The following is a 69268-nucleotide window of genomic DNA, read 5'->3' on the forward strand; positions in this document are numbered from 1 at the left end:
TGTCTTCCAGGACCCCTGGTTCTCTGGCCCTGAGGCTAGCACGCCCCCCAGGTACCCCTGGTCTTCCCATCCCTCGACCAGACCAACGGACCCGTGTCCCTCCTCGATCGTGACTCGTGAACTTGGCAGTTTCTCAGATCCCCGCTCTCTTCTCTGAGAACAGAGGGAAATGCTGCCCAACCCGATTCTTGCTCGGGAGAGCAAGAGAGAAAACGGTTGAAAAAATGCTCAGTAAAACTGGGATTTGTCAGCAAAGGAGAAAACTTCTTATTAAAGATGCAGGATGCAGAGCCCTTAACCGGCACTCTCCCCTTTACTGTCAGGAAGGCTGAGGAGGGGTGCTCTGCATCCAGGATGTCAGGACAGGGAGAGAAGGCTTTATCCTGCGTCACCCAACCCCCCACTCCTACCCCATCCTCACTGACCTCCAGGGGGCACTACATCTCTGCCCAGTAAGGACAGGTCCTCGGCTTTTCCCGGCCTGCTCGGGCTCCCTCCCCCAAGGCTCTGGCAGTGGGGGTGGGGAGCCTGGGGGGTGGGGTGGGCACAGAGCAAGGTGTTCCCCCATGGCAGGTTGGGGGTACCCAATACCAATCTATTATCAGGCTGCCACACTTCTAGTCCTGCAAGATTCAGAACATCCCTAAATCCTCCATTTTCAGAAAATGGATGAAAAGCTGATCAAACAGACTTTGATGCCAGGATGAAGGGCCGAGTCCTCCGTGATTGAGTTGGAGGCAAAGTGTGGGCTGGAGTTCTCCTCAGCGGGAGGAGGAGTCTCCCTTCATCTGTCAAGCCTGAAGGGGAGAATGAAACGGGGGCTGTCTTCTCGGAGCCTGGCAGCTAGCATGGCGTGGGCCGGCTGGGCAGAGCACGAAGCGCAGGCAAGGGCAGGCTCAGGCCAGGGCGATGGGGGTTCTGGGCCCGGCTTGCTGGTAAACCGTAGTCCAGCTTGGAATTTGGCTCAGAATTCTGATTCAGAAATACCATCCCTTCTCCACACCTGGGGAGGTAGCTGAGCTCCTTGGCTTGCACCCAGCGGAGCCCTGCGGGGCAGTATTCCCCAGGCAGGAGCCTCTGATCGCAGGGAGGATAGCCCCCTACACACCCATGCTCTCTTGCAGCCCACAGGCCTACTTGGCTGCCCCTTTCGGCCCTTCCTCTTCTCTTCCGCCTGGCCCAGCGGTGCCACATGCTCTGCTCTTGGGAGTGCCTGGTTAGGAGGAAGGAGGGGCTCAGAGGGCCCTGGTGACTTGCCCAAGACCCCTCAGGTAGGAAATGACAGGCCTGGGCCTTGAACCCAGATCCCCTGCCTGCCCGTCCAAGCTCCGGTGCCGGCTTGTTGGAAGGTTGGGTCTTGTGAGGGAGAGCAAAGGTGGGGGGGGTGTTTGGCTGAGGTCTCTTTTGGGCACTTCTCTCTGGAACAGCCAGGATGTGGCTTGGCTCCGCCTGCCGGATGTTCTGGCTTAGTCAGTGCCATTTGGTTAAAAACAAATCCTTTTTCTTTTCTTTTCTTTTTTTGTCACTGACTTGCGATAGGTAATTGTTCACATGGTCGTACCTTTCAGTAAAGTTTGCAAATGTTGGGCTTTTTCTTTTTTTTGAAGACTTTATTTATTTATTCGAGAGAGCATGAGCGAGGGGTGGGTACAGAGGGAGAGGGAGAAGCAGACACCCCGCTGAGCAGGGAGCTCGATGTGGGGCTCGATCCCAGGACCCTGGGGTCATGAGCTGAGCCGAGGGCTGACGCTTAACGACGAAGCCCCACAGGTGCCCAAATGCTGAGCCATTTAAACCTCAGTGACGCCTCTTTCCACCTGACTCCCTCCCTTCTCACCTCCCATCCAGGTGGGTGCTGTGGGAGGCCGTGGGGTTTGGGGGGCAGGGTGATGGGGGAATGCGTTTGGCTCCGGCTGGTGGGCCATTTTGCGTGGTTCACTTGCCTCCAGGGTTCGGTTACTGGGCCGCGGAGGGTGCAGAGGATTTCCAGGAATATTAGCGCCAATGAAAAAAGAAGAGGGAATCCAGTGAGCGCAATAGAAAAAGATTTACATTTCCTGCTTATTTGACACGAAATCGGGCCCTGGAACAAAGACTATGCAAAGTCATTCTAGGCGCCTGCAAAGAGGGCATCGGAGCCGCCTGGGTGCCCGGTGCTATCCATCCCAGGAGCCGTTGAGGTCAGTCCCTGCAGGAGAAAACTGGACGTGCCCTGAATTCTTCCTGCTCACGTGCGAAGGAAACTCTGCCAAAGTTTGTGTTCTCTCTCCAGAAGGGGGGCGTTACAGAATCCTGGTCCGACAAAGAGGTGATCAGTGGGAACGAAATCACAGGGAACATATTACAGAGGCCGTGAGAGGGTAATACCAAAGACCCCGTTTTCCCGAGTGGCTGGATTGTTGATGGTGTTGCTCCCTCTTCTAGACTTTGTAACCTGTGAGTTCTGTCCTCATTAGAGGAGGACATTAATATTCAGTTACACCTGATGTGGGCTTTGTAGTTATGGATCTTCTGTTGTTGCAATAAGAATCCCTCGAAGCTGCATAAGCCCCAGACCCCAACTTTCTCTGCTCAAAACAGGGGGTTTGAAGGGGGCTTGGTCCTGCCACTTCCTCCCTGACTCTGGCTGACTTGTTTTTCTCAGCTTGAGTTCCCTCCCTACCCTGCCCAACAGTGAGTCATGACCCTCATGGTCATGAGGTCACGTGTGAAAAGTGCCCTTAGTCCTCCTGAATCCGTAGCGGAGGCCAGCTCTTGGTCCCCTTCCCCAGATGTTTCCCTGCTGGTCCACGAAGACTGTGGGGGTGTTGTCCTTGCCTATAAACTGAGCTTCCCAGAGTCTGAAAAACATTTTTTTTTTAAGATTTTATGTATTTATTTGAGAGAGAGAGAGAGGGAGAAAATGAGCAGGAGGGGGAGGGGCAGAGGGAGAGGGAGAAGGAGACTCTCCCTGAGCAGGTGCCCTATAGTGGGGAGTGCCCAGGGCTCCATCCCAGGACCCATGAGATCATGACCTGGGCCGAAGGCAGACACTTAACTGACTGAGCCACCGAGCTGCCCCTGAGAAAGCCTTTCTCTGAATCCAAATCACCATGGACAATCTCAGCCGTGGAGGCAAGGCATTGGGCTAAGAGAGGGGGAGGAGGGAGGGGGGACTATCTTCCAAAGAAGTCTCTCCCCAGCCAGGCTGTCCTCGTGGGCCTCTTCCAGAAAGGGCAGGGCCTTGCCGTGGGGGAAGTCGATGTTAGCACCACTGTGGGTTACCAGGAAAGAGGACCCACATCTGGGGGTTCCCAAATTCCTGGAGCAGGAAAGGCTTCCTGGGGCCTAGAGGGAGTGTAGCAGGTGGTCAGCCAGCAACTTGAGGAAAGGAGCTAGGCGCTTTGAGGAGGCTTCTCAAGAATGAGGGAGGGACAGCGTCCCCCTGACTGCTGCCTTGGGCAGACCCCATCTGGGTACCAGGGACGTGCAGGCTGAGAAGACTTTTGTGGGGAAGGGTCTGGAAGCCAGCTCAGGGGAGTCAACTGGACTAGGGATGTCTTGGCCTGCAGAAGGGGAGGCTGGGGACCACACATCCCTGTCCTGGCTGTGGCAACGGAAGGGAGAAGGGCCTGTGGGAAAAACCCCAAGGGGAGACTGTTCATCTCGGGAGGGGCTGCTCGTGAGAGCCTCCAGGCGCTGGGGACAGGAGCAGAAAGGAGCAGTGGGGGAGGGCCAAGAGAGGGCCAAGGGAGAGGTGGGGCAGGTGGCAGGAGCCCCAGGCCAGGACGCCAGGAGGCCCACTGAGCCTGTCCACTACTGTCCCCAAGTTCCTTCCACCATGTTCCCCAAACAGACGAGGCCTCCTGACCCTGCCCTTCCCACTTGTCCCGTGGTCTGCCCCAGCCGCCCAGACTGTTGGTTAGCGCCCTCCCTCCCCCTCAGCTTCCGCACTGTGTCCCTGAGGCTGGTGTTTGTGGCAGGAGGGAAGGGCTGGGGGAGGTGGGGATCTGAGTTTTCCTGTGTTCTCAGCACTGAGCTCGGGGACCCCCGGCAACCCTCAAGCAGGTGTAGAATGGGACTGAGGGACGAGCTCAGTCCGGAGGCCGGTTCTCCTGTTACTCCAGATTCCCACAGGTCAGCGAGCTCTTGCCTACGCAGGCCCAGATTCTGCTCCCAGACTCTGACGTGCACTTTCCACAAGTCAGGACCAAAGTTATTTATTGATTAAGAATGTGATTAGAAGTCCCTGTGGGGCCCGTTTCACCTCTGTGCTAGAGAAAGGACCTCCCAGGGGACCCTTCTCGATTTCTCATTCTCGCACTTGGGAGCTACAGTGCCGTGGCCTGGCCGGGGAGGGCCGCCGCAGGAGGGGCAGGTGGGGGGCTCAGGGGAGGCCGCAGGGAGCTCACAATCCACCCAGGGAGTGCGGACACCCCCAAAGGTTGTCCCAAGGCAGCCCCAGCTGGCAAACTGGAGCCAGACCCCAGTTCTGCCCTCACGGGCTGTGTGGTCTTAGAAAAGTGACCTGTCTCTGGGCCTCAGTTTCCTCATCCGTAAGAGGGAGCTACAACAGAGCTGACCCAGCGGGGTGGCTGCGAGCAAGGCCAGCATCTGGTGAAGATGACTTCCCAGTTCCTCCTGGGGATGCACCCCACCCCCCTCCCTCCCCCCTCCACCCCCATACCCTCCCGCTTACCCTCCCCCTTGCCTCCAGACACTGGCCAGGCCCGGCTGCTGCTGGCTGGATGTCCCGTGAGTGATGGTGTCACAGGAATCTGTGGGTGAGGAGTGAGGGGACCCTGACGGGGGTCCAGGGGACAAAGGGCCTCCTGGCTCCCCTTTGGTCAGCAGCATGGAGCAAGGAGCACAGCCCCTTCCCCTGGGGGCTCGTGGACACCCCCATCCCCTGTTCCCTGGGCGTCTCTGGAAGGTGCTGACACAGAGAGGCCCCCCCCCCTCCCCGGGCAGGGCTGCTGCCTGAGGAAGATTTTCAGGCAAAAAGCTGAAAATACTTTCCTTTGGCCCTGGGTGGGGGTAGGGGACTTTCCAGGGTTGGGGGGTGGCGCTGGGGGAGGGGGAAGGCTCCAATGTCAAGGGACCGCAAGCCCAAGGCTGCTGCTTTCTCTTCCGACTTCTATCTGGACCTAGAACAGCCCGTGGTTACTGTGGATCCACGTGTCCTCTGGAGACTTCTGGTCCTAGAAAGACGGGCAGCATCTCGTGGGGGCTGCTGGGCGTTTTGTAGAACGGGATTTTCACCCCAGTGACTGCAGGGAGGGTCTCCACTTCTGAACGAGCCGTGTTCCAAAGAAAAATCTTTCCACTCAGAAACCCTATCATAAATGATGCCAGGGCTTCTGTGAACCAGAGCCGGAAAGCGGCTCAACTCAGTCGTGGCTGAAAATCTGTACACGCGAAATGAAAACAGTAGAAATCGATACTGGTGGTACTACCAGTAATTTTTTAACAGAAAAATAAATGGTCTTATTTATCTGACCGTTGTCACCAGACAGCAAAGGTAGTTTCAGGAAAGGATGGGGATGGGGGAGGCCTTCCAGGTCCTGCTCCCCTGGTCCCCCCTCCCACCCCTGCTGCTTGGGACCTAACGCCCCAGTCCCTCTGGCTGGCTCATTCTCTCCTACTCCTAGAAGCTTCTCACTGAGCCTTTGTGAATGCCCTGGCCTTGGCGTCCGTGGCGGGCTCAGCCTGGTCTGGGCTTGTGTCCTCCTCACACTGGGTTCCCACAGGTTTGTGACTCAGGTGTGTGGGAGTCAGGCTCCGCCCTAGATGGAGGGCAATGCCCCCAAAAGGTTTGTTGAATGAATGATAGAGGGATTCAACGTTTCTGGTGGGTCATTGGAGGTAGTTCTAGACTCCTCTAAGAATTAGAGGTGCTGGCCTGCGTTCTTTGCTGTCTCTGGAACCAGGGCCTTCTGCCTGTGACCCAGGTCTCCCCAGGCATGGGGTATTTAGGGAAAAAGTGGCCTAGCTTAGTACACTGAAGGGAAGTGGGAGGAAAAGAACCTTCTGGGCAGAGGGGAGAGGGAGAGCAGGAGAGAAGCTCCCCTGAGGAATCAAGCCAAGCTGATGGGGGAATTCCCACAGATTCCCCTGCCCCTGCCCAGCCCCCTGTCCCCAACTCTGAAGCCTTAACAGGGTTCAGCTCCTAGACAAAAGTCCACTGGGGACCGCCTCTCCTGTCCCTCCTCCTGTTCCCACTCCCCACCCTTTCTAAGTGTCTCCCGCTGCCCATCCCAGACCTGTCACCCTCCACAGATTTCCTCATGGCTAACCACACACCCTGGGTGTCCGTACCCGTCCCATGGCCCCACGCTGGACCCATGTTGCTCTCTGCCCGTCCCCCAAGCCCCACACAGAGACCAGTACTAGAAAGAGGCTCAATAAGAGTTGAAGGCAGAACAGGTATTTTCTTTTTTTTTTTTAAGATTTTATTTATTTATTGAACAGAGATAACAAGTAGGCAGAGAGGCAGGCAGAGAGAGAGAGAGAGAGAGAGAGGAGGAAGCAGGCTCCCTTGCGGGGCTCCATCCCAGGACCCTGGGATCATGACCTGAGCTGAAGGCAGAGGCTTTAACCCACTGAGCCACCCAGGTGCCCCAGAACAGCTACTTCCAACTCACATCTTATTCTTTGCAAACTCTTTCCCTCCTGTCACTCCCAACCACTTTTTTTTTTTTTAAAGATTTTATTTATTTATTTGACAGAGAGAGATCACAAGTAGGCAGAGAGGCAGGCAGAGAGAGAGAGAGGGAAGCAGGCTCCCTGTTGAGCAGAGAGCCCGATGCGGGACTGGATCCCAGGACCCTGAGATCATGACCTGAGCCGAAGGCAGCGGCTTAACCCACTGAGCCACCCAGGCACCCCACTCCCAACCACTTTTCATCAAATCCATGGTGGCTGAGGAAACGGCCCCCATTGGCTTAGAAGGTAAGGAGGGGGGCACGGTGAGGTGCTTGTTCTCTATTCCCTGGACACCTGCTGGCCTTCCAAGGGAGGGGGAAGGGGCAGAGGGAATGAAGGAGGATCAAATCTCTTTGAAGGGCTCCCCCTGGCTCCTTCCAAGCCGGCCTCCTGGAAGGCGGCCACCACCCTGCCCACAGCCCCTTGGGAATGTGACTTGAAAGTGCTTCGGGCAGTTTCTCCAGTGTGAGAACTACGGGATGTTAAAATTCAGATGCCCTGGGCTCTCAGAGCTAGATCTCTGGGGTGGGGCCAGAAATCTGCATAATTACCAGCGGCCACACACAGGCCTCTGCCCACGGGACACTGAGGCCCTCTGGCTCATAAAACCACAGAACTGTGTGGGGTGACAATGCATGAATTAGCCTCAGGGGAGGCTAATTGTTTCCTTAATTGGCTGAACTCACTGTGGGAGCCCTGCTCAGAAAGTCTCCGGTTGTCACCGCAAAACCGTGGGACTGGTTTGCTTGGTGGCCAGTGACGGACTCTGATGGCTTCCCCCAAGCAGATTTCATAAAGTGTTTCCAGCAAAGCAGCTTGTTAGAACCCAGGGGGGCAAGCTCTAAAGGACGCTCAGGTCCCTGGGAAGGGCATTGCAGAGAGAGCCAGCAGGCCCAGCACTCCGTTCCCACAGGCTCCCTGCACCCCGCCCCCGGCCCCGCTTGCCCCGAAACCCCCCCCTTCTCCCGCCCTGCTCCGGCCACTCCATCAAGCTGCTTCTCGAGCCCCCCACCGAGCTTGCTGGGTGGCAGCCTCGGCAGAAGGAAAAGAAGGGACAGGGAGAGGCACTTCGGGTGAGCCTTCCCCTGTTTGCCACCAGGTGGCGCCATTGGCACAGGACAACCTGGGGCTGTCCCGTATGGCCAGTGGGGACCAGGGTGGTACCATTAGTTCAAGACCAAAGCCTTTGGTCCACCTGAGGACCTCCAGTGAGGCGCTCCCCCGAGCCACCTGCTCAGTGCTTATCCTTCCCAGGGACACGGTTGTACCAGGATGCCAAGCCTAACAGGGCCTCGGCACACGGCAAACATGGATAAATACTGAAAAATGATGCCATCTTTGTTTTTTTTTTTCTTCTCCCAGATCTTAAGGATTACTTTCCGCGTGGCAGGGGCTGAGGAGGAAGCACTGAGTCCTTGCTGCCTTCCCGCAACAGAACTCGCCGGGAGAGTCTTGTCTCACTCTGGGCATGTGTCCATCAGGAAAACGCTGGTCTCTGCCCCCAGGTACGCCCCTCATCCCCTCTGTGACCCTGAGCAGGTCATTTGCCCGATTTTTCCTCTTTCACTAATTCTGGACGATGAGGGTTATAATACCAGCCCTGCCGGGAGGATCAAGTGAATTTTGCAAGAGAACATAACGGGAGCTCACGTCCTTGTGCTTACTTGCTGGTTGGCAAGACTTGTGGTCTTGGGCAAGTGGCTTGCACTCTCTGATCTTCAGTTGCTTCATCTGTAAAACAGGGGCAATAATAATAGTATCTACATGAGGTTTCCGTGAGGCCTGAAGGAGTCAATACATGAAAAGCCTTTAGAACCATGTCTGGCACGAAACAAATACAAACAAAACAGGCCAAAATACTGGCTTGAACAGGGACAACAGTCCGGACGTGGGCAGCCTGCAGGGAGAAGGGCCTCCAGGTGGGTTTGCTCACCTCCAGTGACAGCGAGCTCATTTTCCCGGAGAAAGGAGCCTGGTCTACCGTGCGCCAGCCCAGCTCGCGATCAGAAGGGTCCCCTTCAAAGGAGTGCTAGCTGGTTCTCAGGCTGGGTCGTGCCCCTGACTTAGTGGTCAGGTCCCCCCTATCCCACCCCCCCCGGCGTAGGCTCCCTGCTCCCGTGGGTGGTGCTAGGAGGGAAGGGAGGCTGCCCTCCCCAGCAGCCCTCTCCAGTGCGGGGAGGTAGGGGGCTCAATGGAGCCAACGCTTTCCATCTTGAACACCAGGCCAGAGCAGAGGGTTGTTTTGTGGGGGGGCCCTCCAACTAGTGGGGTTCCCCTGGTTCTGGAGTCTGTGGGCAGAAAGGAAATGATGTCCTGCGTCTGGGAAGGGGAACACAGGGAAGACACACAGCTCCCGAGCATGGGAACCAAAGCCGCCAGGCCAGGGGCCTCAGGGTCACCTGCTTGCTCACCTTTGCTCACTCAGGGAAGTCAGAAATCCCGTCTGGGTGTTCTGTTTTCTTCTCTAGATGGGGAGCAACCTGACTTATGTTCTGTGCTTCCATTGCCCAGTACACAGTAGGCGCTTAATAAGTGTGCATAGGAACTAAACTGAGAACAGAGACCAGTCATCTGGGTCCACTTTGGAAAGCTGTAGTCTTCGTGTGGGTAAGGCACCTCTGGACTGCCGGAGCTGTCTGCGCTTTCTCGTTTCCTCCTCCTTCAGGGTTGCCCCCTCCTCCATGAAGCCCTCCTTGGCACTCCCTCCTCCCTTCACCCTGAGTAAATGCCTTCTTCCTGTGCTCCGCTCATTTTTTTTTAAAGATTTTATTTATTTATTTATTTGACAGATAGATTACAAGTAGGCAGAGGCAGGCAGAGAGAGAGGGCGAAGCAGGTTCCCTGCTTACCCCCTGCTGAGCAGACAGCCTGATTCGGGGCTCAATCCTAGGACCCTGGGATCATGACTCAAGCCGAAGGCAGAGGCTTTAACCCACTGAGCCACCCAGGCACCCCTCTGTGCTCCACTCTTGACTCTGTCCACACTGCTGCTATTTAGGCAGGCTGGAAGAGTGGATGGGACCCCAGAGCCTGGGGTTATCCTCAGTCACTTCCTCTAGACACACTTCTTAGCTTTGTGACTATAGGCAAATTTTTTTTTTTTAAAGGCCTATTTATTTGAAAGAGAGAGAGAGAGCATACATGGGAGGGACAGAGGGAGAGAGAGAGGGTCTTAAGCAGGCTCGGCGCCCAGCTCGGATCCTGACACGGGGCTTGATCTCACGACCCTGAGATCATGACCTGAGCTGAAACCAAGAGTCAGAAGCTTAACCGACTGCACCACCCAGGTGTCCCATGCAAATCTTATTTTAACCTTCCTGTGCCTCACTGTCCTCATCTGTAAAATGGAATTGGTTTTGTACCTACCTATGGGATTGCAGTGAGGATCAAGCTGATTTGTAGATTCAGAGTGTCTTGGCGTTTAGTAACCGCTCGGAACTATGTTCCTGCCTGGTTGTGCTGGGATAGTTGCTCCTCACCCACGTGTGGGGCCCTCGAAGCTTGGGTCTCTCACTTCTGCATCCTCCTGCTGAGGCCAGTGCCCACGGCGGGAGGCGCTCAGCCAAACGTGAGGGGACAGATGGACGGACGCTCAGACCGATGCCCGCACAAGCAGGAGTACTGGAGGGTGCCGTCCCGTAGGGTCCTTACCCGCAAACTCAGCTGGGGAGACCTGGCCCGCGGCTACCTGCTGGGGGTGCCCCCAGAACCCACGTCCTCTGCCCCTCCCGTCCCTGCTTACCCGAAAGCCCCACCAGGAGCGCAGGGGAGGAAAAGTCATCACATCCAAGTCCAGCGGCTTCTCTGTTCGGGGACCACGGCGGGGAGAACAGGTGGAAAGTGTTCATGAAAACGAGGTTTCTCGATGTGCTGTGGTTTCATTTCCATCACCTGGCTCTTGAAGGCCTGACAGGCCAGCCCGGCACCCCCCCACCCCCGGCTCCCTGCCCAAGGCGCATCCCTGCCTTTCGCTGGGAACAGTCATCCCACGGCAGCCGTTGGGATCCTGCCTTGTGCCAGGCTCCTCAGTAGGCACCACCTTTACAGCAAGCCTGGGAGGAAGGCACTCGACCCTGCCTTCTGCTCATCCAGCCAGCTGGCCATTCATGCACCGCTATTTACTGAGTACATACGAGGTGCCTGCACTGGGCCAAGTCCCAGGGGTGTCAGAGGCAAAGGGGACAGAGGTGGCCCCAGATGGGCCAGAGATCATACGCCAGACCCAGCCCCTGAAGCTGCACGGCATCCAGGGCTCCAGAGTGCAGACTGTGGCCTGCCCTGGGGTGCAGATCGTGGGCTGCCCTGGGGTGCAGATCTGGGCTGCCCTGGGGAGCATATCATGGGCTGCCCTCTTTGGGGGCTGAGGGCTTTGCGTGCAGAGGGGGAAAAGTGGCACATGTGCGACAGGAGCGGGGGCAGAGCCCGTGTCCGAGTTCTGAGGAGTCTTGGTGCTCAGCCTCAGTGCCAAGCCACAGAGACTCCTAGAGGCACAAACCGATGCCTTCAGAACGCTCCCTCCGCACACAGAGGCATTAACGTGACGTCTATCACCATGGCATCGAGGTGCTTAGACAACCTGCTCCCCCCGGAGGTCGGAAACAGCGTGAAGCAGATTATCTGTGTCTCAGTGTGACATATGCGATCGTGTATCACTGACGGATCAACAGTCAGTAGCGCCGGGGTCCCCGCGGCCCCCCAGCCAGCGGGACCGGGCTGGCGTCCATGGGTCTTCCTCACCTGATGGGCAGCCCTCCTCCTCCTTGCCACCCTCCTAGGGCTGCTGGGGTCGGGGAAACATCTCTGGCTTTCATGGTGCGTGTGCAAAGCTTTTGGAAGGAGAACCAAAGCTGGGCCCTTCCGCGTTCCCGCTGGGGATTGCTTGGGGCAGGCTTCCACAGCTGGGTGTTGAATTCTGGCCCCACAGAACTGCCCCCATCTCCAGCGAGGTGCTCTGCCTCTAGGAGGCATCATTTTCTCTTCTGGAAAATTGGAAGAATCACGTTTGTCTTGAGGGTTAACGGGCACTCATGGGGAAAGGAGAAGCGCTCATGTGTGCAGAAGCTCGACCGCATTTCTCCCAGCCTCCTCTGCCTCGTGCTGGGTCCTCCCCTCCAGCCCCAGACCCCTGCCTTCTGCCTCCCAGAGCCTGCGGGCAAACATCTACCCCCTACCTCGCCAGGCTCAGGCCCAGGGCTGGGCTCCACAAGGCCAAGGGCAAAACTGGAGGCTGCTGGGGAAGGGGGGGGTGTCAGGCAGCCAATAATTAAGATGCCTGCTGGTGGGGGAGGGGTGCACTCAGGTAGAGGGAAGCTTGTGGGGGAAGGACATTGCAGGGGAGTCAGAGAGGAGGCCACCACTGGGCCTCTGCGCTGGGTCTGGGGTGGCCCCCACTGCGCTGATGACCGTCGGCTGGTTTCCTGGCACCAGTCAGGGCTGCGAACATGGGCTCCTGCCCTCACCCTCGCTGCCCCTTCTCCATCACGCCCCCAGCCGATACCCCAACTCCCACCGCCCCCCCGAAACCCTGCGCTGGGATGAGCACACGAATCCACAGGCCCCTGGACAATTTCTGGCAGGAAATCCGTGAACACAGTTTTAAAAGTTTCAGCTGTGAGCAGCTAAACCAAGCCCCAGAGTTCCTCGTGGCAGTCCTGCGTCCCCTCTGTCGCCAAGTGTCTACGGATGGGCCACCAGCTCGAAGGGGACCGAGGAGGGGAGCAGCTCCCCAAGGCAGAGGGGCGCGTGCCCACTCTTTACCCCGGAGCCGTGCCCACTCCCTGCTCAGAAAGTCCGGCTTATGAAGGGGACCCAACCCAGTGAGGCCCCGAGGAAGCAGAAGCTGGGCTAGGGAGGAGCTTTGTGGGGACTCAAATGGGAACTGTGGGGCCGGCAGGCCATCCCCTCCAGTGAACTTGAAACGAAAGAGGAAGACCAAGCAGGAGGCCCCGATGGAGCGCCGTCCTCCGTGGCGGCGGGCCCCGCCGGACCTGCTCTCGGGCCCCTGGCTCCTGGCTTTGCTCCTGTTTCCCTGGACCCTGCGGCTCACAGGTACGCTGCCTGCCTCCTTCCCACGAGCCCTCTGGCCGGCACATCACAGCCGCTTTCATCTGCCCGTGCGGCTCATTCCTGGGGACCTGTCTCGGGAGATTTGCTGGTTGCGTTTGAACGTTGCAGACTTCACAGGGAACGCCTTCGGGGATCCGGGAGATGGTTCGCGGCTTTTAAAGGGGGGCGGGCAGCGCCCCCCTCCCCGGCGAGTTAGCAGCCTTCCTCCCACAGCCTGACCCCTGGCCCTCAGACAGGGTGGGTGGGCGTTGCCGCGGTCAAGGGTGTCAGCGCAGGTGTGGGGGCGGTGGGGAGGGACGGCTGTCCCCCATGGGATCCTCATCTGCCGAGCAGCGGGGCCGCCTCGTGTTCTTTCGCAACAGGAGCTGATGCCATTCCCGGGGCTGCCATGCCCCCTTTCCTGGTCCCAGGTCCCCTCAGAAACAGGGCAGCCTGGATCCAAGCCAGGCCCAGGGGTGCGTGACCTTGGAGCACCTTTACCCAGAAGAGGACTGTCTCTCCGGGCTGCCCACGCGGGGGTCCCTCCGGCTCAGTCTCTCCCAGGGCTGCCCTGGCAAACTCTTGGATTCTCAGGGTCCCCCCCCCACCCCACTGTGCAGCCTGGGTGCTTGGTTTCCTACATTCACCCAGACTTTTCTGAGGCTTCCGGGGGCTGCCTCCAACTTCTGCTTCAGGCGCTGCCTTTCATTTATGCCGTAAACAACAACAGCTCTTCTTACTCTCATGAATTAGCCTCTTGGAGCACTTGTTGCTCTGGGCTTTACTTTCACAGTTCAGCCCCCCCCCCCCAGCCACCCCTGGGGTACTGTCACGGCCAGCACTGCTTAGGGACAGGGAAACAGAGCCCCAGGGAGGCCAGGTGGCTTGTCCAAGACCTAAAGGGTGAGTGGAGATCAGGTTTAGACCCAAGTCAGCCGGATCCCTAAGCCAGGACCCTTGGGTCGCCTCTCAGTCTTTCTTCCTTCTTATGAGATTTTATTTGTTTTTGAGAGAGAGAGACAGCAAGTGCACGCATGAGCGGGGGAGGGGCAGAGGGAGAAGCAGGCTCCCCACCCCAGCAGGGAGGCAGAGGCGGGACTCGATCCCAGGACCCAGAGATCATGACCTGAGCCGAAGGCAGACGCTTAACCCACTGAGCCACCCAGGCCCCTCTGCTCTCTCTGAAAGGACATTCCTCATAGAAAAATGTCACCGTCCTCCCCCGCAGGAGGCAAGAGCTGACTGGGTACCTACAGCGGGCTTCCTGGGCTGGGCCCCTTGTGACATCATGTCCTTTCTCCTCGCACACCTTGCAGTGTCCCTCCTGCACCCTCCCCCCACCCCCTCCAGGCGGCCGGTTCAGAGATGGCCCCAAGGAAATGCAGCCTGTTGGTGACAATGCGTCAACTCGATCATGTCTAACTGAATTTCCCTCGAACTCCCATCATTTCTCCTTGTGCGGGCCTCCTCCCCAGAAGGGACCCAGCACACCTGGGTAACAGTGGGTGACACTTTGCGGGATGCCGCGGTGAGAAGCACTTTTGTAACCGTCTGAACTGTAAACACACGGCAGATATTTTTTCCTCAGGATTGCAGCAAAGTTTGTACAAAAGAGAAACTCTGCTCTTTCACAAGAGGTGACAAAGCCTTGTGGTCCCCTAGGACGTCTCAGAGCAGCAGACAGCAACGTCACTCCTTGTCCCGCCCTGCGGGTGCCTGGCTCACTCTCTCCAACTGTCCCCTAAGCCTAGGGACAGCGGGCCCCTTCCCTGAGCCGCGGGGTGGTGCAGGATTGAGGACATACAGCAGGGCGTTCAGGCTGACTTTCCATCTGAGCTCTGTGATTCACCGCAAATCCCTGGGCAGGTTCCTAATGTCTCTGTGCCTCGATTGTCTCATCTGTTAAATGGGCACAATAACAGTTCCTGCCTGGCCTTGGGCCCGGAGACAGAGTGGTTGGGGCTCAGAGAGCATCAGCCACCTGCCGGTCTAGCAGAGCCAATGGAAATCCAAGAGTCAGTTGGCCAGTTGGGTATCTCAGCGAGCCCACGGGCTCCTTGGGCTCTCTCTGACCTTGCCGGTGGCCTCTGGCTCATTATGCGTTAGTGTCTCAGGACCTCCCTTGCTCCCAGCCCTTCTCCTCCTGTCCTGAGCTGGGACTCGAGCCTGAATCCTACCCTCCTCCAGTCTTTTGAGCTCTCTGCAAATTCTACTTTTCTCGAAGGGTCTGGCAGCCACTTGTGGGCTCATGGGCAGCTGCTCTCCCCCAGGGCTGAGTCATGCAAACCTGAGATTCGGCTGTCCTGGGAGCAGCTGCGCGTCGGCTCCCCACTCCCAGCGCCTTCGGTCACCCACGAGGGCTCTGGGGCCGGGCAGAGCCCAGGTTCAAGTCCTACCTTCTTCCACTGACTGCTGCATGACCTTGGAGCAGTTACTTAACCTTCCTGAGCCTCTGTGCTCCCAACAAATGTCAGTCCCCTCACTCTTCTCGGCCTCTTCAGAACTCTGGGCTGTATTTATTTCTCCAGTGCCCATGAGGAGGACCTGTTCTGGGCACTGGCTTGCTGGGGGGCGACTAGAGGTGAACCATTCCTACTCTCAGCCCGATGGAAACGCTGAGGCTTGCCCAGAGAACATGACAGAACATGACCCAAGGAGAGAGTTGCCGATGCAGGTTTCTCCCCTCCCCCCTTGCTCTGGACTCAGGTGTCACCGCTCCTTTGTTGTCCAAAAGATGTTCGGGAGCCTCCCGCCTTCTTTCCCGCAGCTCGGAGCCTCTGTCAGGATTGGCCTCTGCTTTTCATCTTTGTCTAATCCCAATACAGAGCTCCGGAGGCAGGCGGAGAGAAGCACCTCGCCGCTGGAGGTGGGGCAGGGGGAGTGTTGGCGGGGGCAAGGGAGCGGAGAGGGGGAGGAGGCCAGCAGGTGCGTGGGTGGCGCGCACAGCGGGAATAAAGACTGGATGGCCAGAAGGCAGAGCCAGGGGGCGGGGATGGGGAGAGGTTCAGTCTGACTGGAGAGGGGGGTCTCTCGGTGGAGCAGTGGGATAGGAATCCCACTGGGCTGTGTTCCAGGTAGACTGTAAACGCCTCTCAGGTCGGGGTTCAGATGCTCTTCTAGTTGGCCCTATTATCATCGCTTTCTCTTTTTAAGTTGTGAGCTCTAATACCTGTGCAGAGCAGCACAATAAACATCATAAAACAAAGTCCCGTGGGGCCTGCTTCTGCAGTCCCCGGTCCCCCCCGCCGGCCACCACCTAGACACCCCTCTTGCCCATCCTGACTCTGGGGGCAATTGCTTCCCGGCATCTCTTTATAGTTTTAATTCTCAGTGTGTGTCCCTGAATGATACGGATTCATGTTCCCTGTCCTTGAACTTTGTATAATCACAGTGAGGCTGTGTATTCTCTCACGACCTGCTTCTTTCACTCCGTTGTGTTTTGCAAGATCTGTCCAGTTGCCGGTGTGGCTACAGTCTGTGCGTTTTCATCGCTAAAGAGCAGGGGTCGTAAACAGCGGCCCCAGGGCAGGGGTGGCGGAGTGGGGGGAAGGCTCAATCCAGCCCTGCTGCCTTTCGGTAAGGCCTACGAGGTAGGAGTGGTTTTTCTCCCATGTTTTTAATGGTTGGAAGAAGATCAAGAGAAGGATATTTCGCGGCACGTGACAATGATACAAGATTCACATTTCAGCGCCCACAGATAAAGTTTTATTGGAACACAGCCACGCTCATTCATTTGTGGGCGATCTAGGAGGCTGTCCCCCTCCATCGGCAGAGTTGAGCATTGGGACAGAGACTCCGTGGTCCCCAAAGAGGAAAATATTCACCCTCTGGCCCTTCACAGATCATGTTGGTCAAGTCCCGCTGCCGAGTGTCCCACTGAAGGAATATATTGCAATTTCTTTCTCTATGATGGACGTTTCAGGCCTTGCTGTCTGTGGCCGTGAGCACTCTGGTGCGGCCTCCAGGCCCACGGGTGTTCGGGGCCTCTGGGAGCGCGTGGTTCTGGGGAGGCTGCTTCTTCCCCAGCTGTCTGCCTCCCTTAGGGGGACTGTGAGCTTCGGGGGGCGGGAAACGCGTGCACTTTCTTGGTTCAAATCCTCGACACCTTAGCACAGAGCCTGGCACCCAAAAGATGCCCGGCAGACTCCAAAGACAGTGGCCTGGATTGAGCTCCTCAGCCCAGGAGGAGTTCCAAGAGGGCGGGGTGCAGATGTGCCACCGCAGGGAGAGGCACGCGGGTCCAGGCCTGTGAGGTGAATCCGCCTGGTAGGGCGGGGGCCCGGGCTTCGGGATCTTCTCGGCACAGGCAGAGCAGCGAGACCCTCGTGTCTTGGGGACGAGAGTATGCATACGGGAATGCCGCGTCCCCATGGGCCCTGACGTAGGAGAGCAGACCCTTGTTGGGGATCTAGGGGCCGTGGTCCGAGGACCGGCCTAGGGCACTGGAGTGGGGTCTGGAAACCGAGGAAGGGAAGGGGGGGAACCTGAGGCTGGAGAAGGGGAGGGATTGGGTGTGAAGTCGGCGGGAGGAGCTCCTGGTCCCCTGGGGAGGACAGTGTGGCCAGCCCCGGACGAGCTGCGGGAGATGCGGCCGAGTCACCCCAGCACTCCGCCCCCACTTCCCTGTCGGGGTCCTGGGCGCCCTCTGATGCAGGCCCCTTGCCGACGGGAACAAGGCGGCACATCCAGGACCACCGGTGGCCCTGGGAGACCTGGCCCGTGGGACCCCTCAGGGAGGGCCTCAACCATGGGGTTGGGGGGTGCCTGTAAGGGAAGGTGTGGTGAAGCCGGGTTGTTTCGACCCCCCCCGCGCGCCCCTAGGACTGCATAGACTGTGGGGGAAGAAGGTGATGTCAGAAGCCAGATCCGTGCTCACCCGCGGTGGGCTGGGGGCGGGGGTCCGCGCGGGCACAACCCCAGGCAAGGCAAGCCGGCTTCTCCGTCAGCAGAAGCCCTCCCAGCAGCCAGGCTCTGTGGCCGTATTTCTGAAGGCCACTTGACAACCTATAGCAAAAATTAAAAATTTAAAAGTATCCCCACCCTTTGAAGATTTATGTATTTCTGAGAGAGAGAGAGCGAGCGAGCGCACCCTCCAGCAGGGGAAGAGGCGGAGAGAGAGAGGGAGAGAGAGAATCTCAAGCAGCCCCCGACCTGGGGCCTCACTGTCACCACCCTGAGATCATGACCTGAGCCAAAATCAAGAGTCGGATGCTGAACCACCTGAGCCACCCGGTGCCCCCTGGGTACATCCCCTTTGAACCACTAACTCCCCTTTTTGGGACCAGACAACCTTTATATACAAGCCCGATCCCTCAAGGGTCCGTGGAGCACAGCCGCAGACCCCCAGGGCCCCCAGTTGGCCCCTCACCACAGTGGGTTTAGACAAGACCCTCTCCCACCCCCTGGCCCTGAGCTACCCTTGGCTCTTGGCTCCTGCCTCCCAAACCCACTTTCCAGCCCTGCTGGATGACAGCCTGCCCTGAAGCCTTTGCTCCCGATGCCCCCTTTTCCTGGAAGGGGTCCTTGCACTTGCCTACCTGGTGACTCCAACCTGTTGCTCAAGGTCAAACTTGGCGACCTTCTCTGTGGCGCCCACTCTGGTCCACTCTCTCCTGCCCCCCACAAACCCAGTGGCCAGCCCTGCCCCACCAAGGTGTTCCCCTGTGGTTCTGCTCAGAAACCATGAGGCATGAAGGACACGACAGAGCTCCCCTGGGCAGCCGGGGGTCCCAACAGCACCAGGGAACAGGCCCCAACCTTCAGAGGTGGGCTCTGTGCGAAAAGCCAGAGAAAGGGCCAGGAGAGAGGGTGCTGGCTGGGGAGCTCTGTGGGGAGGAGGAAAGGTCAAAAGAGGAAGGCATTTGCAAGTGAGGGTCAAGGCCAGAAGCAGTGGGAGCCACAGCCTTGGCTCTAAGATCTTGGCTGACCTCTCCGCTTGCCATGGGAGGGGAGGAGGCTGACAGGAGGCAGGGACAAGGCTGGCAGGGCAGAGGCTGGGGAAGGAGAGGCTGGGGAGCACGGAGGACAGTGAGTGATTTCGCGCCCGGAGGGCACCAGATCTTTGGGGAGATAGAGATTTAAGAGAAGTCAGGATAAAAGTGATCTGGCGAAGGCGTCTATAGGAAGGAGTTAGCGTGTTGACAGCCAGAAGCATTTATATTTTAGAAGGAGCCTGGAGGGGGAGGGGTCCCAAGCCATCAGAATGAATCACTAATGTGAGGGTTTTAGGCAGCTGGAGAAGATGGGAACTCGGTCGTGTTTCTCTTGGTATCTTTCTTTCTTCCTTTTTTTAGATCGGGGAGGGGCAGAAGGAGAGGGAGAGAATCTTAAGCAGGCTCCATGCCCAGCAAGGAGCCCGACACGGAGCTTAATCTCACAGCCCTGAGATCATGACCTGAGCCGAAATCAAGAGTCGGACCCTTAACCAGCTGAGCCACCCAGACGCCCCTCTCTCTTTGTCTTTCGAGCACAGAACGTGATCCTGTCCATCCCAGATCTAGAAGCCCTCAGAAGCTCCCCCTGGGTTTCCAGGACAACACTTGCCCTGCACCGTCTCCCTCCCACCTCCCTGAGCCGCGCCCCCCCAACCCTTATGCCTCCACAGCTCCTTTTGAGTCCCGCAGCTACCAATGATGACTTCTAGAAGCTTCACCCAAGAGCTTTTTGTACTTAACCCGCCCCTCTCTGCTCCCCTCCCCCACCCGGAGGGTGCCTCCCACTCTTCCTTCAAAGCCCAGCCTGGCAATGGGATTGGATGTCCGCAGCTGCGATGTCAGGGTGGCAGAACTGTGGGCAAGTTCAATGTTCTTGATCCTTCGCTGTGGTGTTTAGAACTCCTACAGCACGCACGTTTCCTTTGTGTAAGGGGGGGGAGGGGCTGAAGAATTATAATTAAAAAAAAAACAAAGACCCAGTCCCAGAGTTGCCCCTCCTGGATTCCTCCACTCCTCCCAGCAGGGCTGGGTCCCCTGCTCTGGGTTTCTGCAGACTCTGGGACTTCCCTTTATCTCCCCACGTTCCAGCTTCATCAGCGAGCTCTGCCCAGTGGCAGGGCCCAGCCCGCCCTGGCAGGACTTTGGGAGGGTGCCCTCTGCAAGGGGGTGCCCTGGTGGGGTCTCCCCCCTCGCCCCATTTTGTCCTACACCCATCGAGGGACAAGAACCAGAACCCCCATTCTCCCTCTTTGGTCCTATCGCCATCTCCTCCCCATCCCGACGTCCTTCTTTGAGGGCAGAGGACGGTATGAAGGGAGAAACTGAGTCTCCAGCTGTCCTAGGCGGCACCCTCAAAGTTGGAGAAACTTGCCTTTTTCAACCTGAAGGAGAGGTGATTGTTATACAAATGCCCGTGAATACCCACAAAGCCTCTGCGTTTCTGGGACCAGACAGTCGACCTTCTGCACTCGGTTTGTGTCCCCGCGTGGCCACGGTGCTCCTGGGGTCTAGAGTCTGGAGGCTTTAGAACAGAACGCAGGCAGGGCGGTGGAAATGGTCCCCGAGGCCAGCCACATCCGTCTGTATCTTTGTAATTCAGAGGTGTTGAAAGATGTGACAGCCGGTCTGATGGCAGTGTTCCGAGGGCACCAGCGCTAAAAGCTTCAGAGTACACACTCTCTGTTCAAAGGTTGCCTTCCAAGGCCTGCTACACGCCTCTCCCTAATCAGCCACTTGGCCACGCGCCGTTGTTTGATGCGCAGGTCCTGAAGGACTCCCCCATTTTTCAGTGGTGTCCTGGGATTCGTGCTCAGGCAAATGGCCGGAGCCCTGTGATAAAGCCAGCATCCCCACGTCTGTGGCTTCCCAGCAGCCCTTCACATGGGCCTTAAAGGAAAAAAAAAAAAATGGCATGGCTCTGAGAGACGCCAGAATTAAATTAGAGGGTGAAACTCCATGCCTAAAATAAAGACCGTGGGAACTGCTTTCTTCTGTAGCTGGAGAATCAAAGTACTTTCCTTTAAAATCGACCGAAGTGGGGATGGATACCTTTGATCAGCACGTCTGGATCCTCACCCGCTTGGCTGCCAAGGCTGGGGGCCACGGAAGGGATCGAGTTCCAGGCAGAGTGGACAGCTGGGGCAAGGCCTGGGCCAGGTGGGCCAGAGGGGCTGTGAGGAGGCCGGGGCAGCTGGGGAGAGCGGAGAGGAGTGCCCGATGCCAGGGCTGGGGGGATGTCATCGCTGCAGTGAAGGAGGGACGCTGGCTGGCCCTTTGGGCACTCGGTTGGTGCTGACACGGGACTGTCTGTACACGGTTTGTGGGACCACATGCTTCTGCTCTGGGAGCCGCAGGTCTTGAGCTGGATAACAGTAGCTGTCCCTATAAAGCGGCAGGGTCTGTTCTGGTGAGGATCTTTGTCCCCATTTCCTGCCAGAGGACATGTCTATTAGATGACCCAAATCTAGAAAAATGGCCTCTGAATTTGTAGCTCCCTTTAAAGGGGTGCAGCTCGGGGTACCTGGGGGGCTCCGTGGTTAAGTGTCTGCCTTCAGCTCAGGTCATGATCTGATGGCCGGAGGATCCAGCCCCGCACCGGGCTCCCTGCTCAGCCCCTTGCCTGCTTCTCCCTCTCCCTCTCCCTGTGGCTCCCCTGCTTGTGCTCTCTGTCTCTCTCGGTCTAATAAATAAATGAAATCTTAAAAAAAAAATAAAGGGGTGCAGTCCTTTCATTTGAGAGATGTTTTCTTTGTCTTGCTCCCAGATTTTAAAATTGTGGCATAGGGCAGTGATGAAGAGTTTGGAGTTAAGGACCCAAAGGGACCCCGCTTGCAATCCCATGCCCGCCCCTGACTAGCTGTGCTTCTGGGCAAACCTATTCCTCTCTCAGAGCTTCGGTTTGTCCTCTGCAAAAGGGAAGTGTGCCCCCTGCCCCCCCCCCTGCCCCGCAGTAACGCGTTGTCATCACACAGCTTCACAGCGACACCACCCGAGAGTCTGTGTGGGGCAGAGGGAGTCCTGCAGACCGAGAGGGTGACCCCCAATTCTGGGAGAGGAAGGGAACAGGACGGCATTTCCGAGCAAGGGGAACGGCCCAGCAGGCCTGGCGTCCGCGGGGGAGTGAACGGAGGACAGCTCAGCTGGGCTGCGTAGGGCCCGGAATCGTGGGCTGGATCCTCCAACCCAAGAACGTGCAAAATTTTTTTTTTAAAGGTGACCCAAAGCAAAGGGATGCGTGTTAGAGCACGACCCTGTCTGAACCCCATTGTGCGACTGTAACTGAACCCAAAAGTTCACAAAAAGCGCCGTCGTTACGCACAAAATGCTGCAAGGTTCTATTTTTTAAAATTGCTTGTCCTCACCATGTAAATTGATTTCAGACTCCTTCCTGGGTCTCCTCTGGGGTGGGGGGCACTGCAGCAGGGTCAGTCGGCAAGGTGGTCTGTGGTTCCCTGGGGAGCAGCTCCAGGCAGCTCTCTGCCTGGGGTGGGGGTGCGGGTGGGGTGCTGGGCGGGGAGTCCAGACTCCAGAGCAGGACTGCAGTGCGGGGTGCCCTGTATAGGGCGTGGGGAGGGCAGATGGGGGGGGGCATCGTTTCTACACCCAGCCAAGGTCTTTGATTGTGAATCCCTCCCCCCAGGGACTCGGCATGGGGTGCCTGGGCCAGGGTAGGACTGGGGCCCCTCCCTACCGCTCTCAAGACCGCGGTGCAAGTGGCCACAGATTCGAAAAGTGGGCAGTAGACCAAATCTTTCCCAACAAGGGTAACAGATAAGGAGTAAGCGGGGAGAGCCCGAGGAGGCCGCTGCTGGGGGGAGGGTTCTCTCTGCTTGCTACGCTCGCCACCCCGCAGGGGAGCCTGGCGCCCCAGGCTTGGGTCTGCACACTAGGGAGTCCCCCATTCCCCCATGTCCGGCCCAGGCCCAAGGCCTGAGGCGGTAGACAGGCTGTCCTGTGGAGGCCACTCCAGGCCGCGCGTGCCCTGCCCTGTAAGCCTGGTACTTTCTAGGCAGAAGGGCCAGTTTGGCGTTCGCTTTTCTAGACTCAGCGGGGACTCAGGACTCCGCTAACTTCTTTGCCTCTTTTTTGTCACTGGGGACACGCAGCCTGGCCTCCCCCTGGAACTGCCCTTCTCGTTCCCCGGGCTCCTCCCGCTCCCTTCTCTCCCTCTCCTCCCCACGCTGGAAAGAGCAGGTGGAGGGGCAGGTGGGAGATCCCACCTCTCCACTCCCCTCCCCTCCTCGGGGCTGCCCCATCTCTGCCTGCCCTCCACACGGCCACCTCCAGGCCCTTTGCCCTCTTGGTCAGGGGGATCTGCAAGTTGAACGAATTCATCTCCCTGCAGAAAACAAGCCAGGCTCCTGGCAACGCTTTCGTCCCTGTGCCTGGCCTGGCCTAGGCTGTGCCGAGGACTCACCCGCCTCCTTCCTGGAGAATTATCCAAAGAGCAAGTTCCTGTTGCTTCTGTAGCCCTTTGGGGCCTTTTTTCTTGGGGACTTGTCCACAGGCACCTGGAGAGAAAGCCAAGCCGGCAGCCCCTGTGCCCGACGGTCACTCACAGTCAGAACCAACTCCTGGTTCTTGGTAGCGCCTGCCAGAGTGGGACGCTGGATGCAGTGCAGGCTGGAGGCAGGGTCTGGGACCCGTGTGAGAGTAAAGGGTCAGTAAAGGGTCTTCCCCTCTCCCCCTAGACCCCCTCGGGGTGGGTGCAGTGGACCCCTTCGGACACGCTCGTGGGTCACTGGGGTGTGCCAGCCGGCCTGCCCTGGCTCTCCCCCCGTCCCCCGCCCCCCCTCAGTCCCAGGAACCCGAGTCGCCACCCACCCCTCCTCCCCAGTCCTCCGCTCTGAACCGTGTGCCCCTCTTCGCGCGGCCCATGGGCAGAATCTAAGAAGATCCTCAGACCAGCTCACTCTGCTCCGGCCCACCTTGTTCCACAGGGGACAGGCACCCTTGACCCGAACAAGGGACAAATCATACAGCCGCCACCAGGTGCAAGATGGACACCAGCCACTGCGCCAGCCCTGTGCACTGGGGGGGCAACCTGCAAGGTTTGCGAGGGTCCCACCAGAGCCCCTCTGGGTCTGCGGTGAGAAGCAGGTGTCTGAAGTGGGGGGAGCGGCAAGCCCTCCGTGCCAGCCCTGGTGTGGCCACTTTCCTGGTGGTTTTGGCCAGGTTCCCACCTCCCGACCCCTGGCAGGGAGGACTGGCCGCCTGCAGAGCCAAACGGGAGAATGCAGCTAGAAGTCAGAGTCTGAGCTGAGTCTGGAGGTCTGGGTAGGAGTCCCAGCCAGAGGGGCGTGCAGGGGTAGCTGCAGCGTGGGAAGTGGCCCTTTGGGGGGGTGGGGAGCATGGCCATGGCCTGCATGCAGCATGGCCTTGCTGGGCAGGGCAAACCAGGTCTGTCTCAACCCTCTGGCCCCTTGTCCTTACCTGGGATGATGCCATGACCCCTTCCTCCGCCTGCTGCGCCTCTGCCCTGGCTGCCGAGTGTCAGGGGAACTTCGGGCCTGAATCAGAGCTCCTCTTTCTTACGACAGCACAGAGCGGTGTCATTAAGCCACAACGGCAACCCCACTGGCGTGCCCAGTGACACCAAGGACCCGTGAAATCTTTCCCGCCCCGCTCAGTGGAGGAGAACCCTGGGTCCCAGCCCAGGGGCTTCTCCAGGTGCGAACACCGTCAGAGTCCTGCAGGACAGTGAAGCCGGTCCCCCCCGTCCCCTGGACATCCAGCCCGGTCCCTGGAACTGGAACTGCCTTTCGCTCTTTGGTGGAGGGGCGAACTCTTCTGTGACTCAGCACGAAGCACAAAATAAGCACGCGGTGGGGGCTCCGAGGGACTGACTGGTTGAGAGGCCCCCCTCTGTCCTGTCCCCAAGTCTTCCAGAGGCCCTGGCCTCACCTCCCCTGGGGACCCAGCGCTGGGCTCGGCGGAAGAGCCCAGAGGCCAGTCCAGTCTGGCCTCATGCCAGCCCCACACCTGGTCCCCCGGGGGCCCATGCCTTGCCCTCCCCCCACAAAATACACCTGGCCGGTCCCTCTGAGTCACTCCAACGTGCGATCTTCTCCCGATGAACAACCTGGCTGGCGTGTTCTTGGCTGCTTCCTGCCGACCTCAGTTTAGAACTGTCCGTTCGGCTGCTGGAGAAGGAAGGGGCTAGGGGACGAGGCGTGCTGAAGCTGCGGGGGCTTGTGTGCTGACATCTGGGGGTGTGAGGGGACCCCTGCTGCTCAGGCCCGGAGCCTGCGGGAGGGTGGGAGGCCCAGCCCGGCAGGTGCCAGTGTTTTCCTAGGAGCCTGTGATGAGGAGGGGTGTCCAGGTGTCCAGGAAGGAGGCCCGCATAGACACCTGCCTTTGTAACGGTCATCAGACATCCTGGTTGTGGCCCGAACGGCTCCCTCTGTGCTTCTGGAAAGCTGCTCTTGGGGCATTTTTTGTTACCGTCCATAGAAACTTGACAACTGTTTCTCCGAGCTCTGATTCAGGGCAAGGCTCTTCTCTCTTGATGGCTGGCATGGCTCCTCCTACGGGCTGGGGAGAACCCTGGCTCCCCTCCGGGGGGTCCACTGCCGGGAAGCTCTTCTTCCTGCCAGGGAGCATTTCTTTGTCTTGTTTCCTGCCTCCCTCCTCTTTACCTCTCATTCTCCAGCAGCTCTGGGTCTTCTCAGGCTGGTGCTTTTATCCAATGTGGCTTCTTGGCCTTTGATCAGGAAAGCGGTTAGGGCTGTGGGGTCTGGAGTCTGCCCGCCTTGGGCAGGGTTGTAGCTGCACGCCATCCCTGCTGAGAGAGTGAAAGCTAGCAGCTTGACCTGCCTGACCCTCAGACTCTTCCTCTCTGTGAAGTGGAGCTCTTACACACTTCGCCTTGGGTGTGTCGGGAGACGGAGAGTTCTATGTGTGAGGCACTTGGCACAACGCCTGCACACAGCGCCTGCGTGAACGGTGTGAGTGTGAGCGTGAGCCGAGGTCCTCGGGAGGAGGTAGAAAGGACTGAAGCGACCCGGAGGGTAAGCTCCCACTCTTTCCTTTCTCTTCCCCTGCAGGAGGGCAGTCTGTGACCCAAATTGGTGCCCCCATTTTGGTCTCTCTGGCCAACAAGGCCATTTCCTTCGACTGCAGAATCACGTACCCGGACAGCCCCAAATTCAGGGACTTCACAACCTGGTACTTTCACGTGGACCTCCAGAAACGGGAGAGCCCCAAGGAGCAGATGAAATGCTCACCCGACCTGGCCAAAGAGAACCAGACGCACACCCTGCAATGCCGGGTCACCCCCACGATGCCCAGCGCGTCGGCCACTGGTACCTACTACTGCTCCGTGGACTGGCAGGACTTGAAAATAATCAGCGAAGGCATCTTCATCCTGGTCAGAGGTGAGGCTTCCTGCAGGGTCCAGAGGGTTCACACAGCAAGTCTGGGGCCACAGGATCTAAAGCAGGCAACAGGGCGCCTGGGAGGCTCCGTCTTTAAGCAGCTGCCTTCTGCTCAGGTCATGATCCCAGGGTCCTGGGATCGAGCCCCGCATCAGGCTCCCTGCTCAGCCGGAAGCCTGCTTCTCCCTCTCCCTGCCACTCCCTCTGCTTGTGTTCCTTCTCTCGCTGTGTCTCTCTCTGTCAAATAAATAAATAAAATCTTACACGGAAGACATTGGGAGATGAAGAGAAGGGAGTTGGGGGAAATCGGAGGGGGAGACGAACCATGAGAGACTGTGGACTCTGAGAAACAAACTGAGGGTTTTGGGGGTGTGGGGGCTGGGGTGAGCCTGGTGGTGGGTATTCAGGAGGGCACGTATTGCATGGAGCACTGGGTGTGGTGCACAAACAATGAATTTTGGAACACTGAAAAAAATTTAAAAAAGAAAAAGAAACATGGAGATCACTACAAAAAAAAATCAACAAGAAATAAACCAACAAATAAATAAATAAAGCTGTCTCATTGATCAAGGGGAATATCTGTCTCATTGATCAGTTTGGGTTAAAGGCAACCGTGTCCTCAGGGAGCCCCTGACCACGCAGGTGTGCCGACGTCTACCTTGATTTGGGAAGGACGAAAGCCTGGGTCGTGGCTGTGCCTCCGGCCACCTCTGGCAGGTGCCCGAGAGAAGTCCCTGGCGCCCTGGTCTCAGCATCACTGCGGCACCGTGTGTGTGTGTGTGTGTGTGTGTGAGGGGGGAGTGTCGGGGGCTGAGTACACCATTGGGCTCATGAATGTGTGTGTCTGTGGCAGCACTTGGCTCATGTAGGTATTTCTGGGAAAGGTTCCTAGTTTCATCACATCCCCGAAGGAGTGATGACTGTGAAAAGTTATCATCGGCAAAGCCGTGAGGCTCTGACCTGTGTCCGTGCTTCCCACCAGGAGCGGCGGGGGTTCGGGGAGCTGGCCGGCCCGGCTGTGGCTCTAGGCCGGGGCTTTGTGGCAACACCCTACCCATCGAGGGCTTTTATGGGGATGAACGGGATCCTGTGTGCAAGGGCTGGTGTCTGCTACTAGGAAATGTTTGATTAATAACAGACACGGGCGCACCTGGCACGTGGTTGGCACCCGGCCCTTTCTGCGGCAGATGGAGGGAGGGAAGTAGGAAAGGAGGGAGGCATAAAAGGAGGGATGGCCCAAGGGAAGGGGCCGGGCTGGGCCCTTCACCTGCCCCTGGTGAAGGCCAGTCACCTGCTAGGCCCAGGCCACGACCAACCCCCCCCCCCCGCCCCATCACCCCTGTCCCGATGGCCGCCGTTCCTCATGCAGAGCATAGAAGGCCCCAAGAGGTGGCACGACTCGCCCAGGGTCCCACAGGCAGCTCTCGGGGGAGCCGATTCACCCCGAGGCAGGTGACTCAAGAAGCAAAAGATGGGTTCCTTGCCCTTGACAAGAATCAAGGCTGCCAACCTAGAAAGGGGTGTGGCCAAAGCCAGCGTGGGAAGGAGCACCTTGCTGGCCGCGGAGGTCTGGGGGGCTCGCGGTGGGGGAGTGCTGACAGTGGCGTGCTGGGTAAAGGAGAACAGAGGACTGGGGGGCCTGGGGGTTGGCGGGGTGGGGTGCACCCCTGTCTTTCTCGGGGGACTAACCCTCTGCTTCCCTGCCCTCCTCCCAGACGCAGGGTACCGAGCCCCCGCGCAGGACTCCCAGCTGCTCCTGCTCTCCGGCTTCACGGGCCTCCTGACCGCGCTGAGCATCTTGGTCACAGCCCTGCTGCTCTGGAAGAAGGTAGGGGATCCGCACACATGGCAGCACTGCCTGTCCGGGCCCTTCGCTGTGGCTCCGGGAGCTTCCCGAGGAGCGGAGGGGCCGCCCGCCCACCCGCCCCGCACGGCATCCCCGGGCCCTGGTGAGGGCTGCGGCCGTAGCCTTCCTCGTGGCCTCCCTGCACACGGACCCCTCCTCGCTCACCTCCACAGCTGGGCCCGGGGTACCCTCTTGCCAATGCCAGGTCCTCTTGGGTCTCGCACAAAACCAGGGTCCACCCGCCTTTTCTAGGTCACAGGTCCTCCCCGGTGTTTCGGTGCAAGGCTCAGGCCCCACTTCTGGCTCTTTTGAGCCACACTGTCCTGGATTTTCCGGATCCCCAGCACCCTGGAAGGGAGGAGGAAGCATTTCCTCACAGCTGCTGTCTACCAGGCACCCTTGCCCTCCCCTCTGCGTCCCTCCGTAGCTCTGTGAGGGACGTTTCTTCCCATTTTCCAACTCTGGAAAGCGAGGCCCAGAGAGGTGGCGGCTCGCCCGAGGTCTCCCGGCAAGCCTGTGGCAGGGGCGGGGGCTGGGGGGCAGGTGGATGGGGTGTTTGGTCCAGGTCTGCGCCCGGCTGACTCCTGTTCGGGCTGTGGTGGCACCAACGCAGGGAGGGTTGTCTCCCCCGTGGGCTCTCGTCACTCTTCTTGTCCCCCAGTCCTGGGGGGCTCATTCCGTAAGTACCCTGAGGACGGAGTCCGCAGTGAGCTTGTCTGCGTGGCTCTGTGCAGGCCCTCGCGTGCTCAGTAGATGTTTCTTGGGCGGTAGAATGCCTTCCCAGTGGGTGCCAGGTTCTGTCCGGCTCAGGGGGGGGCGAGGGGGGGCAAAGATGATGGTCAGGGCCCCAGCCTGCAATTTGGACCCTCTGTCCTGGCTCCTTGAAGGCCTCCATCGGAACAGCTCGGGCCCGTGCTCTGCCCTCTCTGGACTCCTTGCTTGCCTTCGGGGGCAAGTCTGGGGAGCAGCTCCATCAGCGAAGGCCCTGAGTGTGGGAAGAGGGCTCCGCACCACCATGGGGGCTCCTCAGGTCAAAAGAGGCTCCGCCCCTGCACCTGCCCATCCCCATCCACACCTAGGGAAGGGCCCCCTGAGACGGGATTTCATGCATTTGCTCATTCAACCCACAAGAGGACGTACTGGATTCCAGGCCATAGCAATGACTAAACCGGTCCCCAAGAAATCCCTGCCTGCATCAGATTTGCATTCCAGCTGAGGGGAGGCAGACCCTAAACAAACAGAGAAATAAATAGCCTAAGGGATGCAATGAGTGTTGGGGGAGAGAGTAGTGAGTGTGGGAAGGAGGGAGATTGTGGTTTTCAGTAAGGAGCTGGAAGGGCCTCCCCACACCGCACCCGCACCCGGAAGGAAGAGGGGCAGGCAGACGTCAGGAAGAGTGTGTGCAACAGGGGAACCGCAGGTGTGAATGCTCTGAGGCAGGAGCTGCAGGGAGGCCCCAGGTGGGCCGGGCTGCCTGAGTTGGGGGGAGGGGAGGGTGGGGGGGTGGGGAGGATGGAGGCCCTGCAGGTCAGGCAAGGCACATTGACTGGGTTTACTCTAAGTGAACTGGGAGGCCCCACAGGGCGTCGGGAGATGTGGGGCAGGATCAGACTGACCCCGATGGACCCTCCGGCAGCTGTGAGAAGCGGGGGAAGGGAGCCTCAGTGAGGAGCTACTGCAGCAGTCCAGGCAGGGGCGACTGAGGTGAGACGAGGGTGGCTTCTGGGGAAGTGGGGAGCGAGGCAGGTTGGAGGCTCGGACCCCAGCCCCAGTTTCCCACTTTGCCTCGGGCTGGAGACATGGTCACTCTCCAGAAAAGGCTCCAGGGTGATAAAAGAAGGTGAACATGGCCGTTTGGCCGGCCCTAAAACTCTGGAGGCTGCCTTTCCTGCCATCTGGGAGCTGCAGCCTGGTGACAGCTTCAGCCACCGTTCTAGTTCCTCTGCTGTCCTGTGATCCGCAGGTGTGGGGCATGACCCTGGCGTGACCAGGTCCTAATCTGGCTCATCCGGCCGACAAGCGACAGAAGGAGTCCACTCCGTTCCACCCAGGAGCAGGCTCTGCTATGAGGTCCCCGGGGAGGCGAGGACCCCTCCGTGGGCCCTTGGCCCCCTGCCTCTGGCCTGGTCACAGGGACAGCTGAGCAGGGAAGATGGAAAACGATGGGAAATGCTTCCCTGGGCCTCCCATGAATCCTGCATTTAGGAAAGAGGCCCACCTGCCCCTGGGCCCTTTCCCTCCTTCATCCAACATGTGCTGAGCCCCTACTGTGTGCCCAGCTCGGCTCTTACCCCCGGTATATTCCTTCCCCCACCCCCACTGCTCTTCCCATGACGGAGGCAGGTAGGACGGCTCTGGACTTGTCACTCAGCAAACATCAGCTGAGCGCCTAGTGGGACGTGGGTATGGACGCAGAGGCTGTGTGTCGGGCAGGGGCGATGAGGGACCCCCACTCGGGCTGTGGACCCCCACTCGGGCTGTGGACCCCCATGCCAGCTTGTATGAGAGGCTGCATAGGTGCCTTCTGCAGGCAGGAAGCCCAGCAGGTGAGGGGCAGAACCGAGTCAGGGCGAGACCTTGACCCTGAGCCTCCATTGCAGCCACTGTTCTGCAAAAACTGGTTTGTAATGTGTGGAGCTCGGGGTCCTGCCAGGTCAGGGAGGCACCCGGAGCAGAGCAGGTGGTCAGTAAAGTCCGGGAGGAGGGGAGGTGGGGGTAAGGCTCAGCCCGGCCCCACTTCGGAGCCCAGCCCCTCCCCCTCCTGCGCGGCTTCAACCACTCCTAGCCTCTCTCTCCTTCCAGGAATAGCTCCTGAGTATCTAGAACGTGCCAGGCACCGGGCTAAGTGCCAGACACAGTGGAAAGCAAGACAGAGGCAGCCCCTGCCCTCTCACCAAGCTACAGCCCTCTCCGAGCCTGGCTCTCCTCCTCCAGGAGCGGGGATGAGGATGGATCCCGCCTCACCTGGGAAGGGTGGAAGAGAGCATTTTGGAGACACCGGGGCACCTGACCCACAGTGGGAGGGCGGTGTGTAGAGCTTCCTGGCCTCCCTCCCTGCACGCGGGGGAGGAAGGGCGGGTGCAGGAGCCTGGCCTTGAAAGAGAGAGAAATTAGAAGGCCAGAGGCCAGAGATGTCCCCAGAGCTCCCTGGAACTGGATCCAAATTGGGGTGCGGGGTCTGTTCCAGCCCTGTCCCTCACAGGGAAGCGTGATTTGAACTGAGTGAAAGAACAGAGCATGGGGTGGGGGACGGGGAGGCGGGGGACCCCAGCCAGTGGCCAGGCCAGGCAGTCGGCCAAGAGGAGAAGGCCAGGCAGGGGGGGAGACACGGAGGACCCTAGGAGCCCAGGCGGCTGCAGATAAATGAATCAAAGCCGGAGCTTCTGGCCCAGAAAAGGCAGGTGATTCTGCCTTGAGAGCAACCAGAGGGCTCCCCGCCCGCAGCCTGGGGATGGGTCAAGGCTGGCTTCCCACGGCAGGCAGCCTCTGACTTGGATGGCCTATCTGCCCTCATCTGCTAAGGGCACCCTCCTCCCCTGCATACTTCTTCCCTTGCTTCCTGGACCCCCAGGGCAGCCCTGTGTGGATCACCAGCGTCTTTGTGGCCTCTACACATGGCAAGTCTCTGGCCCCTTCCTCAGAGCACTCCCCGCTCTGTCTACACGGATGCTGCCCGGGCCCCTCCCTGAGCCCCAGAGCCCATCCACGGTGGGAGCCCTGTGGGCATCCGCACCCACGGATCCTGACACCCCTCTGTAGCTCCCAAGCCTGCCCTGCCTAGGCAGATGGCACCGTGCCCCTGGACGCTCAGGCCGGGAGCCTCCGAGCTGGGTGTGGCTCCTCCCTCTCCCACTGCAGCAAGCCCTGCCCACAGTCTGTCTAGGATCCGGCCCCTTGGCCCCCTCTCACCTGCCTCAGCCCTCCAGCCCAGGGCTTCCCTCACTCCTTACCTGAATAGAGGTCTCCCTGTCCCACTCACGTCCCCTCCAGCTCTGCTCTCCATACCTGTGCATATGTCTTTGTCACTGTTTCCTCCACCATAACGTAAGCCCCAGAGGACAGGGACTTAGTCTCCTCTCTTGCTGGGGGCTGGGTAGCCTGACACACACCAAGTGCTCGTGGGAGGGGTGGCTTAGATAAGAGAGCGCTGAGACTTCGAAGATGAGCGGCAGCTGGCCAGGCTGTGAGGTGGACTCCCATTGTACAGAGGGGGAAACTGAGGCTCTACAGGTTTCCGAAGCTGCTGGTGGCCACATGGATTGGTCGGTTCATTTGCAGATCACAGTTGGAAGGGCAAATGTGAGTGGCAGGGAACAAGGCCCCTGGGGAGGGCAGGGGTGGTTCCAAGGGGCCGAGCGTCTTGCTCCTGCAACAAAACGCACCCATCTGATTTTTTGAGAGGGTCACTCCTGTGGTCACAGCCCGGGCCTCCTCTCCCTGCCCCTGCACCACCCCCGGAGATCTGCCGCCTCCTCTTGCCGCCCCTCCCAGCTCGCAGCCGAATGCAGGTCTTCTATATCTGATGGCTTCCCTGTCCTCCGAGGGAGGGCACGGTGGATCGCGCCTTCTGTGGCAGTGCCCTCCTCGCCAGCTTCACGGCTCGGCTGCTGTCACCTTTTACTCCCATCGGTGGCTTTCTATGTGATGGTCCATCCTTGAAGATGTCCCTGATGTGTGACATTGCTGCCCCCATATGATCTGGTGCCTTGTCCCCATGGCCTGTGGCCTGCGATACTTTCTCAGACTCTTCTGTTTTTGGGAAATAGGGCAAGCGCTCAGAAGACTGCCCCAGACCTGTGGCAGTCGTGAGGCTCCTTCCCACAGCCCCACAGTGACACTTACCTCCCCGGCAGCCCCACCAGGGTCGGTAGGAGCCCCACGAGGCCGGGCCTGGGTCTTGCTGGGTCCAGAAGAGCCCCCGCCCATGAGCTCACACCCGCCAGCCTTGACAGTGTCCGGGCCACCAGGCTCAGTGCGGGGGAGAAGCACCAGCCCCCCAGCCGTCTTGAGGTGAGCCACCGCCTCTGACTGTGACAGACGCCTCCAGAAGCAGGTGGTGCAGGGGAGGGACACTCAATTTGGAAGAAGACAGCTGGGTTCCATCCAAAGGCAGCCGTCCGACTAGCTGGCCAGGCCTCAGTTTACCCCTCTGTAAACTCTACTTCCTCAGGCTATGAAGAGAATTAAATGAGACTAAGGACGTGTCTCATGGGGTTTTTTTGTACACGGTAAAATGCCACGTGGAGGCCAATACCTATCTAACGGGCTCCGTGGCCTCAGGCAAGTCTCCTGCCCTCTCTGAGCCTTCTCGTCCTCAAGTGTGGACCAGAGATGGTGTGAAGACTTGCCCTGCAGGTTTGTGGAGAAGCGCAAGAGAGGGTTCGGAGAGAGCCCTGGCTGGCATCCGGAGAGGCCCCCTCTCCTGGGCCCCACTCAGGCTGTGACCGGGGTGGTTCTGGCTTCTGCCTGACGGTGAAGTAGCTCGGGGGAGCGAATCCTGCATGCACAGGCAGGGGACGGGCAGGCGGCCAGGAGTTTTAATTAGCCCCGGCCGCACCATGAGGCTGTCATGGCTCTGTGGTTGGCAGAGCGGTGCCTGCGAGGAGGGGGACGTCTGGATGGCCTCCCTCTCCTCGGAAGGAGCTGCCTGTCTCCCGGAGCCCGGTGCCTCCCCACGGGCCCAGCACCCCTGCCTCCGCGGCCAGCGTGAGCTTCCTGACACTTGCCCCTCCTGGCCTCTCCTGCATGAAGCTCTGATGCTTTCTGCCATCCACGCTGTCAGCTGGGCCCCCCTGTCCGGGGAGGTCCCCCCGCCTCCCCTCGTTGATCCTCTTTAGGTCAACGTTTAGGTCCCCCCCTAGTTGACCCTCTTTAGGTTCCCCATTCCTTTAGGTCTTGGCACACGCTTTTTCCTCTTCCTACCCTCCCTCTCTTGCCCAAGGAGTTTCTCAGCCTTTAAGTTGTTGTTTTAAGATTTTATTTATTTATTTGACAGACAGAGATCACACATAGGCAAAGAGGCAGGCAGAGAGAGAGAGAGGGAAGGAAGCAGGCTCCCTGCCGAGCAGAGATCCTGATGCGGGGCTCGATCCCAGGACCCCAAGATCATGACCTGAGCCGAAGGCAAAGGCTTTAACCCACTGAGCCACCCAGGCGCCCCAGCCTTTAAGTTTTGTTTTGTTTTTTTTTTTTAAGATTTTATTTATTTATTTGACAGAGAGAGTGATCACAAGTAGGCAGAGAGGCAGGCAGAGAGGGGGAAGCAGGCTCCCTGCTTGCATCAAGCCCGATGCAGAGCTTGATCCCAAGACCCTGAGATCATGACCTGAGCCGAAGGCAGAGGTTTAACCCACTGAGCCACCCAGGCACCCTCAGCCTTTAAGTTTTAAACATCCCTTTCTGGGGCGCCTGGGTGGCTCCGGTCCCCCTCTGCCCCTTCCCCTTCTGGCCCTCACTTTCTTCAGCCAGAACCTTCCTTCATGAGATTCCTTCGTGAGGCAAAGGAACCGCGCGTCCTTGGGGAGAGTGGGGAGGCAGTGCTGAGTGGCCCCGTGGCGACCGGCCATTCTCTGCCCTGGGGGGTCTGAGGGGTGGGAGCCGCCCATCCCCGGCTCTGACCGCCCGGACTCCTTTCCTCACAGAAACGGAGACAGACTCCTCGGAAGAAGCCCGCCCAGAAGGGCTCGGCCCCGGGCGCCCGCGGCCAGCAGCAGCCTCTGGACGAGTCCGTCTACACGGTGAGTCTCAGGGCTGGGCTCCCTGCTGGGTCAGGTCCCAGCCGCGTGAAACTCCGAGCCTCCGGTTTCTTGTCTGTAAACTGGGGACAAGCATTCCTGCCTGGTGGAATTTCTATGAAGATGAACACGTGGGTGGCCCCTGGCCCCCCGCAGGCACGCAGGTGCCCCCGGGCCCCCTTCCCTGGCTCGCCCCTCCACTTCTGGAACAGGGGCTGGCGAGGGATGAGGGAAGTTTCTCCATCGGACCTAATGATGTTGAGCAGCTCACCAGCCCCTTCCTGTTTGGATTACACAAGCAACATCACAGCAACAACAAAACATCACAGAAAGAGGAAAAGGTCAGGCACCATCATGAGCCCTAACACACTCGATGCTTCTCAATTCTTCACACTTCCCTCCCCCCACACGCAGACCTTGTTTTCTATCCTTTTATTTTGTCAGGGAGAGAGCGAGCACAGGCAGACAGAATGGCAGGCAGAGGCAGAGGGAGAAGCAGGCTCCCTGCCGAGCAAGGATCCCGATGCGGGACTCGATTCCAGGACGCTGGGATCATGAGTTAAGCAGCTGCTTAACCAACTGAGCCACCCAGGCGTCCCTTGTTTTCTATCCTTAAACTCAAGCAGAGACACTGGCCAGGATGCCAGGTCATAAGCATTTCCTGTCGCTGCACCTGTCTCGGTGTTTACCTGGGGGAGGCTCAGCCCAGTGTGCTGGGTGTGAGCCCGCCCCCCGGGACTTGGCCCTCTCGGCCCAGCAGCTGCAAGGGGGACAAACATTCTTTTCCAGTTCTATTTTAGTTCCGCAAGGAGCATGCGCTCACTGTAGAGAAGGTGAAGAATGAATGCCACCCCGTGTCAGCTGGGGTCTTAACTCTGTGAGATCTAGAATCAACAGGTTAGGAACTGGGCTCCTCACCTGGCAGGTGCCAAGTCTTGCTGGGGATGTGCGCGTTTCCCAGGGGCGCGTTCGAGGGCTCCCCCTGCATGAGGGTTCTGCCTGTCTGTGCTATCACGGTTCCTGTCCCCACCACCCGGACATACATGAAACTTGAGTCCACACACCGGGCATGCGGGGTATGGGTGTTTACTGAGGGTGGGGACCGATGGGGAGGAGGCAAAGGGACTGTCGCTACAACACCGACAACTCCAAACAGAATATAACGCGGCCAGCCCTCAGACAGCCTTCCCCTCCGCCCCTGGGAATTTCCACCAGCCACTGCTTCCCACATGGCCTCAGACTTCTCCACATTCCCTCTTCTCCCCCAGCAACTCATGGTATTTTTCTCGTGAGGACTTCTGGTATCAGCTGTTGAATAAAAACATTTCTCTCTCTCTCTCTCCACAAACACACACGGGCACACACATGAGATCTCTCTCTCTCTCTCTCTATATATATATATATATACATACACACACACATATATATAATATGTGATATAGACAGAGATATCTGTAGATCTATAGGTATATAGATAGATCGATCTATCTATATCACATATTATATATATACATATACATACGCATATATATAAAGAAAATAACCATCATCCTAAGCCTATCTTCTTCCAGGATAAATACTAGTAACATTGACTTCTATACCTTCCAGTCTTTTTTCTATAAATACGCACAAAAAGACCCATACACACACGCACACGCACTTTTTTTTTCTTTTTGGAGTAGTACAGCTATTTTTGTTCATGTTACAATATCTCATGAGCATCTTTCTACATGAATAACTACCCTTCTACAAGAGCACTTTTAAAAAAAGATTTTATTTATTTATTTGATGGAGAGAGAGAGAGAGATCACAAGTAGGCTGAGAAGCAGGCAGAGGGGGGAGGAGGAAGCATGCTCCCTGCCGAGCAGAGAGCCCGATCGATCCTGAGCAGGGCTCAATCCCAGGACCTTGAGATCATGACCTGAGCTGAAGGCAGAGGCTTAACCCACTGAGCCACCCAGGTGCCCCTACAAGAGCATATATTTTTTTAAAGATTTTATTTATTTGACAGAGAGAGCTAGTGAGAGAGGGAACACAGGCTGGGGGAGTGGAGAGGGAGAAGCAAGCTTCCCACTGAGCAGGGAGCCTGATGTAGGGCTCAATCCCAGGACGCTGGGATCATGACCCGAGCCAAAGGCAGATGCCTAATGACTGAGCCACCCAGGTGCCCCTACAAGAGCATATTTTAATGGAAGAGACTCACTCCTTCTTGGAATGTCATCCCCAGTTCAAGTTTATTTTCTGGTTGTCTATTGCTGGTATGTAGGCATATGACTGGTTTTTTAATATTGACTTTATATGGAGTGACCTTGTTGAATTCATTCATTAATCCTAATAGGTCTCTGTAAATCCCTTTGGATTTTCTATGAACCCAGTCTATTCATGTCATCCATGAATAAGGGAAGTCTCATTTCTTCTTTTCCAATCCTCATGCTTTTATTTCTTTTCTCTTCCTTTCTCTCACTGCCTCAGACCTCCTGTCTGACGATGAATGGGTGACAGCATCCTTGTCTTGTTCCTAGCCTCCAGAAAAGGGTTTTTGTACCTTCTACCTCTACTTTCTTTGGATGGATCCTTGGATCATTGATTTTTCTATCTTTCTTCTTTTTGAATCTGTGCATCAAAGGCTATGAGCTTCCCTTTAACTACAGCTTTAGCTGCATCCCACAAGTTCTGATACATCCTCTTTTCACCAACTTTCAGTTGAAATTTTCTGTTGAGAGTTCCTCCTTGCCCCCGTGGGTTGTATAAAAGTGTTTTGCTTCATTTTCAAATGTTTAATTACTTTTTAGTCATTGTTCTGCTTTTTATTTCTTGCTAATTCCACTGTGATCAGAAAATATATTCAATATGATTTTAACCCTTTGAAGTCTTGAAACTTGCTTTGTGGCTCAGTGTGTACTTCGTGCACACTTGCAAAAAGCTTGCACTGAGGGACGCCTGGGTGGCTCAGTTGGTTGGACGACTGCCTTCGGCTCAGGGCGTGATCCTGGAGTCCCGGGATCGAGTCCCACATCAGGCTCCCAGCTCCATGGGGAGTCTGCTTCGCTCTCTGACCTTCCCCTCGCTCATGCTCTCTCTCACTGTCTCTCTCTCTCAAATAAATAAATAAAATCTTTAAAAAAAAAAAAAGCTGCACTGAGCATGGCTGACTAAATGTTCTATGTATATCAGTTAGGTCAAGGTTTTGTTTTGTTTTTTTTTACGATTTTATATATTGATTTGAGAGAGAGAAGGAGAGAGCATGAGCAGAGGGAAGAGGGCAGAGGAAGAGGGGGAAGCAGACTCCACTGAGCAGGGAGCCTGATCCGTGCCTCAACCCCAGGACCCAGGATGCTGAGATCACGACCTGAGCCAAAGGCAGATGCTTAACTGACTGAGCTACCAGGTGGCAGTCAATTAGGTCAAGTTTGTTGATCATGTTGTTTAAAATATTTCATTCCCTTACTGATTTTTTTTGGTCTATCAGGTATTAAGAGAAGTGAGTTAAGTCTGTCCATATGATTACAGATTTGTTTATTTCTCCTTTTAGTTGTGTCAGATTTTACTTTTTATTCGTATGGGAAAATGCTCATGACATATTGTGACGTGAAAAAAAGTTGTGTCATTCTAATTTGTTTTTTAAACGTTATCTATTAAGGAGAATGGATTTGTAGTGGGCCAAACAGACTGGGATTCAAAGCCTTGTTCTGTTGCTCACAGATTCTGTTACTTAAATTTTCTGAGTCTTGGCTCCATAATCTGTAAAGTAGGGCTTAACAACAGAATATTGCATTCACTACTTGCAAACATGCTACAATTTCTTCCATCCTGTATTTCTCGAGCCCACAACTCTCTCTAGCGACCCTGACTTTTCTCCACGACTCATAAGAGAAATGTCATAACTCGCTGTCTTCAGCTTTTCTCTCTCCTTTATGACCCATTCAGTGGGGCTTTCTGTCCACATATTCATCAAAATCTGCTCTCTCAAGGTGACCTTCGACCTCCACATTGTTAAATCCAATGGTCATTTCCTGGCCCTCATCGTCTTTGATGGATCAGCAGCATCTGACACTATCAAACTCTCTTTCCTCCTTGATGCACTTTCTTTACTTGTTTCTGGAACATTCCACACCCTCCTGATGCCCCTGCGCCCGATTCACCACCAGGCCTCCTTAGCTTCCTTCAACTGGTTCTAGGAACCAATGGAACTCTGACCTCTAAACACTGGAGTCCAGTCCTGGGACCCTTCCTCTTTGACCTCCGTCCCTTCCCTGGGGATCTCATTCAACCTCAAGGTTTGAGACCATCAATATTTTGACACATATTTGACACATTTGTGTCTCCAGCCAGATACGTCCTCTGAACACCCGAGTCATTCCATTCCAGCCACTGGCTTCACTCTCAGACCTGCCTCCAATTCTTTACCCACCGAGGGGCCTCTACTCATAGTCCCCATTGCAAGGGACTGACTGCTCCATCCTTCTAGTTGCTCAGGCTGAGCATCTGAAGTGGTCCTTTCCTTCTCTCTATCGTTACTCACATCTGATCTGCCGGCACATCTTTTTTTTTTTTTTTTTTCCAAAACATATCCCTTCCCACCCCTCCCCATTCTTCCAGTGCTAACACTGATGGGAGCCACCCCAGCCATTTCTTGTCTGGAGTCCTGCAATTTATTTCTGATCAACTGGCCTTTTTTTTTTTTTTTTAAAGATTTTATTTATTTATTTGAGAGACAGAAAGAGCATGAGCAGGGGCAGACGGAGAAGCAGACTCCCCACTGAGCAGGGAGCCCAACATGGGGCTCGATCCCAGGACTCTAAGATCATGACCTGAGCTGAAAGCAGTCACTTAACTGACTGAGCTACCCAGGCACCCCTGGCCTATTTTTTTTTTTTTTTAAGATTTTACTTATTTATTTGACAGACAGAGATCACAAGTAGGCAGAGAGGCAGGCAGAGAAAGAGGAGGAAGTAGGCTCCCCGCTGAGCAGAGAGTCCCATGCGGGGCTCAATCCCAGGACCCCGGGATCATGACCTGAGCCAAAGGCAGAGGCTTTAACCCACTGAGCCACCCAGGTGCCCCTGGTCTATTTTTTTTTAAAGATTTATTTACTTAGTTGAGAGACAGAGAGAGCGAGAGAGCAAGTGTGGGGAGGGGCAGAGAGAGAGAGAAACTTCAGCAGACTCTGTGCTGGACATGGAGCCCAATGAGGGGCTTGATCTCACAACCCTGAGATCCGGACCTGAGTCGAAACTGAGTCGGATGTTTAACTGACTGCGCCACCCCGCCACCCCTTCGCTGGCTTATTATTACCCTTGCCCTTGGGCAGCAGCCAGAGTGACTTTGCTCGACCACAGACTAGGTTCAGTCCGCTCAGAGCACTTGCTGAGTCCTAGTCCTCCAAGAAGCAGCCACCAAGCTGGGGCGAGCCTGACATGGTCTAATAAGGGAAACCACTCAGGAGAGGAAACGGGGAAGCCTGGGTGACCTGTCGGACCAAAAGAGCTGGTCCTGAGCGAGGAAAGTGGGCAGGACGGTCGCAGGGAGGCCCCGAGGCCACACTGTGTAGGAAGGGCTCAGCAAGGCCGGGGAGTGCCCACGGCAGAGTCGTCTTCTGTCTCCCGGGGCAGGGGGCCGTGCTGCCATGCCCACTGTGCACAGGGCTTCTGGCCTCCAGGCACCCATGATGATGGGTTCCGGAGCCCGGCAGCTGGGACCTCTGGTCCGTCCTGGATCCTGCTGCTGGAGCTCTGGGAAGCGCATTCTCACAACAGCTCAGGCCTCTGAAGGTCCCCGCCTCACTCAGAGTCCACATCAGAGCCCCAACAGGGCTCCCCGGGCTCCCCTCACCCCACCTCCCTTTCCCCCCGTTATCTGCTGGCGCCCGTCACCCTGGCTTCCTCACTGTTCCTGGAGCACCAGGCATGTCCTCACCGTGGGGCCTTGGTGTTGGCCGCCCCCTTTGCTCGGGACCAGCCTGTTCACAGCAGTAGGTGGGGCTGCCCCCTCACTCCTCGATGCTCCGCTCCGAAGGCGCCTTCGCAGGGAGGTCTTTCCTGAGCTCCCCTTCAAAAGGGTGAGCTTCGGGACGCCTGGGTAGCTCAGCAGGTTAAGCCACTGCCTTCAGCTCAGGTCATGATCCCAGGGTCCTGGGATCGAGCCCCGCATCGGGCTCCTTGTCCAGCAGGGAGCCTGCTTCTCTCTCTGCCTCTGCCTGCTTGTGTTCTCTCTCTCTAACAAATAAATAAAATCTTAAAATTTAAAAATAAATAAATAAATAAAAGGGCGAGCTTCCCACCCCCTCCAGGACCCGAACCACCCTGTCCTCCACAGCCCTTACGTCCCCCTCTTACTACTGTGATTGCGTTTGTCCCACGCAGAGTAGGTGTTCAGCATTCGGGGCCGTGGGCGGCAGTGGAGGGCCCTTCCTCCCTTCCAGATGCCAGGGTTTCTGCAGGGGCTCCGTGCTGGGCGCAGAGTAGGCACCCCGGGGCACACGTGGGACATCAGCTTCGTGGTGTCGCTCTCCCTCAGGGCCACTTGGACTCCTCCCCTCAGCTCTGCTCCAGCCTTGGCCGTCCTGCTGCTCCGTTCCTGCTCGCTGCCCCCGGCGGGCCCCGCTGACACACCACCGATGCCGTCCCTTCCCACCGGGCAGCCTCCAGGAGCTCCCTGCTGCCAGCCTTCTGCCCTGGCCCGAGCAGGGATGGCTACCCTGGCCCGGCCTCCCCAGACTGCAGTCCCTCCCCAGTCCAGGCCGCTCCCTTCAAGACGTGCCAGGACACTACCCTTCTTCTGCCCCGAGGGCCGTTCCTTTCTGAACAGCTCCCCCGGATCGCACCCGTCGGCCCCCGCAGTGCCTTGTACAAGTCTCTGTGCAGGAGCCCACGAGAGTGCAGCTCTTGTGTTTGCTCGGTCGGGGCAGGGGCAGGTCTCACAGGGGCACCAAGGTCTAGAACCCTCAGAGTGGCGGCCCGCAGCAGCTGACTTCGGCTTTGGCTTCAGCGGGGCTAGAGGGAGGCTTTGTCGCTGACTTCACACGTCTGCCAGGGCTGACAACCGTTTGGGTCAGCGCTATCGCCCATGGAGCAGCAGGAGCCAACAGTCTTGGAGGGCCTGGGTCCCAGGCAAATCACCCCGGCCCAACACAGCCCAGCCCAGCCCCAGCCCAGCAGAGCCCAGCACAGCCCAGACTAGCCCCAGCCCAGCAGAGCCCAGCACAGCCCAGACTAGCCCAGCACAGCCCACCCCAGCCCGGCCCAGCCCAGCCCAGCCTGGTACAACACAGTCCCCCACAGCCCACTCAGAGCCCCGGGCAGTCCTCTGGCAGCAAGCGCACCCTGAGGGAGGCAGTTCCCATCACCACCAAGGAAGGCTAGGAGGGTCCAGCACAGGGCCTCAGAGGGTGTCCTGTTGACAAGGCAGCGGCACATCACAGCCCAGAGATGTGGGTCACACCCTGAATGCAGTCACAGCCCGGTAGGTCAGGCCTTGTCCAAGGCTTCACTCCGCAGCTGCTAATTGGCCCGCAGCCCCTGCAGCCCCCCTGCTCTTGGCCCCACAGCTGCTCCCGCCCTTAGCCTGGCCAACCGCCAGTGTGGGCCAGAGGCCCGTGGGGTCCCCAGGGCCCAGAGAGCCCGTAGCCACGGCTTGGCCCAGTGGGAGCACGCAGAGCTGGGGCGGGAGGCCTGAGTCCCAATCCCGGCCCCACCTCCAAGACGCTGTGTGACCTGGGACAGCTTGGAGCCTCTCTGGGCTAACGTGGGACAGGCAGCCTGTGCGAACCAGACACCAGGCAGAAGGGAACCACCTGTGGGGCCCCAGAATGGCTCCCCCACCGAGGGGTCAGCAAGGAGACCCTTCCCTTCACTGACCAGACACATGAGCAGACACGTCCAGCTAGGAGGGATGCCAGCTCAGTGGAGCTCTGGGTCCAGGCGGGCAGGGGTGGGGGCGCAGGGCTGCCGAGTAACAGATGCCTGGTCTGTGTGCCAGGCTTGCTGGCCGTGGCTGGCGCTCTGGGCAGGCGTCAAGACCCCATAGGCCAGAGCAGGCCCTGGACATGGCCTTATACCGAGGATGGGGTTTCTCCTTCGGGCAGTCCTGCCCGCTTCCCTGCCTGGAGGGAGGTCAGAAGCCCCTCTCCCAAGACCCACCCTCTTTCCGACTCAGGGCCCCTTGAACTGATCCCCAGGGCTGCCGAGCCATCTCTGTGTGCGATGCCCTTGAAGTGAGGGTCTCCCCAGCGGGTTTTCACGCACTGCTACCTCTCTGCGCCTCCCTCCTCCCCTCCCCACCCCCTCCCCTTGCCTCAGAGCACCACCTGTCTCTCCAGCCTGCCTCGGCAACCCCTGCTTGCCTGTTGCCAGGGAAACCACCTCCTTGGCAACCAGCCGGCATCCATGTGACACGTACACGCGGGAAGGAAGGGAAGGTTCCTGCCTCTCGCTTAGGCTGCTGGTGGCTCTGCTCTGACAACTCCAAGGAGCAGCATTTGCTTGTCGCCCGGGACCCAGGTGCCCGACGGAGTCTGAAGGAGGGTCCAAGCTGGGGCCGCAGAGAGGGGAGGGAGGCATCAGGCCCCCCTCCTTGATGATCATTCAACTGACGATCATTCAGCAATTATTAAGTGCCTACTATTTACGAAGCCCTGTGCTGGGCCCTTCACGTACAATACCTTATTTAATGAGGCTTTGAACCTGCAAGATCAATATGATTATTCCCATTTGCAGATAGGGAGACGGAGAGAGGTTCAGGGCTGCCCTGGGCTAGAATGTGTCGGAGCTGAGAGCTGAACTTAGTCTTGTCTGATTTCAAAGCCTGGTTCTTTCTACCATCCTGAGGCCTCTGATCCGGCTACGCATAGCGGGGCCAAGAGTGAGTGTGGCCCCAAGACAGGCATCCGCATGGGCAAGGATCTCATAGCTCATATGGGGCCATTGTCCACATGCGCCAAGCAAATTGTGCATTCAGTGACCCAGAGGTGAACCAGGTACAGCCTGATGGGAGACGTATGTGACCCCAGTGGGTGCCTAAGTCATCCACGGGCACAGACCAAGGTGGGGTGTCAAAGGAGTCCTAGAGGGGAGGAGGGGTGGCCGGGACCCTCACAGGGGAAGGAGCTTTGGCCCCAGCGGAGTGAGGACAGATCCCAGGGGGGCAGCCTATTGGAGCCACAGCCACGGTGTCATGGCTGCGACTGCGGGCAGCCACGTTCCTGAGGGCCTAAGGACAGGCAGGGACTGTGGGAGTGGGCCTCGGCTCCTCCTCCAGCTCCCCAGTAGAAGCATGGGCTGAGCTCACCTGGGCTGAGCACAAGACTCTCATAGAGCCTCAAGATGGTATGAGGCAGGCGACAGGGGGCCCAGAGAGGGTCGCTTTGAGCAGGCGGGGACAGGGCAAGGAGTCTCAGCGAGAGAGGAGAGCAGACGCTGGCAGGTGGCCGCCCCCTCACAGGCTCCGGCCCAGAGGACTCCGAATGTTCCCTGGGCTCCCGCAGGCAGGGGCCATCCACAGGGAGGCCTGGCTGCTGGGCCACCTTCCCTGCCCTTCAGTCCACGTTCCTCTGACCCTCGCCCTCTCCTGCAGGCCCTGCAGTGCGGAGACACTGAAGTCTACTCCTGCCTCCAGAATGAGGCCCGCAGGCAGCCGCCCCCCCAGAGCCTCCTCTCACAGGTATGCCCGGGCCCCTTCTGGTCTGTAAGGCAAACAGGACCACAGGAGGGAGCCACCTGCAGCTGAATCCCGGCCCTCTCCCCTAGGCAGGCGGCCTGGTGGTTAGGGGGACTGGAGGGTTGGAAGCCCTGCTCCATCCCTTCCTAGGGCTCCCTCTGAGCCTGAGCCCCTCCTCCTTAAACCCGAGGAGCCTCACAGCCCTCTGCCCCAAGATCTGCCAGGAAGGTTAAATGTCATCCTGGGACCAGTAGGCCCTTGGGCAGTGTGAGCAGTGTCTACACTGGCCAACCAGGCAGGGGGTATTGCTAGGCTTCTAGCTGTCCCCAGGTTGGCACCGGCTAAAGTGGGAAGCTAGGGTCTGGGCTGGTGCCGGCCTGGGCTGGCCTGGTCAGGGCTCTGTAGTCATCATGATGGGGGCCACGTCGTAGCACCTGATCATGATTCCCTCTTAAACCTCAGTTTGTTCATCTGTAAAGTGGATGAGTAACATTTTCCTGCAAAACCAGCTGCCCTGAATTTAAATGAATTCTGGGTTAAATAATCTATGCCAGAGTGTTGGACACGTTAAAGTACGAGGGGTTAGCAAGCTGCTACAGGAGCCCACGGGTGGTGGACGGGACCATGGACACCTTGGAAGAGGCGTCAGGAAGTGAGGGGGCCAGTACTTGGCCTTCCCCAGCTCAGGGGGTCCAGGCTGGCATTGTTTGTTGACTCTCCTTTTCTCAAAGCCCTTTCTATACTCAGCCCTGAACTTGGCCCTGACTGGAAGCAGGGCTTCCCCAGGCTGAGACCCCCAAGGATGTCTCGGCCATCCTAGTCACTGTCCGCCCTGTGCCGGGCCCTGAGGGTCTGGCAGGGACAGTTGGACGTGGCCCTGTCCTTTGGGAGCCTCAGGTCTGCAGGAAGAGGCGTTGACCTGACAAACAGAGACGTTGGCAGCCCCCTGTGAGGGGTGGGCTGCGGGGAAGCTGGGGCTGGGGGAGGGGCACTCAGGGATGCTGAGCCAAACTTGCAATGTGAGTAGGAGGTAGTGGGGGAGCAGCTGGGGGTGGAGGAACCCCCCAGATAGCGGGGAGAGCTTGTGAAGAGGCCAGAAGGGCTGAAGAGCAGGGAGCAAGTGTGGGTGGCATGGGGGGAGAGGAGGTTGGCGGGGTGGCCGTAGGGACAAGGACAGCCCTTCCTGTCAAAGCCACGCAGGAAGCTGTCTGTTGACTTCTGACTAAAACTGAATTAGTGCAACTTTGTTCTCTTCCTATTGCTTTTTCTTCTTCTTTCTTTCTTCTCCCAGGAGAAACCGCAAGGATTTACGGATGACAGTGAATTTAACATGGTCTATGAAAACCTCTAGAACGGGAACCACTGGCCCATTGGTCTGGGCCTGGATCTGGGGCCCCATGCAGCCCCTCCCTCCACAGGATTGGCCCCATACCAGGAGCAAGGCCCCAGGGGTGCCCCATCACCTCACCTCCCACATTCGAGGCACTTCAAGCCTCGGTCTGCCCCCAACCCCCCATTCTGTGCCCCAGCCATACCCACTGAGCATCTCACATCTGGCCTTTGCCCCGCTCTTCCCTGTCCACCAGCCCTCCCTCCATCACCATGGGTTCTCTGGGACCTCCCCCTCCCCAAGCCCTCCGCACTTTCTCAGGATCCACAGGCTCGCTCACCGCCAGCCTGCCCCGCACGCAGACTCTAAGGCCAGCCATGGGCAAGGGACCCTTGTCCCTGCTGTGAGCACGAGCATCAGTGGGGACCCTTAAAGGACCAATTACACGAATGCCCCCTGCCCAGCTGGGTTGAAGGCACAAGGCAGCCGTGCAAGGTGGGGCAGGGGGCTGGGGCGGGGGCATGGGGGGGTGGGCAAGAAGGGAGCTGCGCAGAGGCTGGGCTGGGCTTGGGGACAGAGCTCGGGGACAGGCCAGGGAGGCGGCTGAGTGGAGGTCATCAGGCTGGGGGCCTGGAGCCAGAGGGCGAGGAAGGAGATCTGACATTCTTGGGACAGGGGATGGGGAGATGCTGGCTAAAGGGGCTGAACTGCCTCAAGTGCTCCATCCCTCCAGCAAGGACCCTGAGGTGGTTTCCCATCAGCCTGGCCATCTGCACTCTGTGCTTGATCACCCCGTCCAGGTCTCACCTGCTGCTCCTTCCCCAGAGCTCCCGTCTGGCGTACCTGGATCCCACCCCACTCCTCTTTGGTCTGCCTCCTTCCCCTGGCCCAGGCCTCTGAGGAGCCCTTCTCCCACTGTCTAGCTGCCGGGCTTGGTGCCTGGGGCTCCTCTGACAGGTGGACAGCTGCTTGGTGGTGCGGGAGCTCAGGCCCTGTCCAGACAGGGGCCCCTTGGGGCACGGAGCCATTTCTGTAGCCCCCAGTGCTCGTTCCTCCCTCTCAGCAGCCCTGCTGGAACCTGTTTGACAGGCGGACAGGACTGAGGGGTGGGGAGTCCCCCAGGCTGCGGGGCTCGGCTCCTTCCCTCCCCTGCTCTCCCCTACCCCTGCCCCCCTGCCGCTGCCTTCTACTCTGTCATTTGTAAAACCCTCCCTCCCACCCCCAGGCTGCCCCAGAGGTCCTTGAGGGGCCCTTGCCCACAAGCATGTACAGTGACCATGAGGGGCCCAAGGCACAGGCCCTGACCCTGGCCCCCAAGCAGTACTGGGTCACCCAACTGTGGGCATCCAGATAAAACATCTATGGGATGCAGGTGCCTGGGGGGCACAGTTGGTTAAGAAGTTAAGCCTCTGACTCTTGGTTTCAGCTCAGGTCCTGATCTCAGGGTCCTGGGATCGAGCCCCGTGTTGGGCTCCTTGCTCATTGTGGAGTCTGCTAAAGTTTCTCTCTCTGTCTCCCTCTGCCCCTCCCCCATGCACTTGCTCTGTCTCTCTCAAATCAATCAATCTTTAAAATAAATAAATAAAAATCTGCATGGGATCATGTCCCTCCTCGTGCTCGGCAGTTCCCACCGTCCCCAGTTCCCACCTCACTGGGAACGGAATCCTAACCCCTTCCCACGGCCTGTGAACCCCTTCAGGACCAACCTGCCACCCTTCTGCACACACAGCCACTGCCAGCATAGTGGCAAGTCTGGCCGGGGGCAAGACGGGGAGGGTGCTGAGGTGTCCAAGAGGCAGGCAGAGAGGCAGGGAGGAGGAGGGAGAGGAGGGTCAAGCTGGAGGGATGGGGTAAGAGATATCCCGGGACTCCCAGTGTGGAGCAAGGACGACGGAGCACCTGTCCCTTCACCTCCAGGGCTGAGAGCCCCAGGAGCTGCTGGTGCAGGGGTGGGGGGCGGGGGGTGGCAGATTCCCCCAGGGGGAGCAGGGGACAGTAGGGAGGAGAGGGCTTCGAACTGAGCTCCTTGAGGGCACACCTGTGTGGACTCTGGACTCTGAGCAGGCGGAGGAGGGAAGGACGGAACTTGGAAGCCCTGTGGGGCTGGGGGCTGCTGAGCTTTCTGGAACCCCAGCTCTGCCTCCCAGCAGCCACGCCCTCCTGAGCCCCAGTTGCGGTGGTTGCCGGGACAATCAAGACCTCTCAGAGCGGCTCAGAGAAGACAGATGGGGAACTCTCTGCTCAGCGGGTGTGCGTTTTCCTCTCGGGCTTCTCCTCCAGGAAAAACAGGCGATGGCAGAACAGTGTGGAGGGGGTTCGCTAAACAAGGGGCCCCGGGCTCTGTCGCCCCACGGGAGGAGGATCGGAAGAGGAATAGGTCAGGCCTGGGTGAGGGGAGCCTTAGACCCAAAGGCTGGATGGCAGCATCCCCAATGGTGGGTCCCAGGCCTAGGCCGGTAGAAGTCCCCTGCGGTCCTGGAGGGCCAGGCCCTGGGCACCGCTCCTTCCTACCCCGACCCTGCCCCAAGGTACCCCCTCCGAGGGGCAGTCGGACCTGGCCTGCCTGGCCCTGACCAGGATTTCCTCCCGGCTCTCAGCAGGGCCTGCCTGCCCTCCTGGGTCACCGTCCGCAGAGCCTCGGGCACCTGGAACCGGTCAGCTGTTTCCGACACCCTCCACCTCCAAGGGCCTCTCTGGGGCAGCCCCTCAGACGTGGCCCGCGCGGCCCCTTCCCTCCGGCTTCAGCCAGCAGCCCCCCTCCTGCTCCCGCTCCGCTCAGTGCTTGCTGGAGAAAATCATCCCTGAAAACCAAGCCCAGGAAACACAAAATAGGTGTGGGAGCGGCAGCCCCTCCTCGGCAACAATTTCCAGAGGATTCTGTGGAGCAGAGTTTCCATGGGAACACGTGCACTTCCACACAGAACCTCGGCGGGGCTGGGGTACCCCCTCACAGCCCAGAGTGCAGGACCAGGACCCCGGGGGGGCCTCGGCCCCGCACGGCCACGGTCACGGCCCCCCGCCCTCACCAACCTGAAATCAAGCTACTGGCAAATCTGCCTTTTTCTTTTCTTTTCTCTTCTTTTTTACATTCTAATTTAAAGGCGCACTCCATTCTAAGGATGCCTTTGGGATTTCCAGGATGGATTTTTATGTAGCTCAATAGTTTTCTTGGCAGACCGCTCAGCCGGGAGAGGTGGGCTGTGGCCCCAGCCCAGCTAGGCTGACAAGGCAGTGTCTCTCTGTCCCTCTCCATGCCAGGGGACATCACTTACCCACCTGAGGCGCTTCCTCCCACCCGGATTCAGACTCCACGTGTTGGGGGCACCAGCAGGAGGCGCTGGACCACCTCCTCACCAGGCTCCTTCCTTGACCTGCCGTCCTAATTTACCACGTGCAAGCCTTGAGGAAGCGCAGGTCGGGTCCCTACTCTGCACTCGGTATTTTGCGTGTGTTTATCTAAGCGGGTGCCACAGACATAACGGGCATCACGCAGGAGGTCAAATTTCTTTCTTTCTTTCTTTTTTAAGATTTTATTTATTTGACAGGCAGAGTTCACAAGTAGGCAGAGAGACAGGGAGAGAGGAGGAAGCAGGCTCCCTACAGGGCAGAGATCCTGATGTGGGGCTCGATCCCAGGACCCTGAGACCATGACCTGAGCCAAAGGCAGAGGCTTTAACCCACTGAGCCGCCCAGGCGCCCCAGGAGGTCAAATTTCCTCTCCTGCCAGTCGCCACCTCCATCTCAGGCCCCTCCAGAGGCCACCCCGGGGTGTGTTTTTTTTTTCCAGGCTGTTTTCATCGTGTCCACAAACAAATATGCATAAATATGAACATATAAACTATACAGTGATTGCAGGGAGTTCTGAAAGCTTAAATGGGATTGTTCCGTAGGTGGTGTCTGTGCTGGCTTTGTTCGTACAGCCCCACGTGGTGGGGATCTGCCCGTGACAGCGCACAGAAGCTGCCAGACTCCTTAATTACAGCAAAGGATTCCGCAGTACCCGTGGACCCTCATTTACCCAGAGCCCTATAAATGGCCTTTTCAGTTGTTTACAATTTCCAGCCTCACAGAAGGTGCTGCAGGGAACAGACTTGGACATAATCTGCAGAACTTTCTCTGTGGGAAATGACGGAAAGGACTCGCTGGGGCCCAGGGTGTGGACATTATTCTTTTAGCAGATGCTGTCAAGTAGGCATGCAGAAGGTTTGTACGGGTTTCCATTCTTTAAGGCTTCTACCTGCACTATCTCATTTAATCCTGAAGACCCCCTGCGAAGTGGGGGGCAGGGGCCTTGTCTCCCCATCTTACCAAAGCAGAAACTATGAGAGAGAGAGGCTGAAGCTCCTATAGCCCGGAAGGGGCAGCCCTGGGCTGGCTTCCACTGTGTGTGGTCTTCAGGCTCCATGGGTCAGATTGGGGGGGGGGGTGTTGCATAAAGTGTTTTGGATGGACTCAGTGCCCCCAGGGCTGGGGAAGTCCTTGAGGCGACAAATTTCTGCCCGAGATAGACTGTCAGCATTACATTGCTCAGGATTGTTGGGGGGTGGAACAGGGGTCCTCCTTCCCTGCCTTTGGTCTATCTTCTTGAGGAAACGAAGGCGGGTCTGTAGAGGTTGGTGGATCTGGACCCGCCCAGCAGATAGCACGCAATGTGGGGCCTGGCTTCAGGCAGCCTAGATATTTGGATCCCTAGACTCCCCTGAAAATTTCTGGGCACAACATGCCTGGAGGTGTGAGCCGCCTCTTGGAAGCTTTCTAATCCGGGATAATGCTGCTGTAATTGGCAGTGGTTTGCATTTACAACCCTCTCGTTACCTGAAAATCTCCTTGCAATGGCTGTATCTGGAGAGGGTTTAAGTTTACCACTTTGTGGACCTTGAGGGGCCGAAGAGAACAGGCATTTTCTCTGTGCGCCTTCGCCCACCCCATTCCGATCCCCTAGTGAGTGCCGCAGGCAAGCCCCGGAGCCCCAGGCTGGCTGAGCTCACGGCCTTGGTTCAGGGCACAGCCCTGTACCTGACTCCCTACGGGAGCCCCAGGTTGATTAGGGGGTCGTGTTTCTCCCCAATTCTCCCTCCTTCCTGGGTCCAGCCCACTCATCTCGTCTCCCTTCTGGTCCTCCCTGCTGGTCCTTCCCAGTCTCTGCCACCAAACTGATCTTTCTTTCTTTATTTCCTTTTAAAGATTTTATTTATTTATTTGAGAGAGAGAGAGAGAGAGAGACAGTGAGAGAGTGAATACAAGCAAGGGGAGTGGGAGAGGGAAAAGCAGGCTTCCTGCCAAGCAGGGAGCCCGATGCAGGCCTTGATCCCAGGATCCTGGGATCATGACCTGAGCTGAAGGCAGACGCTTAATGACTGAGCCACCCAGGTACCCCACCAAACTGATCTTTCAAAAGCACAGATCTGACCATGCTTCTCCTCCTCAAAACCTTATAGTAACTTACATTTATTCATTGCAACAAAGGGGTCACGATAATGCAATAGGGGCAAAAACAGGCTTTCAACAGGTAATGCTGGGAGATAATGGACATTCTCATGCAAAAGGATGAAGCCGGACCCCTACCTCACACCATATATGGAACCACACGGTGGCTTTCACCGTCCACGGGTTGGAGCCTTGACTCTTCAGCCCTGTGCAGAGAGTGGGATAAGAGACAGATGCTTCTGGGGCGCCTGGGTGGTTCAGTCGTTAGGCATCTGCCGTCAGCTCGGGTCATGATCCCAGGGTCCTGGGATCGAGTCCCGCATCGGGCTCCCTGCTCCGAGGGAAGCCTCCTTCTCCCTCTCCCACTCCCGCTGTTTGTGCTCCCTCTGTCGCTGTGTCTTTCTCTGTCAAATAAATAAATAAAATCTTAAAAAAAAAAGAGAGAGAGAGAGAGAGAGAGACGGATGCTTCTGTCCTCACGTTGTCCATCAGCCTCATTTCTGACCCGCTCCCGCCGGCCCGGACACAGCTGCAGTTCACAGAGCTGCCAAGCTCTGAATTGTTCTCCCATTTTCTCTGTCCCAAGGCCCTTCACTCCATTCTTTGCCTGGGGTATTCCTGCTCAAATGCCACTTCCTCCGTGAAGCCTTCCTTCAACCCCCACCTCCACCGAGCAGTTCATGCATTTCTCACTGCTCTGACCTCCTCGAGTTGAATCAGGTCAAACACATCCATCCCCCCAAGCAGGCTCTGAACTTCCAGGGGAGCACGGAGAAGAGGCCGTGTGTATCTCCTCAACTCATGGGAGGGGCTCAAGAGCCAATTGTTTAAAGACTAAATGAACTTTTACCTTTGCTGGCAACTTAGTGCCCGTTCTTGCTGAAAGAGGAAGAATGATTTTATTTTCCAGTTTCCAGAAAGTGATCTCTAGGACGTGATCCATTTCACATCGGTGAGAACTGCAACAGACATGGTGCTCCGTCCGTCCCGGAGAGGGGAGGCCAGGCACGTGCAGAGTCTGGAAAGCTGGCACCGGCCCTCCAGAAGGGAGGGGGCAGGCTCTGTGCGGAGTGGTTGGAGGCCCAGGCACATGAGGAAGAGAAAGGTGAGTGAGAGCGGGAGCGAGCAGCAGCTCCGGGCTTCACCTCCCTGCTCCCAAAGCTGTCAGAGGCTCGGATCGATGACACGTGCCTGTGGAACTTGCTTCGGAGGCCGAGAGCCCTGTTCGGGTGGTTCTGTTAATTGATCCCAGAAGCCCCTTGTCACTGCCAGGGGATGCTTTAGCCGGCTCAGCAATGTTCTGACCGCCGTTCCTCGCCTCACCAGATGGCCGTTCCTCCCGCCTCAGCTGCTTCGAGCCCTGACCATGTGGGATCTGGGATCCTCCAAGCAGCCAGCAGCACTGATCCCACGGCGGGGAGCAGGGTGGGACCCCAAAGAAGCTCCTTGGCCAGGTCAGAGCTACCCAGACAATGTCTGGATGGGTAGGGGAGACTCAGGGTTTATAAAAAGTCCTCTACTCTGATCTCTCTGAACTCAGCCTCAAATGCCCCCCACCTGCCTCCAATGGCCTCATGGCCCACTGCCTCCTGCGGGCAGGGAGCCTGAGGTGCTGTATATTGGGGGTAAAGCCAGGACAGCTGCCCCTTGACCCATTAGGAAAAGTCTGGCCAGGTTAGTCCTGGTGGGGAGGGAGATCTGGAACCGAGTGACTAGGTCCAGGAAAAAAAATGCTGTCTGTGTTGATACAAAGTGAGCCCTGAGCTCCCACACCTCGGGCCTCCTCAGCCTTGTACAGTGGGTTACCCTGCCTCCCGGGATATAGTAAGGAAGCCGAGAGAGGCTGAGGAGAGTCAACCCCAGACTGGCCTGGTCCCGCGGTGGGTGCTCCCAGCCCACAGCTCAGCGCTACACGGTACCTCTGTCTTCTCCCCTGGTTCAAGCCTGGAGTGGGAGATCGCAGAGAGCTTTAAGATGCTCCAAAAAACAAAACCCAACAACAAAAAGAAACCCCTGCCCTTGCCTTGGAGGAGGAGGAATGGCTGCTAATGGATATGGGGTTTCTTTCTGGCGTGATGAAAATGTTCTAGCATAGGATAATGGTAATGGTTCCACAACCTTGTGAATATGCTAAAAGCCACTGAATTGTACCCTTTAAAATGGTGAATTTTATGATATGTGAATCAAATCTTAATAAAACAAAACAAAGCCAGACACTGCCCTACGTTACCACTTTCTGTGTCCCCTGTTCATGACCCCCAGGACAGAGGACCGAGCACACATCACACATGTGTGTGCGCGCGCACACACACACACACACACACACTTCCCCGGGAAGGCACCCAAGTCCACCACCCTCCAGCTCTCCACCCCAGGCTGCCCGCCCTGTGTCCTGCCCTTCCTCCCTCCCTTTTACACAGGGGTCTTTCCAGACTCTGACACATGGGAGTCCTCTCTGCCTACTGTGTAAATTACACGCCTGCTACATTCTTATCTGGAGCGAGGCATTGTTCCCATTTTATAGATGAGAAAACAGAGTATCAGAGATATGTAGCCTCTTGCCCAGGTCCACATGGCGGGGGGAGGGCAAATGGTAAGACTGAGATAGACTCAGGCCCAGCGGTGACTTCAGAGTCTGTGATCTGAACCTCTTTGCTCAGTGACCCTCTGCCATAGGCTGAATAGTGGGCCTCCCTGAGACGTCCACATCCTAATTCCTGGGACCCACGAATGCAACCTTATATGGCAAAGACCCTGCAGGTGTGATTAAGGATTTTAAAATGAGATTATCCTGGTTATTACAATTCGCAAGTGTTCGTATAAGAGGGATTATGGACGGAAGGCAGAACGCTATAGGAGGATGGAAGTAGAGAGATTTAAAGTTGCTACACTGTCGACTTCGGAGGAGGAGGGAGGGAGGGGCCATGAGCCAAGGAATGCAGCTCTAGAGCTAGAATGGGGGATGAGGCAGATTAGCCTCAAAATCTGGAAGTTTCATGGCCCTGCCAAGCCCTTGGTTTCAGCCTGGTGAAACTGATTTTGAATTTCTGGCTTCCAGAACTGTCAGAGAACAAATGTGCACTATTTTAAGCCACTGAGTTTGTGGTACCTGGTTACAGCAGCTATAGAAGTCTACTATGCTTTCCCTTCTAGAAGGGTCTCGTTCAGCCTCCCAGGCCTGGTGGGTGGCTCCTCCCTGCTCTGTGCTCCCTGTGGTCACTTCTCACAGCTCTGACCGTGGAGGTTCTGCTGCTGCTCTGCGTTTGCCCCAACCTTGGCCCTCTTCTCTTGCTCCCAGCACTGACATTGCCAGGCTGGTGTCAGCCTCCAGTTGTCCAAGAGTAGGCACCGGCTCTGGGGCGTAGCAGAGGAAGAAACTGAGGTTCAGAGAGGGACAGTGAAAGCCCAAGTTCGCTCAGCTAGCAAGGGGCAAGGCCAGGTTTGAACTTTGGACCTGGCTGGTCCTAGAGCTGGTGCTCCTAACAACTCCTCTCCCAGTGGACACTGAATGAGGGTACCTGAGCGACCCTTGATAAGTACTCCTGAGTAAGTGACAGCCTCAGTCTCAGTGAGATCCTGAAAGGCAGGCAGACACTGAAACCCAAAGAAAATATATTGTTGGAAGTGCTATGGGAGCCCCCAAGGAGAGTAAACCAAGCCTGAGCTAACCAAGGAAGGCTTCCTGGAATAGGGGACCTTGAAAGATGAAGGCAATCCAGACTGAGAATATCATGAGCTAAGTAAGGCCTGAAGATGAAAGGAGGGATGGCAGAACACGTGAGGTGTCTGAGGGAGCCTGGGGAGATGCCACCAGGCCTAGATCATGAAGGGCCTTGGGTACCAGACTGAGGCCTGAAGAGCACACAGAAGTTGGGGAGCAGGAGAGCAAAATCCCCTACACTGTCCTTTAGGAGGCAACTCAAGTAAATGGCTCAGGGAAGGCTGGTTTGTTTCATTTGGAGGCTGCTGACCCCAGTGAAAACTTTGGGACTGGGACTGAAGCCAAGGAGATATAGCCTGGGGCAGGGGACAAGACTCTAGAGTCACTTCGGAGGAGAGGGGACAATAAAACCTGGTTATCTACTGGCCTCAAGTGTCCATGCCTCATCCAGGGGACAGAGGCTGATTTCAGTAAACACGACCAGAAATGCAGGAGTGGAGCACCAATGTAGGGAGCAATCTGGGCAACAACCAGGAGGAAGTGTCCTAAAGGCAATTAAGAGAATGGATCAGGACTCAGGGGACAGGTTGCGATAGCAGACACATGATGAGCAGAAACTGGGAAGGCTGTGGTGGGCATAACTGCAGGGGGGAATGAGGTAGTCAGGGAAGGTGTGGCAAGAGGTGACCAGGGCACCCAAGGTCAAGGACTCTTAAGGAAAGACCCTTTCCCTCCTCTGCTGCTGGTGCCTCAGGGTACCAACCCCAGCACCCACCTGGGCCCATATGGAATTGGACTTTTCCTGATGGGCTTCACTTTAGGGAAAGCTGATAGGAAATTCTAAACCAATAAGAGCAAATAAATGAGGGGTGATTACCCACAATAGAAGAGGGTACACCACGGGGTGCCTCCAAATAGCATTTCCTCCAGTACATTTTAAGTGCTTTATAGGTCATTAACTACTTGACAGAGAAAGCCTGACACTTAAAGCAAAGAATTCTGCGCCTCTGCCAGGGAAAATCAATCAGAAATGAAGATTGAGCATTGCTGATGTTAAAATGTACTGGGTGGGCAAAAGGGATTCGATTTACACATAATGTTAAGGTCCTCTCCGTTGTGTAAAGTGGGGCACACTGGTATTTGAGGCCATTTATAAGTCCCAAACTTAACCCCCTCCCCCACCATTTTTTGTTGTTGTTATTGTTAATGAAATATTTCAAAGACACGGAAAAGTACAGAGATGAGCTTAATGTCTGAGCCCACCACCTAACTTCGTCAAATAAAACATTACAGCTACGGTTGAAGTACCCACTTGTTAAAAATGTTACTTGCCTTTTCTTCCTGTCTTTTCAAATCCCTTCTGTCTTCCAGCCCCCGCTCTTCGGGGAGACCGAAGCTGACCACCCATCCCTGCCCAAGACATCGCTCCTTCCTCTGAAATCTGACTGTAATTACTGCCTCTTTAATTAACTTGGCGATTAATCACCACCTGCTTGTGAAACAGCTTTTATTGTCCTTGTCCATCTCATATGTGGGATGTGGATGGGGGTGGGGACTATGCAGGCAGGAAAAGGAGGGACAGGCAGGCTGGGCAGAATCTGCTGGAGAGAGAGGCTTGAGAAAGCCTCATATCAGAGGATCAGCTCACTCCTGGCTCAGAACAAGCAGCTGCCAGGTAACAGGAACTGAGAGGAGCCGAAGATAAGACCCCAGAAAGCAGTGGGCATTAGAAGGATCACCTGCTCTTGCTGTCCTCCTCTGACCAGAATGTTCTTTCTTCATTGAGCCTTGTTGCAGGTGGAATCGTGTCTTCCAAAAAGAGATGTTGATATCCCAACCTGTGAATGTAACTGATTTGGAAATAGGACCTTTGCAGATGTAGTGAAGTTAAGATGAGGCCATACTGTGTCAGGGTGGGCCCTAATGCAATGACTGTTGTCCTTATACGGGATCCTATGAAAACAGAGACACACAGGGAGAACTCCCTGTGCCATGAAGCCCGCTCCTCTGCATGCCTGAATCTAGCCGTCCAAGGATCTTAGGCAGTGTGCCTCTGTCAATTTTTTAAATTTTGTTTTTTATTTTATTTTTTAAAGATTTTATTTTTATTTGATGGAGAGAGCAAGAGATCACAAGTAGACAGAGAGGCAGGCGGGGGTGGGGTTGTGGGTGGGGAAAGCTGGCTCCCTCCTGAGCAGACAGCCTGACTCCATCCCAGGACCCTGGGATCATAACCTAAGCCTAAGGCAGAGGCTTAGCCCACTGAGCCGTTCTGGGGCCCATATTTCTGGTCAATTAGTGCTCTCACCCAACTCCAGAAGCAGCTTCTATACCCTCTTTTATGGGAGGAAACCTTCTCCCCTTTCCCATCTCAGAGTCCACCCTTCAGTCAGAAGGACCAGCCTGGGGGGACACCTGGGTGACTCAGTCAGTTAAATGACTGACTTTTGATCTCAGTTCAGGTCTTGATCTCAGGGTCATGATTTCAAGCCCCACAGTTGGGTTCCACGCTGGGCATGGAAACTATTTTAAAAAAGAAAAAAAAAAAAAAAGGACCAGTTTGGGATGCAGTGGGGTTTCCCAAGGATTCCCTCCCCCCGCAATAGCATGCCTGGTCAAGTCAGTTTCCCTGGGCTCCTCCCAGAAAAATCCTCCCACATGTCCCCAACCCTCAGAGGTGGGTGAGGTAGCCTGGTTTGACCAGAGCGCTTTTAACATCCCCTGTGATTTGTGGGGGAGGGGTGCCAGAAAAGGAGAGGAACTCAGAATTTAACACCGACAAGCACAGGGCTGCCTACAACATATTCACTGAAACAACTTCCAAACCACCTTCTCCAATCAATCTGATCTTTGGACAGGTGTGAAACTGAGGCCCTGACCGTCCACAGCGCATCGCTGTGTAGAGATCTGAGGTCCAGTGGTGTAAGCGTGTCCCAGTATCAGCTCAGCCATCACTCCCAGGCGACAGCATTCCTCGGCACGTCTGTCTCTCCATTCTTGAAGGAGAATGATAATACCATTCTCTAGGGATGTTACCAGCCTTAAAGAGAGCTCTAAAAACCTGTATGCACATTTTCCGTTAATTCAATCAACAAACACAGTGTGAGTACATCCTGCATGCCAGGCCCTGGGGGTGCAGTGGTGAGCACCTCGTACCCAGGGTCCCGACCTCAAGGTGCTACCTCTTTGGTCGCCAAAGGCAAAGAAATGCAGTTACACTCGGGTGGTTAAGTGTTACGATGGGGTGCACGGAAGCAGCGATGAAAAGGCTGCGGATCTCAGGAGGGCCCAAAAGAGCAGCGGTGGCCGCAGGAAAGAAAAGGCAAAGAATGAAACCAGCAACCTCCACCCCATTGCCTGAGCCCCTTCTTCATCTCAGCCAGTCAGGCCTCAGCGTCGCCGGCCGGCCGACCAATCAGCGCAGGAACAGGAGCGCAGGCAGCAGGGCCCCGGCTTCCCGCGGGAGGGCCGCTGGAGCCCGCGCGCCCCGCCCGGCCCCGCCCCCGCCCCGCCCCCGCCCCGCCCTCTGTCTGCCCAGGCCCCGCCCCGCCGCGGCCAGGAGCGCCCGCCTGGAGCCCCCGGGCCAGCAGCCGGCCGCTGGGGCCGAGTATTGTCTCAAAGGCCGAAAAGAGAGGAAAGCGGGGAGACTGGGGGGCAGCCACGCGACTGGGAGAGGATTTATAATATTTTCTTTCGCTGTCGACAATATTGCAAAATGTATGAAAGGGACTGACTGCACCGCCAGGACCGGAGCGTGAGGGCGCGGGCAAGGTAAGCAGCCCCCGGCCGGCTTCGCGGGGCGCGGGGGCACCGGGGGAAAACGCGGCATCACCCCGCTCACTGAGCGGCTGTCGCGGGGTCTGCGTCCTGGGTCGCCTTCTGAGCCTCGTGAGCCTTAAGAGTGTAGACGCGGTCCGGGAGCTGGGGCATGTCGGAGGCGGCGTGGACGCGGCTCCTGAGCCGAGGAGTCTTCAGTGACCCGGGGGGCTGCCGTGGCGGTGTAGACGCGCGCAGGCGGTCCCGCGGAGGCGCCTCCGAAATCCCGAGGTAGTCCAGGCGGTCAGCGCGGGACTCGCGGGAGTGAGACCGTGGAGACCGTGGAGACGCGGACTCTGACCGAGGCACGCCGCAGCGCCCCGGAGGGGCCGGGGGAGCGCCGCAGAGCCGTGGGCCGGTGTAGACGCGCGCGGGGGGCGGCCGCGGAAAGTTTGCCGGAGCGCGCGGGGCGGGCGCGCCGGGGGGCTGAGCGCAGAGCGAAGCGGCGCGGGGCCCGGGGCGCGCGGCCGGAGAGTGTCCGCTGCTCCCCGCCGCCGGAGCCTGGGGGATCCCCGCGCCCCGGCCCAGCTGCCGCCTCGGGGTGGAAGGGGTCGGGCGGAGGGAGCAGCTGAACTGAGCGCGGGCGGGAGAGCGGAGGAGATTGACTTCGAGCCTTTCAGACAGGTTCCCGAAGCGCCCGCGCTGTGCCCGCTGGAGCCCGGGGATCTCTCCAGCTCACCTGGAGGAATCTGAGGGGCAGAGGCCAGCTTACCGACACGACACTCGCTGAGGGGCCTCAAACCCGGTCTGGTCCGAGCCCGCAGCCCAGCTCCTTCTCTCCTTCCACTTCGCCTCAGTGAGGAGAAAGGCGTGGGGGGAGCGGGGGAGGCGGGTGCAGATGGGGTTTGGGGGTGGGGTGTAGGGAGAGGATCGGCACTGCTGGATCGGCCTCCCGCTGCCTCTCCGTGGATCTGGGGGGCCCTTGAGCACTGGAGAGGGAGTGAATGGAGGACGGAAGGCAGGGGTGGGGAGGAAGCCTATTGGGCAGGTGATGCTAGTCCCCGCCTTCCTGATGCTGTGCCTGGGGCAGATGGAGTAGGACAGAGTACCCGTGTGACAGTCTCCTATAGGGGATGGAAGACCCCGAAACCCAGTTTCTGCCACAGGGGGAAGGCAGAAGGGAGCCCAGAAGAGGGAAGAGATACCAGGGTGGCTCTTGGGGTGGCCCAGTCCCATTTCCCACTACTCCCTGTGACTTTGGCCCCCATTCTTACTCCTACACCCCCACTTCTCTCTGATTCCTGCACCACAGGTCCTTTGCACATGTTGTGTGTGTGTGTGTGTGTGTGTGTGTGTGTGTGTGTTGTTTTGTTTTTTTTTGTCAACTAGTACTCATCGAAAATCCCAGCCACAGGTGACTCAGTGGTGAACAAGGCAGACCTAGTCTGGGACTTCCAGACCAGTGCAGGGATGCAGATGATGAATAATAGTCCAGAAGGGAATGGGGCAAGGGAATGGGAGGCAACCTTGGGTGGTCATGAGGAAAGGCTCCGGAGAGGTGACAGTGAGGGATTCTGCCTCCTCAACCTTTGGGCCCCAGTCACCTCCTCCAGGAAGCCTTCCTTGACCTCACTGACCTGACACTTCCCCTGTTGACAGGCTGTCATAGCCTGGGGACCACTCCTCCCATGAATATTTTTATGTCATTATTGGGTTAATATTTGTTTCCCTCCTTCAAATGTAAGTGTCACGAAGGCAGGATCCAAATTTCTTTTGGGTAGACAGAAGACAAATTGAATAAAGGATGGGTAGAATTTCCCCCAGAAAAATGCGAACTGCTCAGCCAGGTCAGGCATCCAGATGGCAGAAACTTCTCTCTCCTTCCCTGGATTGAGTCCTGGGCTCCACACCCCATTTGCAGTTCACAGAAGCAAAGTAAAAGAAACGGCAGGCCTGGTGAGGAAGTGAGCAGGAAGAGGCCTGGCACAGATGGCCCGCTGAAGCTCCAGGGCTATTCCATTGGAAGGGAAGGGACTGCAGAGGAGGAGGCCAGAGGACATGTGCCTGTCCTGTTCTCTGAGCTCAGATCAACCTAGTCCTCAGTTCAACCTCTGTCCCAGCTCTGGGGGGCTTGATTTCCTTCAAATGCTTCTCTGGAGAAGGTGGTGGCCATCAGGGTCCCCAGATGGCCAGGGTCTAGGGCCATAGGAACTGCCTGGCGTCCCCTGCCTCTCCCCCAATCTGGAGCCGACAGGCTGTCTGTGGCACCTGTCTGCCCCAGAGTCAGGCCTCTGGACCACAGATAGCTGTGAGGAACATGGAGGTTCCCCACCCTTCCCTGAAACTCCTGGCAGGAAAGTAGGACTCAGGCTTTGAAAGACCAACTCTCCTTAATTTTCATAGTTTCCACACTTGGTGCATTTCTCCCTCCCCTGGCTCTGTCAGACCTGTGGGCCTGGCACTTTTCCGGTGGCAGATTACGCTCTCACAGATGCCCAACAAAGCTTTCAGCTCCCCCCTCCCATTCCGCCCGTCCACCTCAGGGAGCTGCCTCCATGCTCTGCTAGAATGTCTGCAAGCTTTACTCAGGCTCTGCCGGGGACCAAACAGAAGCGGCCTCCCCACCCAGCCAGCCAGCCAGCCCTCCTGACTGGAATTGCTTTAAAAAATTAATTTGCAATGATTTACGTCCTTCTGTTCTGTGGGGATCACCAGCATTTTAAATATGTATTTAAATCAGATTCACTGCTCCCAGTTAAACCTGAAGCATCTCCCCCCCACCCCCACCCCAGCAGAAAGAGCCCTAGATTTGGAGTTGGCACAACTCAGAGGTTCAGGCCAAGTTCTGCTAATGACAAGCTGTGTGACCTTGGGCAAATTACTTAACCTCTCTGCGCCTCCATTGGCTCCTCTGGTAACTGAGGTTAATGATAATCCTTCCCTCACAGGGTGTTGGGAGGATTAAATTAGATAACATTCAGGGAAGGGCTGTGCAATGCCAGGCCTGTGTTTTCTGTTCCCCGGTACAGGCTGTCCCGCTAATTAGCCTGGTGACCTTGGGCGGGCCACTCAGCCACTCCTGGCCCTCAATTTCCCCTTCTCGAAAGCATAGGGGTTGTTCTAGGAGATGAGGCCACAGAGTGCACCCCCAAGTCGATCCCTGAGCCCCACCACACCGTGTACCTCCTCCACCTCTCTGCCAGACACCCTCCCCCTTGGCCACCCTCTTTTGCATTATCCAGGCGCTGGGTTCTAATTGGAGATGGCCTCCCTCCCCAGCTGCCTCTCCTCCTGGCTCCCTGCGAAGCCGAAGCCGCAGGGTTTGGGCCCTAGGGGCCTGCAGTTCTTGGCTCATTTTCAGGAGCAATTAGCCGTGATGTCACAGGCCTCCGTGGTGGTCTCAGTGGGCGTGTGTGCTTGGAAGTCCAAACACCACTCCGTCTGTGGCCTGTGGGACTCCCCCAGGCCAGGGGGTCCCCACTGCTAGCTGAAGGGAGGCAGCTTCCCCGGCAAAGCCATTTCTGTACTTTATGACTCCTTGAAGCCCCGAGCCTCAGTGTAAATTAGTTCTACCCTGTGCTTTTGTTGGCACTGTCTGTTCCTTGGAAGCGAGGGGCTTTGTCAGGAAGAACAAAGCTGTTTGGTGTTTTTCTGATTTGGGGGAAGCGTGCTCCTGGGGGAGGGCTCATCGCTTCTCAGTGTCAGTCTGGAGTCCTCGATTCTCAGACTCATTCTCAGACTCGCTGGTTTTGTTTTGGGTTTTTAAGTCCTGTGGCTTAAGAGTCACGTATGTCTGTGTGAGTGTTGGCTATGGGATTGCTTTCTTCCTTTCTGGCTTCTATAGCGGATTCCGTGGAAGCTAATTCCTGGGACTGAACTTTTCAAATCACTGCTTCAACAGCTTTTAAAAATCTGGACCTAGTTACCCCTGTCACCCATGTGTAAAGATTTAGAAAAAAATTCCCAACCCGAGGGTGGGCAGCCTTGAGGATGCACGGCTCCTGGCAGCGTGCACTCGCCATAGACTGGAGGTCAAAGCCGAAATGCCGGGCGCCTCTTGGGATGGGAGGTAGTGGGGAGCGTGGTCTGCTCGGTGCCAGACATCTGGATATTTAGAAAACATCTGGGTGGCTGGATTTTTCAGATTTCTGCCTGACATTACATATCACAAACATTGAGCCTGCCTCCCGTCCCCCACCTCCCTAATACACCCAGCCCCTTCCCCCCCAGCCCCCCTTTCCTGACGGGCAAGAAACATCCATTCTTTCCAATTCCCCAGCGTTTCCCCCCTACCGGAAATCTGATGGGCTTATGACATCATGGCTGGCTGCTGAGCGAGAGTGGATGCCACAAAGAAATCCGACATATCAGATGGATTCTGAAATCAGTTTCCCTCTGGCTGTAGTAACGGGAGTGAAGTCAGGAGAATGTGAGCTTTGTTTAAAAAACAAAAAAATAATACTAAGCCTTGTCCTGTATTAAATACAGTCTTTTTTCTTTCTTTCTTTCTTTTTTTTTAAGCAAACGGACCTTTTGGATATCATCCTATTTTAATAGAAATGCTGGTTTTTATGAAATGAAAGTGTCTAATAAATCAGACCTAATGCAATGTGTTTGCTTTTGGTTGAGTTTTTGTGTGTCCTTATTCACTAATAAAGGAGGAACTGGGAATGGTTTCTGTCCCTTCGTTATTCAAATGGGATAGTTTTTTGTTTGTTTGTTTGTTTGGGTGTGTTGTTTTGTTTGGGTTTGAGGCCAATAAAATTCACCGGGCAAATTGCTGGTTTATGTTTTTCCAGGAATCCATTTTTATAGAGTGACCTTGGACCTGACCTGGTCTGCAAACATTGTATTTGCCTCTGCTGGTTTTTCTGGCTGGGAAACTGTAAAGACGATGCCGTTAAGCCTGCTTTTCAGTGTCCTCTTGGCAGGGCAGAGCCAGGAACAGGGAGCTGGGAACAGGGCGGTTTTGGGGATGAAAAACCGATTTGAAAGGACAAAGTCAGGAGGGGAGCAGACAGTAAAGGGGCAGCGTGGGCTTGGGGGAACCCACTGTCTTCCCTGCCCCTCCAAAGAGGACCTCAGAGCTCAGAAATAGCTCCAGACGGAGGAAGCTCCCCCCGATGCTGGCCCAGTTTACAGGAAGCTCAGGTTTGGGGTGCTATGCCTACCACGCCTCTGGCACCGGCATTTAGCGTCTGTCAGATCTGCATTGGAGTCTCCACTCCCACTTGGACAAGCTGTGGGGCCCTGGGCAAGTCACGTCATCTTGTAGTCAGTGCCCAGCCCCCCCAACCCCCTGGCACAAGGGCCCCACCGTGCATACTGGGAGAATCCGTAAGGCTGGACAGTCCCCAGGTGCCCGGCCACTTCGGAGGGCTCCGGGGACAGCCTCGGAGCCAAGCGAAGCCAGTGTAGATTCTAGTCTTTACATCCTGGTTCTGCCAGCTACTATCTGCGTCATAATAATAGGGCCAACCCCACATGTGGGGCCATCGTGAGGACTGACATAGTGAGCGATCACCAGGCCTTAGCTGTTTTTATGAGATGGGCCCCTGAGCCCTGCAGGCAGGTTGCCTGGTAGGACTGTTGGGCCCGGGATGCAAGGGGACGTGTCAAGCTGAGCCCAGGAGGAGGATAACCAAGGGCTGAATGGAACATTCTTCATCACTCTGCACAGAACTTTCCATGGGTCCCCTATGTCCATGATTCCTATTTTAGAAGCAAAAACAAAGACATTGAACATCTTTGCCCAAGGTCACGGAGCCCAGGTTGGAGCCGGGGGGTGGGCTCCTGCACCTGTCCTCCTCATTCCGGCTCCCCTGGCTCTGTGGAGCCTTCCTCCACCTGTTCCAGCTCATCCCCGAAGCCGGAACACTGCCTTCCAGTGGCTGCCCCGTCCCTGCCAAGACTCTTCCACTGCCCCATCCAAGAGGCCTGCATAGATTACCCTCCCTTCGTCTCATCTTTGGCCCCTCTCAGGGTGTGGCTCTGCGCTGGGTCCCAGGGCCCTTGTCTACCTCCCTTAGAGGCCAGGAGTGGGGCTGTGGCTAGTTTTGTGTCCCCCACAAGGCCCTGTGGGCCAGGTCAGCAGCCATTTACTAAGGACTTACTATGTGCAAAAGATGGGGACTCATACGGTTGATGGGGACTCACACCCAGCTTGGACTTCTCTCCTGAACTACAGACCCATGCCACCGATGCCCTCTGCCACATCCTCATGTGGACGGCTGCTGGCCCTGTCCCTCAGAGGTCACCCCCAGAAACCTGCCCCCCCACCACATCTTCCCCATCTCAGGTAAGAGCACCTCCACTTTCCATGCACTTGCTCAGGTCCCCCAGCCCTGCAAACACTACTGATGCCTCCCCTTCCTTTCTCTCCTCTCTCTCTCTCCCCGGGCTCCTCCCTTATTCAATCCATCAGCAAGTATCACTGGCTCTGCTTTCAAAATATATCAGCAATTTGACCACGTCCGCTGCCACCGTATGCGTGTAGCTGCCTCCTCGTGGGTCTCCTGCTTCTCCCTGGGGCCCCTGGCTTCCATTCTCGGTGCAGCAGCCAGGGTGATCCTGTTAGAACTTAGGTCAAATTCTGTACTCCTCAGCCCAGAACCCTGCAGTGGCTTGGTCAGAGTCAAAGCAGAGTCTTGTGTCTGTCCCCTGCTTGATCCCTCTCAGTTCCCATCACCCTCACACCACTCATTGACCTCCTTGCATTTCTTCCAACATCTTGTGTATATTCCTACCTCAGGACCTTTGCACTTGCTGTCCTTTCTCCGGGTATGCGCTTTCCTTGGATGTTTATATCACTTTCTCCTTTGTTTCAGAGAGGTTGTTTCCTGAAGGTGGTGGCTCAGGAGGTGGCCAGAGGGGGAAGAGGAATTGGAGGAAGAGGGGTTGGGCAGACAAGTGGGAGTGTACTCCTGGGGCTGAGGACGGGCCTGGGTGGGCACAGGAGAGTAAGTGGGGCCTTCGAGGTCAACAGGAACCTGGTAGGTGGAGAGAAGGGCAGGTTTTCCAGGTTGGGGTTCCCCAGGGGGAAATGTACCCGGCATGTATGTGCACAGCTTGGCCGGCAGGGGACAGATGGGGGAAGGTCTTAAGTGCTGCCTGGAGAGGTGTTAGGAGGAGCCGTGGAGGCTGTGTTGGAATCCCCGCTGTCCCTCTGCATCTCTGTGATCCTGGATGCGGAGCTTCTCTTCCGTTGGGCTCAGCTTCCCATCCGTAGATTCCTGAGCACAGCCTTTCCTGCAGCACTGTCCTACTTTACAGAGAGGGAGAGACTTAATGAAGCCTGGAGGGACCCAGGGTAGAGAGAGGTCTGCCTGGAAGAGCATGGTAGGCAGGGGAAACAGAATATGCAAAGTCATGGGGCCCGTCCTCTGGGCTGTATTTCTTCAGTCCCTCCCTCAGCGAACAGAGAGGCAGGGAAGACAATGATGGGGGTGGCCTGGCTGTCCCCAGTGGGGGCCTGAGGCGCCCCCATTTCTGCACTCAAGGGTCTGGCCGCCTCTAACCTCATATTCTCCTGAGTGCTGCAGCCCTGAGAGACAGGCCTTTCCCTGGAGCTGGAGAAGCCAGGGCTCAGAGCAGAGAGGTGACCTGCTGGCACATTACCAAAAGGCTGGGAAACGGCAGACGAAGGCCTTGAACCCATGCCCTGCTGTCCTTCAGCAAAACTGAGCCGCATCCTTTGGGTGGGGCAGGTGAGCTCACTCCAGGTCTGGGAGAACCAGAACTGTACAGGTGAGGGGCGCCTGCTTGATTCAGTAGTAGAGCACGTAACTCTTGATCTTGGGACAGTGAGTTCAAGCCCCACATTGGGTGTAGAGCTTCTTTTAAAGAAGAAGAAGGAGGGGCGCCTGGGTGGCTCAGTGGGTTAAGCCACAGCCTTCAGCTCAGGTCGTGATCTCAGGGTCCTGGGATTGAGTCCCACATCGGGCTCTCTGCTCAGCTGGGAGTCTGCTTCCTCCTCTCTCTCTCTCTGCCTGCCTCTCCATCTACTTGTGATTTCTCTCTGTCAAATAAATAAATAAAATCTTTAAAAAAAAAAAAAAGAAGAAGAAGGAGTGGGGGGCAGCAGGAGGGGAAGGAGGGGAAGGGACGCCTGGGGGGCTCCGTTGGTTAAGCACGTCTGCCTTCAGCTCAGGTCCTGATCCCAGAGTGCTGGGATGGGCCCCTGTCAGGCTCGCTGCTCAGCAGGGAGCCTGCTTCTCCCTCCCCCTCCACCTTTCACTCCGCCTGCTTGGGCTCTGTCTCTCTCCGTGTCAGATAAATAAATAAAACCTGAAGAAAAAAAAAAGTTGGGATTACAAAAACCTCTTTTTAAAAAAAAAGGCAGAATTGTACCGCGAAATCCCCATTCATAACAGACTTCAAATTTTTGTCCCTTCCCCCCACAACCATGAGGTTGCTCTGATCAAGGCCACTCCCTCCTTTGGAGAAGGTGAGTCAGGCCTCTGGAAAGCCCCCTGAACCTCTTTTCTTGGCTGGAGCTTCTCCGAAAACCGGACGCTCCTGGAAAATTCCCAGGCTGTTGGCTCCCTGAAGCCTCACAATCACCCCTCACACAGGGGCTGTTGTTAGTCCCATTGTACAGTTTGGGAAAGTGAGGCTCAGAGAGGAGCCCTGTCCAAGGGAGTCATGCTGCTTAATCAGGGGGTGTCCTGCTATATTCAGTTTCCCAAGGCTGCCCAGACATGGGGGCCTGGCACCCTGTGCAGCAGATCACCGGGGGCTCTGTTGGGAGCTTCAGGTCATCCGTTTCAGCCCACGCTGAGAAGAACGTTCTTTTGGGTATGCCCAAGATCGATCTTTGCAGGAGTGAGGTCCCCATCATCACTGGAGTTCCAACAACCTCTGCATTTGGTGGGAGGGAAGAATAACGTCAGAGGGGCTTTTGGACTGAGCAGTTCAAATTTCTTTGACCTCTCCAAGCCTCAGTTTCCTGAGCTGTACAATGGGAATATTAATACCTAAGTGTCTGAAGTAGTAGTCTGGGAACACCGTAAAGCACCCACAGAAGGTACCCAGTAAGTGCCACTGTCTCCTCCTGGGACTCCCAGACTTCTACGATGGCCAGGCTCTGAGGTCAGAGTGCAAAAAAGGCCACTTCACCAGCCGCGCCTCTGTCTGGGGAGCCGAGGGGTCCGTGCAGGGCTTGAACTGTCCTAGGCATCTGTCTCCCATCTCATCTGTCAGATGGGCTGGGCCGTCTGTGGGGATGGGGTCCCCACAATGACCTTGGAAAACATGACCTTGAGGGCAGAGGGGACCTCTTGCTACCACAGACTTCCCAGCCTCCAGGAGGGGCCGGGTTTACCTTTTTTTTTTTTTTTTTGTCTCTGTAAGAACCTCACTGCTCTAATTACAGACCCACACAGGCTCAACTCCGAGCCTCCCTCCCTTCCAGGGCTTCCTGGTTCCAGGATCGGAAGTGGCTCCATGCCAGGAGCCAGAGAGCTGGGGGACTGTCACCCAGAGGCTCTGTCATGATGCTCCAGGCAACTGCTGTTTGTTGAGCAACCCCTGCTCTGGGCTGGGGACCTTCCTCACCTCTGCTTAAATAATTCTTGAGGTGGGGCCTACAATCTCATGTCACAGGACAGAAGGCCATATTTCAGGGGGAGGAAAAAACTGGGCTGAGCGGTACAAGAGCCAGAATTCTATCCCAGTGTATAAGTGTATCCGGTTTATGCCCTGCCCTGTCTATACCCTACCACCCCTCAGGCAGGATGGTGGAAGCAGCACTGGCTTCAGAGCCCTGGGATGTGATGGGGGGACTCTGAGCAGTGCAGGCAGACACAACCCAGACTCTGCCCTCATATCTTTGCACATTCTGTTCCCCCTGCTCACCACGCGCTTCCAGGCAGACTCCACCCTCCCCTGAGCCTCTTCGGGCTCAAGTCTCTCCCTCTATGAGGCAGAGCAGGGCGACAGGAAACGCACAGGTCTGTTTTCAAATCCTGCCGTGCCACCGTGCCACCGCTGGACCCGGAGGGAAGCAGAGGGGAGAGGGCATGCACATCGGGACCTCAGAGACAAAGGCAAGCGAGTGTGAGCGGGCTGCATCAGCTAGCAGGGCAGAGCCAGGATCTGGCCGGGGAGGGTTGGCTGCTCTTCCCTCGCTCTGTCTTTGGCTCCGGCTGCCCTCTCTGCCTGGCCGCTTCCCCTTCTCCTGTCGCAGCCTTTGTACCCTTAGGTCCCTGCTCATGGGTCAGTCTCTTCCTGAGCCATCCCGTTCAGCACCCTCCCTCCCAGTGCTCTCACAGCCTCGGGTGCTTTCTCGATTTGAGCAAGGATCCAGAACAGAGTGTGTGCAGCTTTCTGTCCTGCCTGAGTGTGCTGGTAAGACCCTCCACCCAAATCCTGGGCTGTCCTTGTTCTGCGTTGACCACAGACCAGGTACTTCACCTCTCTGTTTTCTCATCTGCAGGATGGCACTAGCGGCTCCCAACTCACAGGGTTCTCTAGAGGATTAAGTGAGGTTGTGTTCATAAAGCAGGAAACCACACCGCCTCCTAAAGCCAGCCAGCTGGGACCCATGGGTTTGCGAGCATCATTATTATTTACAGGTTCCCTGAAGGCAAGGCCTTGTGTCCCTGCCCTGTTCACAGCAAGGCCAGAAAGGGGGCTCTGGGAAAGCTTCTGGAACAAATGGGCAGCCTATTCTCCTTCTCCAGTGTGAACTCTAATAAAACTACCAGTAACCTAAATAGTTACCGTGTTTTGAATACCTACATTAACTTGTCCAATCTCGACCACCTTGCAATGCGGGAATTATTAGACCCATTTTGCAGACAATGGAGTTGAGGCTTAGAGG

The 69268-nt window shown here is 57.0% G+C and overlaps 1 protein-coding gene across 2 annotated transcripts; it reads left to right on the forward strand.

Moving 5' to 3' along the window:
• Positions 1–6859: 6859 nt before the first annotated feature.
• On the forward strand, positions 6860–46085 carry NFAM1 (NFAT activating protein with ITAM motif 1). 2 transcript variants are annotated; one of them, XM_044226672.1, is made up of 7 exons: positions 6860–6930; positions 8047–8189; positions 25709–26038; positions 27754–27866; positions 34526–34621; positions 44189–44275; positions 45564–46085. In XM_044226672.1, exons 2-7 carry the CDS (start codon positions 8153–8155, stop codon positions 45621–45623), a joined length of 723 nt encoding a protein of 240 aa, XP_044082607.1. In that variant the 5' UTR covers positions 6860–6930; positions 8047–8152; the 3' UTR covers positions 45624–46085. The 2 variants fall into 2 exon arrangements, with proteins under 2 accessions (XP_044082607.1, XP_044082606.1); XM_044226671.1 differs by lacking the exons at positions 6860–6930; positions 8047–8189 and adding an exon at positions 12538–12732.
• Positions 46086–69268: the final 23183 nt, after the last annotated feature.

Source organism: Neovison vison, chromosome 12 (genome assembly GCF_020171115.1).
Source record: "Neovison vison isolate M4711 chromosome 12, ASM_NN_V1, whole genome shotgun sequence".
Lineage (NCBI taxonomy): Eukaryota > Metazoa > Chordata > Mammalia > Carnivora > Mustelidae > Neogale > Neogale vison.

Excerpts from the sequence above, each read along its gene's own strand:
- NFAM1 (XM_044226671.1), top strand. The coding sequence starts at position 12,633 with ATGGAGCGCCGTCCTCCGTGGCGGCGGGCCCCGCCGGACCTGCTCTCG. Across the intron at positions 12,733-25,708 it reads CTGGACCCTGCGGCTCACAG|GAGGGCAGTCTGTGACCCAA; the intron begins GTACGCTGCCTG and ends CTTCCCCTGCAG. Across the intron at positions 27,867-34,525 it reads CCCTGCTGCTCTGGAAGAAG|AAACGGAGACAGACTCCTCG; the intron begins GTAGGGGATCCG and ends CTTTCCTCACAG.